This window comes from Gavia stellata, chromosome 12 (assembly GCF_030936135.1).
Source record: "Gavia stellata isolate bGavSte3 chromosome 12, bGavSte3.hap2, whole genome shotgun sequence".
NCBI lineage: Eukaryota > Metazoa > Chordata > Aves > Gaviiformes > Gaviidae > Gavia > Gavia stellata.
Genome location: NC_082605.1, coordinates 25,617,269 through 25,678,216, shown reverse-complemented (window position 1 = coordinate 25,678,216; position 60,948 = coordinate 25,617,269). Strand labels below are relative to the sequence as shown.

At 41.0% G+C, this 60,948-nt stretch overlaps 3 protein-coding genes across 4 annotated transcripts; 1 reads left to right on the top strand and 2 right to left on the bottom strand.

Annotated features, from left to right (window-relative positions):
- The first annotated feature begins 744 nt into the window (after positions 1-744).
- On the top strand, positions 745-2,258 carry MRPS25 (mitochondrial ribosomal protein S25). Its single transcript, XM_059823074.1, has 4 exons — positions 745-921; positions 1,019-1,125; positions 1,561-1,648; positions 1,888-2,258. The coding sequence occupies exons 1-4, from the start codon at positions 788-790 to the stop codon at positions 2,078-2,080; spliced, it is 522 nt and encodes a 173-aa protein (XP_059679057.1). The 5' UTR covers positions 745-787; the 3' UTR covers positions 2,081-2,258.
- Positions 2,259-2,292: 34 nt separating this feature from the next.
- Positions 2,293-18,548, bottom strand: RBSN (rabenosyn, RAB effector). 2 transcript variants are annotated; one of them, XM_059823073.1, is made up of 11 exons: positions 18,386-18,548; positions 15,541-15,684; positions 13,569-13,669; positions 12,877-12,922; positions 12,603-12,764; positions 11,463-11,704; positions 10,559-10,629; positions 8,810-8,896; positions 8,236-8,338; positions 7,723-7,812; positions 2,293-6,812 (listed from the first exon to the last, which is right to left on the bottom strand). In XM_059823073.1, the coding sequence occupies exons 1-11, from the start codon at positions 18,546-18,548 to the stop codon at positions 5,676-5,678; spliced, it is 2,346 nt and encodes a 781-aa protein (XP_059679056.1). In that variant the 3' UTR covers positions 2,293-5,675. The 2 variants fall into 2 exon arrangements, with proteins under 2 accessions (XP_059679056.1, XP_009819710.1); XM_009821408.2 differs by having other exon boundaries at positions 7,738-7,812.
- Positions 18,549-31,963: 13,415 nt separating this feature from the next.
- Positions 31,964-33,951, bottom strand: TRH (thyrotropin releasing hormone). The gene is made up of 2 exons (XM_009818361.2): positions 33,756-33,951; positions 31,964-32,550 (listed from the first exon to the last, which is right to left on the bottom strand). The coding sequence occupies exons 1-2, from the start codon at positions 33,949-33,951 to the stop codon at positions 31,964-31,966; spliced, it is 783 nt and encodes a 260-aa protein (XP_009816663.2).
- Between the last annotated feature and the right edge of the window lie 26,997 nt (positions 33,952-60,948).

The following is a 60,948-nucleotide window of genomic DNA, read 5'->3' as shown; positions in this document are numbered from 1 at the left end:
ACACCAAGCAGCTACTTCTAGAGAAGAAGGACCTTTTCCTAAAGGTTTAATTCATCTTCTTTAGCCTTCTGTTTTTCTCAATTTTTTTGAGGAGATGAGATAGATAGTTAGCTATTAATAGACAATGCTTTCTGTTTACTTTCATCTGGTGGCGCCTTCCTGTTCTCCAGTTTTTAATTTAAGGTGATGCATTGGGTCTTGTTTTAGTTCCCTTCACACACATTTTGTAACAGAGGTAATTAATGAACTTGGGCTCTATTCCGAACGCTAAGTGCATCCTCCGTTTTGTACATAACACGGCTGAGATCACCACGCGTATTTACGTAGAGAAGCCAGATCTGCAAAATGCAGCTCACAATGACGGGTTCTGGGACAAACTGCAAAATACTGGTGAAAAAGTGCAACTTCTTTGACCCTTCCAAAGCTCTTCAAGAGCGCGGCAGACGCAGCTGGGAGACCCGCGGAGACAGCACGGCCTGCGGGTGAAGCGACAGCTTCCTCTCCGCCAGCTGCTGCCCGCGCCGCTAGCCCCGGCAGCGCGGACCGCACCCCCGGGCAGGGGCCGGGGCCGCAGCCGCGGCCGCCGGGCTGCGCTGCGCTGCGCTGCGCTGCGGGAGCCGGGGCGGCGGGCGGAGGGAGGCGCTGCCTCCCCGCGCCCTGAGCCGCCTGAGGCTCCGCCGCGGCGCTGAGGGAACTACGGCGCTGCGCTGCGGGAACTACGGCGCGGGGCGGCGCTTCCCGCCATTTCCGCCCGGCGGCCGAGCCGAGGCGGGCCCAGGCCGCCGCCATGCCGATGAAAGGCAGGTTCCCCATCAGGCGGACGCTGCAGTATCTCAGCCAGGGCGACGTCATCTTCAAGAGCTCGGTGAAGGTGATGACCGTGAACTACAACACGGCGGGAGAGCTGAGCGAGGGGGCGAGGTGAGCGCGGGGGCGCGGCGGGAGCGCGGGGCGGCCTGCGCCTTCCTCAGAGACATCCGGCCTTGCCTTTCTGTGTCTGTCTTCTCCTTCTTTCCAGAAAGTTTGTGTTTTTCAACATCCCCCAGATCCAGTACAAGAACCCCTGGGTGCAGATCATGCTCTTCAGGAACATGACCCCTTCGCCCTTCCTGCGGTTCTACCTGGGTAGGTGCCGCCGGGACCGGGCAGCCGGGCGCGCCCCGGGCCCCCTGTCCCGCCCCGGGCCCCCCTGTCCCGCCCCGGACCCCGCGCGGGGCCTCCCCCGAGCGGGTTCGCCCGCCGCACGCCAGAAGCGCGGCTTGGGCCGCCTGCCTGTCACCCTGCCTTGAGCCCCGCGGCTCGGCCCGCAAGGCGGGCGGAAGGGCGCTTGTTCAGAGAAGGGGCTTTGTACGTTAGCAAAGGCCCCGCACTCACCTCCCCGGCCTCTCGCTTCTGCCGGCTCTCCTAGAAGACGACTTTGCTTTTCCTATTGAAACATTACACTGTACGTGAACTGTAGTACAGAAGCAGACGTCTTAGTTCGTGTGTTTAAAACACTTTTTGCAGCTACTGTGAAACAGGGGTACTGTTTAATGTACTATTACAAATCTTTCTTGACAGACACCGGAGAACAAGTTTTGGTTGACGTAGAAGATAAAACCAACAAAGAAATAAATGAGCACATTAAAAAAATCTTGGGGAAAAGCAAGTAAGTAACACTTAATAAGCTAACGTGCAGTCGAGTATACATCATAATACAATCCCTGCAAATTTTTGTCAGGTATGCAGTACGAAATACCACTTTTCCCAGACAAAATTGACGTGAGCTGGGTAAAGTCCACAAGCTAGGAACTGTAAATCCATCTTTCTGGTAACTTGATTCCAGGGAGGGGAGAAGAAATGTTAGCATTCAGGCTTCCGATAGTAACAAACAGATCTCTTTTCTAGAGAAACACTTGAAAAAGAGGAAGGAGAACGGAAAAAGCTATCACATCCAGCAACTTTTGGGCCCAGGAAGTATCATCTGCGAGAATGCATGTGTGAAATTGAAGGCCAAGTTCCCTGCCCTGCTTTTGTGCCACTGCCCAAAGAGATGAGGGGAAAATACAAAGCTGCTATGAAAAATGAAGCATCAGCCTGACGTCTCGTGACAGAGTTGTTTCTCCTCAGGGCTGGATGATGAAGGTACTTCAGTGGGAGACAAGAGCTAACGGCTCCTGGAAACAGGAAGCAAGTTCCTATAATAGACAAACCTTGTCTCACAAGTCTTACGGTTACAACTAGAATAATTAAAGTGACAAATAAATGTTAAAACCCCAGCTTTTTTGGTGCCAGTTTTACAAAGCATTACAGTCAACACTGCATAAAAGGAAAGCAGAACAAGGAAAACAATGACTAGATCTGTTTCTTACTCATGCCTGCATGTATAAGGTTATGACAAAAAACAAGATCATGTTTCCTTTGTGATAGACTAGGCTAAAAAGTTAAATTAACTTAGAAGCAGCATGGAATTCCACAATTTATAGAAAGTACGGTAGAAGTGTTCCTGCAGATTTCCATCTTGTACTAACTGAAAACAGCCAAATGATAACATAACTCCAGCCTCACACTACATGCTGAATTTTCTTAATTTATTCAGTTACCACTCAAACAGGTAAAAGTCTCATTTACAACAAGATACAACTTCAGCAGTTCATACTGCAGCTCTGAGCAGCACTGATCAAGTCAAGAGCATCAGCAGTAAAGGAGAACATGTTAAGTTGGTATTTGAAAGATACACTTTACAATTATCTTTATTGTCCTGCAAAAAAAAAAAAGCTACTCTTAAGACAATTTCCTAAGCAATCTTCCTTAAAAAAAAAAACCAAACATACAAAAGAGAACAGTGTCTAGATTTATCAACTTCCAGCAAATTCTAGCCAGCAAGTCCATTATGCTTCAAAGTGCAGTGCTGCTATGTAACTCCTCTTACCTCAAACACTCCTGCTCCCTGCACATGGTCAAAAAAACCCTTCTAAACATCATAGCTTATAGTGTAATTGTTTGAGGCAGAATAGTATATAAACACATGATATTGTACTATATTGCTTGGAATTTGGTAATTGCACATACCTTTTAATACAGGCTTATATATGCAAATTACTATAGAACTGTATTTCAGCATTTCTGAGCTAATGGTCAAGTACCAAATTTCACACCTATTCAAGCAACCTGTAAAAACTGTCAAGGACAAACACAGCACAAAATAAACATTGTTTTATTTCATTTCTGTTTACAAAGTTTCCATACAGAGTAGTGCATGCAATTTTAACAAAAGTCAATGCTAGTTATTGAGCTTTACGGTTAAGACATCATTCTGTTGTGCCTTGTGAGCCTCACAGCAGTCCAAATACAAGCATAAAGTCTTCACTTTGGAGATTACTTTAGTATTAGATGTCTAAGTGTATCACATTTAACACTGACAAAGATCATGAGGTATGCTAGTCTGTTAGCTGCTTGTAAAAATACATTATTACATGTACAATGATACTTTAATTATTAGTGTATTAGACTGAAAATACAAACAAGGCAGGACAGTTGCAACAAGGAAAAAACACCCTTTAAATGTGAAAGCTGAAGCCACTGAAACTTTTTTCCTGTTGATACCAAAAAAACTTTGGGTTACAGTGCAGGAAGCAATCCTCTTGACTACCAAACAAGTCTGTCTTAAGTAACTACCTTATACGATTTCTGTTAAACAATTCCAGCCAGGGATTATGTTTAGCTGTCTTTTTTTTTTTTTTGCTGCCTTCATAAATTTGGTGCCACAGTGCACGTGTTTTGGTAGTTTACAACCTTTCAGAATCGTCTGTTCTTCATTTCACTTGGTGCAAATTAACACTCAGGGACTCAAACTCTAACAAAACATCTCATTATAAAAACTTCATGGTTTTAAGACAACCTGTTCTGCACACCTTTCAACTGTAGCCTAAATCTGAAGAACATCAGCTGTCCTTAACTGGCTGCTCTAAGTTACTTTGATCAGTTACTAGTGCTATTAAGTGAGGATATAGGTGGTTAAGTTTTTTAAACAGTTCAAGTCTCTACCTCCACTTATTTACAGCAAAATAAAACTAGAGTTCCTGCTCTGTAGGTAGCATAATTATTTGTGTCTCTAAAATACTATGCAATGCTTGGGTTACAGCTATGCTAATGCATATTATCAGAGACATAGTTAAAATACCTGTCCCATTCCATAAAGGTTTACACTTCTGAGTAAGCCCACTATTATTAGTGCTATACAGTGTGATCTGCCCAATTTCCCCCTATTTCAGCTTTAAATAAATACACCCTTTAGCCTAACTCATCCCCACCACCCTTTCAAACACTGATGCCTGATGATGGACCTCTGCCTTTCAAAGAAAAAAAAACAACCAAAGCAGCTCAGGCTCCGTCTTTCGCAAAAATACAGGCTGACATTAACCCTGACACAATCCTGCATTTCTGATACCAATCTTCAGAAGCCCAGCTCTAAGCCCTCCTGCGTCACAGGTACTGGCTATCACCTAGTCATCCCCTCGACCACAAGATCAGAAGATAACTCTAATTTGGAGCTTCTTATTTAAGACAGACATGCCTGATTCTCCTAACAACTTCTGAGGGGAATCATACGAAAGAGAATTGCTATTTGGCACTATCACAGCCATAGACTTTGTCTCCCAGCTTTCACAGAATTCCAGTTCAGTGGCACTTCAGCTCCCCATTGTAAACAAGATTTTTGTTCCTTGAATGCTACAAAAAGAGGGTTCCAGTCTCAAATATGACAAACATGATCATTCTGTCACCCAGAGAATTTAAAGGAATGTGTAGATCCCGTAATATAATTAGGAACTTGAGAGTCACCCTTTATATTATAGTTTGAAATGGTGCAAGCCTGATGCTTTTTTCCCTGGATATAAGTAGATACTTGTACCCACACAAGCAGGTCTCTGAAGCCAGCATGACACTCTATTACATTGTAGTTTGTGCTCAGAGCAAATGGGAAACTTAAAGTCATGAAAAGACAGCATCCAAATTTTACTTGGGAATTTTTATAAACACATTAAAAAGTCACTCATATTAAGATCAGTTATAAAGTTCTTCTCAATCTTAAAATCCCTTTTATGTATTAGCATTGCAAAAAATTCATCTGCAAGCCTGTGTATTTTGCACCTCAAAATAATCACAGTAGCTTTTTAACGGCACTTTCTCACAACACCATTAGGCAATTTAAGCTAGCCTGTAACGCTACCCTGTGTCATTATCAGAGGATGCAGAAGTCTTAGAATTTGTTTCTCTTTAGTCAAAGCCCCACTTGGAAGGCCAATACTACAATACTAAACAGAAAGGGGGAAAGCTGACAAACCAACATTGCAACCATTTCCAAATCATAGTTCTCTATTACCACTTAACCACTTTGTCCAAAATAAGCACACAGTAAGACCAGTTAGCATTAAAAGGGTGTTGTAACAAGTTACTTAAAAGTTTCTTAGTGTAAGCATTTGAGACCAGCAGCATACCTCAACTATTCTTTCAAGACTGTTTCAAGACAAGTTTCGAGACTGAGTAGTAGCAGAAATGCCTAATTGAAAGTGCGTAAGTCAAGATTCTCCCAATTCCCTCATGATCTGTAGTCCTGTTTGTAAATAAGTATCTGCTCTATCTTCCCATATTGAACAGCAGACTTAAAATAATTATTACACAGCCCTATTGCTGCTTCAGCAGTTGGATTTCTCCTTCTGCTTTGCTAATGTGCGCTTCAGTTCCTTTAAATTCTCTGTCAGTACCTCCACCTCATCCATTCGTCCACTATGTTTGGCATCAAATATATAAGCTTTGATATTATCTATCTGTTGGAGAAGCAGCTCTTCCTCTATAGCCTCCTCTCCAGAGATCTCATTACCATCCTCCACTTCAAAGGGATTGGTAGAGGATCCCTCTTCAAATGGATTCCCAGCATTCCAACTGCCCCCAGGCTTTTGAAATGGATTTTCATCCTCTTCAAAAGGGTTTGAATTGCTGCCAGGTGCTCCATTAGTTTGTTCATCCTCCTCCTCATTTTCAAATGGATTATATTCTTTTTTATCACTTTGCTGAGCTGTGTTAGAGAAAGAAACTATTGGTGAAGTGTCTTTGGCAAATCGGTTAGCAGGATCTTCCTCTAACTGAGGGGTATCTGCTTCATCTTCAAAGGGGTTTCGACAGGCTGTCTGATCTTGGTCTTTGTCACACTGTGGGACATTCTGGGGTTTGAGTGTGAAGATCAAGTGCTCTTTAGCTGGCAGCTGCTCGACAGCAGGAGTTTCAGAACTTGGGTCCCCTTTGATCTGAGTAACATCCAAATCCAATGCCTGTGCTGTTAAGTTCCATTTCTCTTTTGCAACTTCATGCTGATGCTGCTTGACTTCTCTGAAGTCTAAGGAACATGTCCTTGAATGTTGAGACATGAATTTGTGGTGTTCTCTTTCCCACTCTTTTTCACGAAGGACCTGAAGTTCCTCCCTCTGCATCTCTTCCTCTTCTGCCTGTTTTTTAGAAAGCTCAATAGCTTTCAGAGTTTGTTGCTGATCATATTCATCCTGAAGCTGTCTCAGGTTCTCTTGCAACATATGGACTTCATCTATCCTATTAGCTGCCTTTGCTTGCTTAATAAAGGATGTGATATTGTCAATCTGCTGAAGGAGGGGGTCTGCTATCTCCCTCTCTCTCGATATGCTAGATGTAGGTAACCAGCCTTCAGATTTCCTGACTGTTCCTTTCTTCAGGTGAGTTGCATCACCATTAACTGCAGCTGCAGATCGGGAGATAAAGTCTTTCTGTTTTTCCTCTTGTTTTGCATGTGTTTCGAGAGCCACCTAAAACAAAAAACATGCAGTAAGAGAACACCATGAGCTTGAAAAATTCTGTTCTAAATATCCATAGGTACAACAAGTTAGCTGATCTTGGACATTGCTGGTTGTCACTGAAAGGCATCAGCTGCATTTTTGGTTACTTTGCAGAAAATGCTTATTTTCATAATATTACTTAAATGCTTCCCTTCAGTTTGTTTGTGGTAATATTGATCAAAATTGCATGACATCTGCCCTACAGACTTGAGGGCAAGCAGAAGCACTGACAGTGCTTTATATAGAGCAAAAAAAAAGCCTAATGCAACTGTGCAGAGAGTTGTCTAGATTGATTTGGACAGTAACCGCATCACATCTGACTACGGCAGACATCTGTAACAGAACATCAGTGTTACGGGTCATTGATATCATTAGCTTTTGGAGTGCAACGATTCTTATTTCTCAACTTCTACCTCAAGATAAAGCTGGTTTAGTTTACAATTAATGATGTCCTCCCTCCTAACTGAAAAAAACCCCTCTCTCTCTCTCTGAAGAGGCATCCTTATTTTAATATGTCCTTTTTCATCAATGAAAGAAGTCTCCAAATTCTACTTGTGCAAATGAGCTCCAGAACACAATTTGAAAATCCACATAAACTAACATACTTAGTTTAGGGCTTGCTTTGCATGCACTGCAGCAGAAACAGCATGTGCAGCCGAGTCACTGCTGCTTTCTAGAAGTGTTCAGCTGTTCAGTACACACCTACTTACGTTCTGGATAGAATACAATGATGGTGTTACATGAACCCCTGAAAAAGGGTATGGCATAATCTGCATTAAAAAAAAATGAAAAGCTGAAATCCAGTGTTAAAGGCAACTATTCACACACACAGAGCTACTAGGCTTAAGCCCTTGAAAGAGGCCCCGATACAAGATGTAACAGATCTTAATCTTACCATATGCAGTCTTCTCTTCTTCAATTCTTCATACTGATCTTTGGTTGGCAGGGACATTAGGCCAAGCAGTTTTTCCTGGCAAAAATGGAAATATTTACAATGTTGCTTGCAGGCATTCAGCCAATTTTCAAGTACTTGAAGAGAGATACCACCAACAGAACACCCCACAAACAAAAGGTACTTCTACACTGCAGTCACCGCTGCAAGTTTAAGCGCATCTTCGCTGCCGTAACTATACTGCTAGCTAGGTTCGCACCTCAGCAAGAGACAAAGTCAAGATTCACACATTCTCTTAGGTCCCTAAACTCAATGCTGCTCTGACTACACTATCTGTATTCAAGCTAGGTCATTTAAGGCTACTGTAAGTCTTTAGGGGAGCTACAGAAAATGTACAGAACTAAACCTCCTGTCAAAATAGTTTCAACCACGAGGATGCCTGGCAAAGAAGAGAACACTATGTAAAATTAACATTCAGCTCGTAACATATGCTCCATTTACCTGAACAAAAAGTGTAGCTGAGTATCTTATCATTCTCTGAAGTTGTAGTGTTTTAGGATGAGGTTGGGGATCTTCATGCAAACCTAGACTCAAAATCTTCTTACTGAATCAAAGCAAACGTACAGCCTCATCAGTTCAAAAACAAGGGCTAGTGAAAATGCAACAGAAGGGGAGAGACACAATATTGGATGAAAATTTTCTGATGTTCTTTTGGGTAAACCATTTTGGATATTGTAACACTTTCCACTCCCACCCTTTTTTTTTTTTTTAATTTAAAAAAACCCCACACAACTGTGCCGCTACTTGTTTCCTCTCTGCTTATTTATTTCCACTGCAGAGGAATGCATGATTTTTTAAGGCTGGAAAAGGAAGTAGGAACAGCATAGGAACAGCATCTACCTTTTCACATACTCTTTACAACTAAGCGGACAAATTGATTATCCATATGAATAAGCAGGTATATGGTACACAAACATAGACACCAACAGTTGAGAAAAAACTACAGAGAAGTCATAACAGAGGGAGATACACACATGCTGAGAGCAGGGTGGGGAAGAGAGAGGAGATCTTTTACCTTAAGGCATCTATAAATTCATATACTTTTTGGATCTCCACCCTCAAGTCATTAGCATGTTCGAGATTGTAGGTTGTCTCCCCAGCACTAAGAAATAAATACAACTTTATTGTAAGTTATGCATCCAGCTAACAATACATATAACACTAACACTAGAAGTTATCTCAAGATGACCAAGATTCAACAATGGTAAGAATAGCTAACACTAAAGGGGTTGAATGATTTTATTTCAAGCTCACTGTGTTTACAAACCCTTTCTTTGTGACAGAAGTGGAAAATGACAATCATCTGGTGAACATGAACCATTTCACAGAAGATAATTTTATTTGTGATTGTATTATTATTTACTATTATAGGAGAAATTGTATTTTAACACAAGAATGCCACTCTACCAATAATATCTAAAATATACACATACTTAGCAAATGCATCTATGTTGGTTTTTTCTTCCAGGCGATGGGGTGTGGAAAAAACACTGACTGATTGAATACGTAACTATACCATTAAAGTAAAATAGTTCTCTACTAACGTTTGTCAGAAAGCAAAAGCCTACAATCCCACATGGGTATAATATTTAAGATGCTAGTAACCGACTGTCCACATGGGGACACAATCAATTATATGAACTTTACTAGAATCTCACATTTATTGATAAAAGAAATTAGGATTTAACAGGGAAGACTCTTCACCAGTTTTTAGCTTCCCTCTCCTTTTATATCGCAAATACAAAAGATATGGATAGTGAAGCTACTTTTGAGAGAATGATCCTTATGATTCCAGTTTCTGGGACTCGCTACTAGTCAGAAATCTTTAATTTTATCAGTAAGAAGACTGTTGTTTTCTGACATGTGCTTCCATTATCCAAGTCACTCATTTTACTTTTCTCCAGTTGTCAAGCCATGTAACACCAGCTCTCGTGAAGTCATGACAAAAAGCAGTTAACAGCTTAGCATGTTTTTCACATTCTATACTTCCTTCTTCCTTTTGGAGGTGTGTTTTTATAAGAACAGTTTTGTTATGATAAAAGACAGCCTAATTTTTCTACAGCCATCAGATCTAATATTTGTTAACTTTAACTTCCCAAATGTCTTCATAGTCTAAGACCACTGTGTGTATTTCTCTACTCTACAAGCCAGAAGTATAACCTGACAACCTCTTGCAGATATAGCTAGAGCTATTTAAGTCACCTCCGGTGAGAGAATACTACCACAAGAAATGATGCACAAGTGTGATATGTGAATGCTGCTTATCCATTGCACCACAGGGCATGTCAGCTAGATTTAGAACAGCCATCAGGTGAAGGTGGCTTGCTTTACAGAAGAACAGATCAGAAGCATTCAAATGATGCTTTGCTGCTGGTACTACTTGAAAGCCATACCATTCAGTTGAGGGCTGTAATATCCTACTTCAACTGTTTCAAAGACGCTCATTTACACAAAAATAATCGTAGCCTTGTACTTCCTTTTTGCAAAGATGACATGTCAAAGTATGACAGTGGTGCCTCACTGGGAAGTGGCTTTAAAAAAAAAATAAATCAGATTACTTCTCTGTATGCAATGTTACCATTAATAATTAATTCAGTACTACTTTGTTTGAAGAGCATCCAAAAGACAACAGATAATCTAACACTGCTTCTTCTTGTAATTTACACTCTTGCAACCTTACCATGCCACTTCCTTACTCCTTCCCACACTTTTGGGGAGGAAAAATACATACAGTCATAAACAAAAATCCGCAAGTGGGGCTTACTTTAGTGATTCTGCCATCCTTATGTATTCTGGCGCCTTCTGGTCAACCTTCTCCATGCAGAGTCGGAGTTTCTTATTTAAAACAAAATGTATAAAAGAAAACAAGGACTTATATTAAAACACTAATGCAAGAACATGCTGACATAAACCTTGAAACCTTTCATGCTGCCTGTGCACATTTAAAGTTAACAATAATGAAAGCCATTTAACTATTCAGGATAACAAGACCCTCTAGTTATCTTCAGAAAACAGATCACATGGTCAGGAACAGAGCCAGGCTCCCTGTACCCCTGCAAGGTGAATTTTTAATTCAGAAGCTGTTCTAATGGATGACTTGAATAACTTCTAGCCTTAAATCTCTTCACAAAGAGCACCAACAGAAACTCCCATTAATACTAACCTGGGGGGTTACAGACTCTACTGAAAAGATACCTGATGATTCTCAGTACCTGCTTTCAAAGCATATTTGATATAGATGGTTCAAAAAAGCATTTGCCATCAGTGTGAGAACAAACAAGCGCTGACAACATGGAGTCCTATAGTTCCAGTGCAGCCCATCAACAAAATGCACAGCATATCATTGGTTTAAACAAGAACTGTTCTGAGGAATCCCACCTGACGTAGTTCACAATTTAAGAGACAGGCATCTCGACTATTAGTTCCAGATGATGAGAATGAAGATGTATCTTAAAATGATGCTTGAAGTTATCATGGGATATAAATACTATATGACAACTGGCCCCGTCATTTCAGATATACCTTTGTCACGTGGCATAAACGCCCAGTAGTCTATTCTAACACAAGTGAGTAAGAGCTTGGACATGAGATAACAAGCCAAAAGTCAAGTAGTGACAACTGCAAATATATATACATTAAGGATGAAAGCAGCAAAGAGCTTGATTTACCTCATAGAGTTTCACAATCTCCGGAGTGTATTCTCTCTCATCAATCTGTTGTTCCCTTTTCAACAGGGTATCTTTGCAGTGCCGACAACAACGGATTCGGTCATCATCCTTCTCATCCACAACTGAGCTCACACTGCTTATGCTGCTAATGCTGCCACGGCGGGAGCCGTGGACACTATTAGGTGAGGAGTTTGGGCTAGTATGAGAACCCAAGGCCTCTTTGCTGGCACTAGTGAGTTTGCCTAAAAATTATACACAGGTAATTTTACAGTGACTGGAGAAGCCAACAGATTTTACCAACACAAATGAATTGCACTTCAACAGAAACTTTACATTTAGGTAATATTAGAAAACCAAGTTGGAACAGTCTGCTGAAAGACATGCAAGGAACCCATTACAACTAAGACTGCAAGTCAGAATTTGGGTTTTCATTCTAAAAGCAGCTGGAGAGCAGACTGCCGAGAACCACCTACTTGGCTTATGCCTAGAAGCATTCTTACGCTGGAGCTTGCATAGTTATAGAATAGTGTGTGGAAGAACAGGTATGTTAATGCTGTCCATGTTTTGTGCTTGAACACTCCAAAAAGCACAGTTAATGTCATTTATTTCCACAGAAAATGTCATCTCCTCTCCAATGCACTAGATGAGGAAATTAAAGTTCGAAGGGTTTCTTAAAGGCTCATGGATGAATTTCCTTAATGTCAGCATTTGGACAACCATGAGCAAGACTGGAAATACCCACAATAGTTTTAAGTGTCAAGAACCTTGGCAGTTATAATTCCTGAAGTTAATACCTTCATTGTTATGGTACTCAGTAAAGTAAGATACTAAATATCAGTTATATTTACTAGTATATTTACTAGTAGTATATACTACTACTACTTCTACTAACTTCTTCAGTGTTATGTAACACTTTCAAATCTGAAGAAGGAACAGAGACAAAGAATGGAGAAATCATTCTTCTTATTCTGTTTCACAGACAAGTGTCTGCATGAAACCGAATGACACATTAAGGACCACGTTTTCCGCACAGGCAAAGCATTACCAGTAGCTTTTTTCCTAATGGCAAAAAGCCAGGATGCAGTCAGTACCCTGAGTGAGCTAAGGAAAGGAGGAATTAACACCACACACTGTACTTACTTGCCAAAGGAAGACTGACAAGTTCCATGCACTTCTTGCACATAATAGACCCACAGAGGCGGCAGTGGTGACGTCGGTTTCGAATACTGAACTTATTGCCACAGTCTGGGCAGAACGGAACATCCTGATCACTGACCCAAGGCACAACAGACTTCTCTATAGCTGTGATCAGGCAAGAGGGGAGGGAATACACACAATGCAAGATATTCATTCAATTATTTCCTCAGCTGGTTAAACTATAGGAGCAAATAGTCTGAGGTAAGCTCATACCAACCTCTTATTTTAGCTGACTCAGTGTTTGCTCTGTCAAACGATGTAAGCTAGTAGAAGATAAACAATACATTCAAGAAAACTGTATTTTTGCAAGAAAAAAAAACCCAACACAACCCAGCCCAACAAGAAGAAGAAACCTGGCATTTTTAAGAGATAGGAGTCTCAACCTGTTTTACACCAGATTCCTGCAACTTTCCTATTTATTTCTAATGCCATATTCATACAAGTAGTGCTAAACAATGACTACCACACCTGTACAAATCAGAGCATTTTGGACATAATCCTTACAGCATCCAACATTACTGCATCTCAGCCAAAATGTAAGTCTATCACTGGTAGATTTTGAAGAATGAGAAGCTGGAAGAATCATGACAAAAACATTAGGGAGAAATGTAGTAAAGTAAAAGATGGAGAAAATATACAGGAAAACAGATGGTTCTTGAAGCACGTGGAAGTAGCATCTTCAGCTTGAAAATACTGCATAGAAACAGAAATCATATCCACGGTACTGGGTCAGACCAAGCGCAGTACTCAAGGATAGAAAGGAAAACAGTAATGTGTGAAGAGAGTCATAGTTTAGTATCCTTTATAAAGTGCACTGCTAGATAAATGGGCACACTTCATGCAAAAATATTTTTTTTTTAATGTAGGAAACATTCAGAAGGCTGGAATATTAAAAAGCAGCAACTTTACCTTTTCTAACCTGATTATTAACTTATTGACTTCAACTACATAGTGATCAATCCTGGCTGCTCGGTGTTTCTTGAAATCAGAAAGATGGCTTCTCATAGCACCTGGAAAGATAGCAGAAAGTTTTCATAGTCAACCAGGTGTCCTGTATGGATTTAAGTGCATTTAAATGCCTCTTGAAAGACATCTGTCTCTTCTTTTCACCATTTATTTCTCATGTTCAAATCAAATTTTAAAGACACATTAGAATCCTACATTTTCACGGTGCTGCTCTAAACAAAACATGCAGGTTAAAGCCTGATCTCCAGGCTAGCAATAAAGAGTGTTTTATTTCTACTACAGAAAACAACAGGCAGTATGTTAAAGAAAACATCTACAACATTTTTTTTCCCCTCTTCATCCCTCAGTTACATTTGGCAAGCTATTATCAACTAGTAGCATTCTCAAAACCACCTCCCTTTAGTTTCCTGGCTACATGTTGAACAAAGGCAAGAAGCAGGTTCAATGATGATTGGAGGTCTATGCAACAGCAATTTCTCTTTCAGACTTCTGATCATCCTTCCACCTTTAGGGGTCTGAACCAAATCCTTGAAGGCAGTCCAGATTTACAGAAAACTGATCACCAAGTATACAAAAGAACAATATAGCATCTATTTAAGTAACGTCCAATTCAGACTCGACAACGTTTGTTTCAAGTTTAAGTTTTGATCCTTTCCCAAATAAAAGGAACTAGGTATTAAAAAATCGAAGTTACCAACAAAATAAAAAAAAAAGTCTTCCTTCTGACTGTTAGAACACAAAATCAGATGTTGCTTTTTGATACTACCTACGTAAGTGTAAGAATCTCACTTCCTCATACTAATGAAATAACCAGAAAACCCCCAAAGCTGAATTCATAGGAATGAAAGGGCCCCTCTGGGTAACTGAATTCAGCCACTGCTTTGGAGACTTCACACAGTCCCTTTCACAAACCCACCAAATCCCATCCTAAAATCCATAAGGTTCATCTTCTCCACTCTGATCAGAAAACAGTTCTCACTTCTCTAATGTTCAGAAACCTTCTGCTAGTTCACTGCCTAAATTTATTCTTAGCTAATATTTACACTATGATTGCTGCTGAAATAGTTACAAAGTCAAAAGTGTAATAATCTACAGAACTCAGACTCCGCAGACCCAAAGGACTAAGTCCTACTCTGTCAGCAGCACAGGGGAACCCTTCCCAAGATACACCAGAGATAGTGCTGCTTCCTCCCCCTGAAAAAAACATAATATTTCAGTAACAGTAAGAGGCAATTTCCAGTAGCAGTATTTGTAATTACAGCCTCAGTCAACTTATCCTTGAAATTCTACAAATGTAGATTTATACTCAGAGGGGTGGGTTTGGGGTTGTTTTTTTTGTTTTGTTGTTTTTTGCCTTTTTTTTTTTTTAAGTGAACCTCTTTTTAATGAGAGATGATCTACACCTCAAATTGAAGGAAAAAGCTGATAAAGTTTAAATCAATGGACAAGCTTTTTGTCAAACATGTAAACTAACAACTACTTTAAGTGTAGCCCAAAACCTAGAGATTTTATATAGCTATAGCTGAATTATTAATTAGTGGATTATCATTTTTTAAAAAGCCACAAGATGGTTGCAGAACACCTCAACGAAGCTAGACCCACAGATGTAAACACGTATCCAGCGGGCCTCAATAGCTCATGCACAATGACATTACAAACAGCTACCCTGCTCTCAAGGTTAGTCGGGGTACTGATTCTACACAATTTTTTTTTCCATTCTCTGCAGTTTCCCTGTTGCCCCACACAATGTAGGCAGGCTGCACGAAATCAATATGCGAACCATAACCTCATGCTACAGCAAATCAAACTCAATACAGACACAATTTCATACAACTTCAGCAATACTGTAGCACTTTCCCAATTAAGATTAAAAGAAAAGTTACCCCCACTGCGTATCACTTCCTAGCTCTCCTACCTACTTCCTGGGGCTCCCACATGTATGGATCTACTCCACCATAGCTGAATGACTCATATCGTTCCTGAGATCCAGAATCAGTTCTGTCATCTCCTTCCCGTTTCAGCAATTTCTTCTTTGCTCTTTTGGCCTTCTGGACTAGGTCTGAAAAAGATGAACCCAAGTTATCAAACATGGCAGGTAGTCACCGCATATTTGTCACATGAAACCAGTATGGAATATTCCTCATCTTTTAGCACAAGTCTACTTCCTTGATGACAAGTTTATCCTCAAAATGCTCTGTTTAGAACCAGAGTGCAGTTCAGAGAATCACAGACGACATGAAATGCTCCTTGTTGTCTGTCATAAAGTAGCACTAAGGTCCTAATGACAAAACAATAGCTGTAGACACTCCATTCAGGGACTTCACTGTAGAACAGTAAGCTGTCTTAAACTATGGGACCCGTTTCACAGCATTCTGGGACATCATACCGATAATATCTTAATTCCCAATGATTTTCTTAGGATTCAAGGATGTTTGACACTGTCTTGTTGCACAAACTACAAACTAAAAATTTTAGTGTGCTTGTACACCTAAATAATTTCAAAAGTACTGAATCGCCCACTGCATTATCTTATATGAATGCTAGTGAGAGAAGGGCAGTCTCCTGGGCAAAAAAAAAACCAAACCAAAAACCCCCCCCCAGGAATTTGAAACTTCAGAGCTTTTATTGCCCTTGCAGCTATGCTCCTCTCTGGACACTAGCAGGGCTAGCAGTTGAGGGTACTACTTTCCTTGCCGAACACATTCAGTATCTCCTTGAACTAGATCTTCTATACATCAAGCTTTCTAACAAGCTGCTGGGAACCATGAGTTAGCACGTCCTTTTATATTTCTAATTTTCTTATTTAGTGTCCAAAACACTAGAACTTCCACCTTGACCTTGCTGGAGTCTGTCCCCCCGAGCTTCAGCCACTAGGGCTGTGCCCACAGGGCCCTCATACAGACATCATACTTCCTAGCATTTTTTCAGCTGCTGAAGTTATGCTGCCTCCCAAAATGACAGTGATAAAAAACCCGCTTGTCAGCAAAACTGTGTCAGGTCAGCAAGGGCTTTGCTAGCGTTGTAACATCATCTAAGAAACAGGATTTCTCCTCCCCCCACCTACTCTCAAGCCAACATAGCAAATGCCAGCTAGACATTGCAATTTAAGTGACGTTTACGCTAACTAAATAGAAAATACGTTTGCACTTGGGACTTTGAAAGTCTGACATACTCAAAAAGAAGCGGGGATGCCTCATGGCTTTGCCACAGACACAAAAGCTTTTCAAGCAAACTTCATAATCTTGTTTGCCATCAAGTCAAACTTAACCACCTCAGTATGACTCAAGTGAAGTAATAAGGTGATTTGTAAGCATTTCTATAACTCCACAATTAGGATAGTTGGAGTTCAGCATAAAGCTGTGCAACCACTTGTGATGCACAGTTTGAACACTAGTCCCTAAACCAGGTAATTTAAATAGGTGATTCTGCTGGCCTTCCTTCTTCTAGAAGGGACTTCACTGGATAGACCTTGAGATGAATAACTAGGACAGCAAATAAGCAGACAAAACCAACATCCTTTATGCAAGAACACATATGAAAGACAGCCTGAGAAACCACAGTACGCTATTTTAGATTAAAAGGACACTAGAGAGAACAAAATCAAAAAATGCAAGCGTTTTGTATTAAATAAAAGAAGCATTTGGGAAATCTTACCAAGCCTAAGTTGTTGTTTTCTTTCCTCTTATCACAATGAAAACTATATTGTTGTTCTGGTTTAAATGCTCCACAGAAGCATCTGTGATTCGGCTATTACAGCACTGTACCCATGATGAGAACATGACTGCAGTACTGACCAGTCTACCTTCACTGTTCAGGAAAAGCACAGTGCTAAGTGCCAAGAAGTAGCCAGACTGACGGAAAGCAACTTAAAGATTCATTAAATACTCAACTGTGCTACCCTTAAGATACATGTGTTAAAAACACAAACTTTTCACTGAGGAGAGACTTTTGAAGTAATAATCATCAATCTCAGGTAAAAAAAAAAGGGGGGGGGTTTGTAAAAATTCAAGACTGCCGGGCCACTATCTCTAGTATAATAAAACAAAGATTTTTGCAGGGAAGACACAGAATTATCACCAGTTTTTGCACATTTTTCTCCCAATGTAAAATGACACTGTGTACATAAGGGGGGTAAGAAAAGGGAAATATTTTAGTTAAACAGAATTCAAAGGGATTTTTCAAACACCAGTAAAAGCTAGTAATCCATAGCACCACCCTGGGACACTCCCAGCATATACTGCCAGCTCCACCACCCACACCCTTTGCCATCTTTTCCCACCAACAGCCTTCCTCAACTTTAACTGCGACTACAGTTCTATCTACTGTCAAAACAAGGGATTAATGAATTGGTACCTGGCAGGTACCAGAGATTCCCCATATTCTGTAAGGTCTTCATGTAGTGCTTGGGAACTCACCTGGGTTACAGTACAGATCAGAGTTTTCAGATAAAAACAAACAAAAAATCCCAAAAGACCAATAATAAAAATCATGCATAAAATCAGACATTTGAAGAGTGATGTCTTTTAAGTGCCTGCTTTAGAATTTACTTTCTGAAAATATAGGGAATAATGTAAAGATTATGCCCTGGCCTAAGGTAGTTTATAGAAAAATGGAACCCCATACCTCACTCGTAACTCACTTCAATTAATACTTTACTATTCTTAGACATTTTGAGAGAGCTCACAGCACAAGCAGCTTTTGTCTTACGGAATTTTAGGCGGCAAAAACGAACACATCGGAGCAGCTGTCGCGCCTCTTACTTTTGAGCTGTCCTTTGACATCTCTGTCCTCACTTGAGTGCTCTTCTTCGTAGTGCGACTGCAGCTGATAGAAAGACTGGAGGTCCTTCAGGCAAAGGGGGCACAGAAAGCCCTCCCTCATTTCCCCCGGGTCGCCGAAGGGCGGCGGGCAGCCGGATGCCATGGCGGCCCGGCCGCTGGCGGACGGCGCTCGCTCCGCGATCTCAGCAGCAGCGGCGCAGCAGCGCGGGGCACGGCCGCCTCGCAGGGACGACGCGCGGGAGCGAACGGCGCGGCAGCGGCATCGCCCTTGGCGGCTTTCTGAAAGAAACGCGGGCAGCGGCGTCGGGCTGGCGGCACGGCCTCACCCCACGCCCTCCCTGGCCCCTCCGCGGCCCAGCGGGCGCCCACGCCGCGGCCCCAGGCCCCAGGCGGGGCGGGGGCGGGGGCGGGGGCCGCGTCCCGCCGCTCCGCATGCGGCACCCGCGCGGCCGGCAGCGCCCGTGCGCGCGGTGCCCGAAGGCCCCGCGCGGTGGGAGGAGAGAGGCCTATTGGCGCCTCTGCTTTGGAAGGGTAAGTCGGGGGGCGAACCAGGAACAGCGGACCGCGGGCAGGGGCAGCGCCGAGGCCCGGGCCCAGCGCTCCTGCTGCGGCCCCGCTCGCCGCGGCCCGGCCCGGCCCAGCCCGGCCCTGGCTGCCGGGGCGGAAGGGGGGGGGGGGGCTGCCTGCACAGGCGCAGGGAGGCAGCACGCGCCGGGCCCGTGTCCCCCGCGCGGCCGGGGCGGGGGGCATGCAGGGAAAGGGGTGGGGCTTAGCGCTCGCGCCGACCGCCGAAGGAGCGGCCGGTGGGGGCCCCCGCCCCGCCCGAGGCGGGAGCGCCAGCCCTGAGGCAGGCGGCCGGGCCTCACCTCAGCGCCCAGGCAGGAGGTGCGTGTCTCCTACACCAGGGAAGCAGCGGCCCGCCGCGCTCCGCACCCGCTCGGTGTCCCGGCTGCCCGGGAACGATAGAGCCCAGCGGAGGGCGGGGCGAGCGCCGAGATATCGATGGGCGGGAAGGGTGGGGACAAGGAGGGCTCATCCGGGACGCGAGGCCCAGCTAAGGCGTGCGCTGCCGAGCGCAGAGCTGTCGATGGAGGACGAGGCCGGCGGGGTGAGGCGGTGGCTGCGGGGTGAGGCGGGGAGAAAGAGGCCTGGGCCTGGGTCTGGGCCTGGGCCCGGGCCTGGGTCTCCCCTAAGGGAGGTGCGGTGGCCGCTCCGCTGTTTTCAGCCACCCTGGAATAGGCCCTAATTACAGGGCCTGCTGGAGCATCCCGAGGCTCGCAGGTGTGTATGAGAGAGGTAGCATGAGGTCCCGGTAACAGAATCCTCTCAGGAGAGGGGCGGCGTTGCCGCGCTTGGGGCGGGGGAGGCTGGCCCCCTTCCTGGCCTCCCGCTGCTTCGGGACGTCTCGCATAACACTTGCCTCTTCTGCTAGCTGCTGGTGGTTTTGTGCTTTGTATCCTTGTTACTGAGCATGCTGGGAAGAGGACCAGCGTTGCTAACAACGACAAGCCTGGTGTTCCCTTTCGTAGCCCGCCAGGTCATTAAAAAGGAAGTGTTCCAAAACTGTAAACCATAGCACTAGATGTCATGCTACTCGCAAAGCCACAAATAGAATCCAGGAATCTCACTACTGCTTGCCCTTGCCACCTGACAAATAGTTGTGTGAATCAATGACAGAAGCTTTTCAATATCCCCTTTCTGATGCTATTTCTGTTTAGTCTCAACTGGCAGAAATCTGTGCTGTCCCATGTTCCCGAGTGTACAGAGGAAACAACAGGAGTGTGTAACCATACTTCGCTTCATCTGTTAGAATTACAGGCTTTGGAGGCAGAGATTTTCTTACATGACAATGCTATTTACACTTGAGTCCTATCCATTAAAGGTAGCTTTTCACTGTTAATGTCCACTTTTATCCTTGAAGTTAAGTTTATTAGAACATTTTCAACAGGGATTGGGGGGAGGGGGGCGCGGAGTGTTTTCCAAGGCATGAATTATAACTAGATGCCCAACTCCTAGGAACTTCAAATCCCAGCTAAAGGATATCAGATGGTCCCAGATGGGATAAGGGATTCATCCACAAGCTGGTTTTAGTAGCCATTCTAAATGTTGGTCTCATTCCTGCAATCAGGTCTTTGTGGGCCGACTATTACATGACCACTCTCAGCACTTCGTCACATCACCATTGAGTTTCACCTGGTTTGTATTTATAGTTCCATCATCCAGCAAAAGTATAATGGGAAATCAAAGTCCAAACTGATTTAACCGTAGGAGTAAATGAATATTATAAACAGTCTAACCCTCTGATTTCTTGCATGTACAGTTTCCTGTTAAGAACCATTACGCTCTGGTTTTCAAAACCATGCAGTCTTGATTCAGTTATGAATAGAGAAACAGGCAGCTGTGGAAATAATGTAGAACCGCAGTTACAGTCACCTTCCTATTCCACATGCAAAACACAGACTCAATTTCTCTTTGATATTAAAAACTGATAAGATATCTTACCATGCTGTAAAAGCTGCCCTGGTCAGGTACTCTCCCTGCAGTGCACTCAGGTAAATTACAAGCTGTTAAGCTTTTTTTAGAAGGTATGATTGCTTGTTACATTTTTTAATTTATTTGCTAAGTTAAGGGGCTATATTAACCTCAAGGACTTAAGAACCTGAAAATATTTTTAAGTGTTACCAGTTTAATTTTAAAACTTGAAAAGTCCTCAGCCTATAGGGACTAGAAATGAAACTAGCAGTGTATGTAAAGAAGGACGGTACTTAAAGGATGAAAAAGAAAAAATAGAAGTAGCCGTCTGACTATTCTTACTGGTTTTGTTATATAAAAACTGTATTTCTGGCGTCTTCCAGACTTAGCTGGAAGAATTTAACAACACATGGAACAGGCCTGCCAAGATGTGCTCGATATACTCAGTCCTGAGCTGGCAAAGCCTTCTAGTGTGCGTATCTCATCAAAGCTCCTGGGTTTTCTCATTGCATAGGTCTATATTTGGAATCGGGGCTTCAATTAATAAACATCTTCTCTCATTACTGTCATCCTTTACTCTCCTCTTTTTTTCCCTGATGCCTATTGTCTGATCTCTCTTACTGTGTTCACACCCTAAGAAGGCAGCTTTTTGTACAGAAGTACATGAGTCTTGAATCCAAGCAGGGTTAGTCTCCTGTGATCTTTCTCAATAGGGAATGGTTATCTGCATCAGTTTCAGGTCCAAGACTTTAAGCCTTGTCTGAACAGGGAAGGCCCTGGAACAGTCATTGTGGAATAGAAGTTACTCTACATTAGCTCCTGTATAGACTCTTACTCTTCCTGTCAGCATCACATTCAAGCACCCATGTTACAGAAAGAACCACAGGGGGAACAAATTTGGGATAGCTACGGCACTTTGAATTCCTGCTTTCCCAGATTCATATTAATTCTGAGAGTGTTCCTTGGCAAATCCTGAGGTTAAAAACTGTTGAATGCAGGAATTACAATATTTGCTTGTTTCTCTAATACAGCTAGCAGATTTTTGGGCATTCAAGTATGCTTCTAATAGTAAGTGCATCTGCTTAGTGCTGGAAAATTCAAATTATTACCTCTGTGATAATGCCAGCAGAGTCATTTCATGCCATTCTTTGGGGCAGGCAGACACTTCCTTCAAGGAAAGCATTAAGGATCTGGATTATGCTCACAGTTTTGAAGTTGTCTTTAATTCTGGACTATGTAATTTGCCTTTTACAGTTCTGAAAGAAGTCAAATGAAGGCACTGCAGGCAAGCTTTAAGGGAACAGTTTGTAAATCATATTGTATTTCCCTTTGATTCACCAAATGTGAGTTTGACCCTCAGCCTCCATTTGTTCCACTAGGTTATGTCTTACGATGTTCACTTATGCAGAAGTATCCCTGTATTACCCCGTGTATCTGCTGCATCTGTCAGACTGGAAGTTAAGAATTGCATTAGCTTGTCCATAAGGCAGCATTTCTTTGCAAAACAGATTGGAAAATCCAGGGTTTAACTGATCCCCATCCCTGATGAGGCACCTGTGTACTAATCTGAGGGCTTTGTATTGGGTAGGAGGAAGTGGGCAGTTGGGTGTGTGGAGGAGGGGTTTGCAGTGTAATGCTTGAGGGGGGCTAAACCTGGAACAATACAGGTACTGTTTTTCCCAGTTGTGTTCTTGTCTTTGGAGGAAGAGAACAGGAACCAGCTTGAGGCTCAGTGCCTTTGAGGGTTCACCTGCTGTGGTGTCATTCTCCTTCACCTGGATTTGCTGGACCTGGGCTGTTTCCTAGCACTGAGCCATGCTTGTGCCTTGGGAAAGCTCAGATGGAACAAACTACCTCTTCCTTTGTTGTTACCTTGCTCCTTTTGTCCAGAGCTCTGTTGAGGCCAGTGATTTATAACTCACTGACCCAGTGAAAGGATGCTCTGGCAATACAAGTGTCTCTAGAAAAGCTGCAAGGTCTGTGCTTGAATGGGAGAGTAGTGAGTAGGAGAAGGGTGACAGTGGGAATAAATGAAAAAGAAAAGACAAGAGTAGATGCAGGGCTTGTAGAGGGGTTTCTGGAGGCATTTCAGTTTTCTTGTTCCTGTCTCGTGGGTGTTTTGTTCGTTTGTTCGTTTACTGGGTGTAGGGAAGGGACAAGAATAGGGGTGGGTGGGGAATGGAAGATGTACCTGTCACTAGATGGCACACCAAGCACATCTGAGAGCAACCGAAGACTTGCTGGGGGCCTTCGCAGGGGATTTCACAGCAAATGGGGCTGCTTAGTCATTTGTTTTAAAGATTTTTCTCCTGCAGCAGGCAGGATAGTCCTGCCTGTTGAGCTGTGAGGCCCTGATGCCCCAGACAGCTCGGTCCTCTCCTGTTACTCAGAAGTAGTAAGGACTGTGCCATGGCTACAAGGCTGACTGCATACCTCTTCTCACTTGTATTCCCACTGAAGTCTCTCCTCTTGGACATTAGTAGCAATGACCTACTTAGCAACAGACCAGGTCCTGAAATTCACTGTTAGAGTTATTACAAAAGCTCACAGACATATTTTACAGCTTATTTACTCTCTGTTTGCAAAGGACTTTGTGTGCAGCAGAGTAGGAGTTACATGATGGATGTGGGGTTTTGCAGGCTGAGTCCAGTAGCAGAACAGGGCAGTACATGCCTGACTTTGCTTCTTGAGCAAGTGTTGGAACATACTCCTTCCCTGTGCTGTTGCTCTTTTACATTGGTTTACAATGCTAAGCCATTACTGATTCAAATTCAGTTCCCAACAGCATCTGTATCATTTCAGTAAGGTTTAACTTGTCCCCAAATACCTCTCTTCCTATTGCAATTAGCTGGATAAAGAGAAATTAATTTTTGAAGAAGCATAAACTGGATTGCTTTAGAGTGACCTGGGTTTTTTCATTTTGTGAACGCTCTCTGTGTGGGAAAGTGTGATGAGCCTGACTAAGTGACAATCAGCCAAAGTCTGTTCTCATTTACACCAGCACAGACGTAGATTATGCTCCACCTTCGTAAAAGGACATGGGGCCCTCAGGGACACAGGAGCCCAAATTTCCCTTTGGGAGCAAATGGACACCATTCAACACATCACTACATCTGGCATGCTAACTTTGTATTATCACTTCTATAATTGTCTCTGAGACACTCCCAGTAAGAGTCTAATACTCTCATAAAGATCCACATTGTATTAAACAGGTGCAATCACTTAATGGGGAAAGAGCTTGCTGTTCAGTACAGCCTGGCTTTTCCTTATACCTGGTTCTTACTACATTTTTGCACAAATATGGCTTACTTACTGAAAAAAAAGTTTAAAATATCTGAAAATTAACAGTGTTGAGTTCAATGTAGGCTTTGGGGTGGAAACAGAGTGGAAAATCAGAATGTTCTTTGGAAGATCAGAGTATTCTTCCTAAGTATTCCCTAAACTAAACAGCTAGTTAATTTAAATTGATGTTGTGTTTAAAATTGGCCTAAATTCAATTTTATAATTTAATGATAAATTTTAAAAAAATAATTTTAAATCTCCTAACATTGAAATGGGTAGCACAAAATTCTTCCTACAACATAAAATGATCTTTTGATTTGAATTTATCTGAGAAAACTTTTTTTGTTTGTTTGTTTAGGTGGATCTAAACATTTTCCGTATTTTTCATTTTGTTCAGAGAACTAAAAAATTTGCATATCGCTGTTCCTTTTAACGAAACTCATATATTCAATATACTCAAGTAATTGAGTTAGAGTAAACATTTTGATACAAACCAAATTTTCTTAATTAGTCTGTGTAGAGAGAATAGAAACTACAGTTCCATGCCAAACCTATGATTTTTCCTGTGTTTGCAGACTCATCAATCAAAACTGACAGCATGATGATTTGTAAGAGCTGCAGCTGACAACTTGTTGAGCCCCATTTATCTGATTTGCCTATTAACTGCTTCAATACTGGCAGGCCAGTCATCTACACAAGTTTGGTCCCTTAACACTGCTGAAGAATCTGGTGTATTGGTCCTGAGTGCCATGGAATGGCACCACTTTTGCATAAAGTAGATGAATTATGAAGAGGAGAGACAGGAAGATTCAGAATTCCTTTGTGTTTACATTTTATGTAATGTTTTAACTGTCGGATCTGTACGCCACAAGGTCTAGATTACGTTCAGGACTCATTTCAGATTTCAAGCACACCCATATTTGGGTGCTGTCTCCTATAGCCTCTCTTGTCTTCTATTTCCTCTACAAATTTGTACAGCAACCAATTCCCATCTTGAAAGCAGCATGTCTTAAATCAGTAAGCAGAATACTCTCAGCAGAGGGTACTCGACAGTGTCATGTTTTAACCCCAGCCAGCATTTAAGCACCACACAGCCAGGTGCTCGCTCCCCCCCAGTGGGATGGGGGGAGAAGCAGAGAAAAAGTAAAACTTGTGGGTTGAGATAAAACCAGTTTAATAGGACAGAAAAATAAGAAAATAATAATGATAAAGGAATGTACAGAACAAGTGATGCACAATGCAATTGCTCACCACCCGCTGACAGATGGCCAGCCAGTTCCAGAGAGCGGCCCCGCCTCCCTGGTTTTGTTCAGCGTGATGTCATATGGTCTGGAATATCCCTTTGGCCAGGTTGGGTCAGCTGTCCTGGCTGTGTCCCCTCCCAGCTTCTTGTGCACTTGGCAGGGCAGTGTGAGTAGCTGAGAAGTCCTTGACTTAGTGTAAGCACTGCACAGCAACAACTAAAACATCACCGTGTTATCAACATTATTCTCATCCTACAAACACAGTACTATACCAACTACTAGGAAGAAAATTAACTCCATCTCAGCCGAAACCAGGACAGACAGTGAATGATCTGTGATTTTTTGCAGGGCTGTTGTTGCTGTCTTCTTCAATAACACCTGCTTGTTCAAAGAGCTTGCTTTTTTCTTGACTCCTTTGGCTATGAGAACCTTTCATAAAGGCTTACTACATTTTTCATTTGTCTTTGCTTTTCTCTCTCCTCCTCCTCTTTTTTTACAATAGCTTCTTCAAGCACCCCACACATCAGTACCAGCTTCAGAATCAAGAGGAAACTTATTCTGGAAACATATGCTTCTCTGTGAAAATTAGTCTGAAACAGCAATTGTATTTCAGGCAACCTCTTCAAAGCAGGTCACTTTCCCTAGTATTCCCTGTCATAATCTCACCAGCAATTAAAGTGTCTCTGCTGCATCATACTCAACTGCATTCAGTTAGGATACCCATTATAGAGAGAAGATGGCAATGAACTAAATTCCTTTCAAATGGCAAGTTGGATCCTGGTTTACCTCCATCCTGTTTTGCAGGAGTATTTGTGTGATTTATTAAGTCCAGAGTTTCCCTCTTTCCAATCCATGTGAACATGAGAAAGGTGCAGTGTATGTTAGCTGTGAGTAAATGAGGAAGGTGTTCCTTCGGTCACTCAACACTTCCTGTGCCAGTGCGTCTGTGAGGTACTGCTTTCTTGTCTGTATCACTGGCTGTCAGTTCAAAACAGAGTGGCTGGAATAAACTCAAGAGCTGTCCTTGCCTTTTGGCTAGGATCATTCCATTATATTAGTATCTGACATGCCCTATCTCTGTCAGGAACCAGTATCACGCTCCAGCATACCAATGCAATTTGTGATCTAGTAAGATTTTGGTTCTGCTTTACCCTCCTTCAGCCTGTGCTCCTTCATCTCATGTAAGCAGACAAGGTGAACTGGCAGATAACTGATAAATGTCCTTTTCTTGGTTTCCTTCTTAGGAGTTTTGAGATGCAGTGGTTTCATCGAGGAAAGCAAACCACAAGTGTCTTCACACAGGTCTAAAAGTAATCTCAAGGCAGGTAGATAACTCAGTTTTCTCAAGGAACCTCCCTATCTGTTTTTATCAGAGGTCTCTGTGTTCAACCTGAATCCTTCCTCATTACCCTGTAGGAGTGGGGAGTTCAAGCTGTCCTTGTTGGGAGGGAAACGGTAATTCTGCACTGCAGTGCAGATAGTCCACATATCCATTTCCTAAAAACAGAAGGATTTCCCTGTCTGCATCTTTCGTGCCCTGTCTCTGTACAGCCTAGACCTCACCGAGGCTCCTTCTTTCTGCAGTGCTTCTCCACTTCACTGCTTTTGATCATCATTTTTACTCGTAGCGATGTCCTGACTGATGCTTTAAAATTGCAGCTGGCTGTTTAGTGTTAACTGAGTGAGTTACCAGGCAAGCAGTGACTCTACTTCAGCTATAGTGATGATGATGTTTTCAAACTTTCTCCAACTAGTGAGTCATTAAAAGTAGTAATAAAGGGGTTTGTTGGGGCCACATGTCCCTTGGAAACACTCAGACCATGCTAATTACAGTGGGTTAGCAAAGAGGTCAAGGCTGATAAGTGTGTGGGAGGGGGCACAGAATAGTAATGGTGAGAGGAATTGAAAACAGTTGCAGGAAATGGTAATTATACAGCTTGTTCACATCAACTTTCCCCTCCCATTAAAAACAAAGCTCATTTTGAAGACACTTGTAAAAGTTGCTCTTTAGGAATCAAACTCCCTTATGTCTCAGTAACTGGTAACATGCCAGAAATGTAAAACTCCAGTAGAGTAAACAAAGAACTCATCTGTGCATGGTTGGTTTAGTCTCAATTAAAGCTGGAAATAAGATTTTGCATGACTGTGGTGCCACAATAGGCCCAGTGCACAGCTTTGCTTTGTGGACCTAATCCAGATTCTGCAGAGGACAAGGGAGATTTTTCCAGTGACTTCCATGACCTTTGGACCAAGTCTGCTATTGATTTGTTATCATTCCTGAAGAGCCACACACTGTCTTACAGACAGATAGTGCACTTCATCAAGGAACTTTGCAACTTAAAGGCCCTATTCTGCAATTATCAAAACGTGCAAGTACATGTATGTGTGTGGCTGAGCAAAGCTAGTAACATGTAGATGTTTGCATGCATGTTAAATTCTAATAAAAGATGAGAGTGAGGGGAAGGTATACAATAAAAATAAGATTATGAGAGACGTGCAATTAACAAATTCTTACCTTATAACTAAGTAGTGTATATCTGTGTAGATCATGTTGCTAAGAGATTGCACTATATTTTCTGTTCAAAGAAGCAGAGCATTATAGTATAAAATCTGGTTCTTTTCTGATTAATCCTTTAGCCAAATTCCAGAGCCAAAAAGTTTTTAGGGTGTAGGTAAATCTGACAGATACTTAACTTCTGAACTTTTGCTTATGTGTGTTTCATAGTCACAAAACCATCAAATCACAAATGGCTGGTGGTCCTCTGAGAATGATGTCTGTAGGAGAAAGAATGTTGTAGTTGAATGGTGGTATGTCTGCAACACTGCAGAAGACAGGAAGAAATTAAGTGAGAGGTGAAATTTTCATGCAGGTGCTGAGAGAAAATGTGCTTTCAATCAAAACAAAAATCTAGACAAATTTTGTTGTCAAGATTGAAATACTGTTTTGAGTTACTTAAAAAAAGTAGGAGAACTCTTGAAACAGGTAATCTTTTTCCCCAGTGAAAACCCTCTCTTTCCTTTTTTTATGTGACCATCTTTTATGCAAGTAATAGAATGACTGAGTAGTTTTCTCCATTCAAAGTAAATGCTAGCTTTTGAAAGTTTTAAAGGGAAAATTTAATCTAAAATGGAGAAAATCAGTATTTTTGTTCCCTTTTTGTAAATGGTCTTATGTTTCAAAAAAATGCATGGGATTAATTAAGGTTATCAGATCCCCACCAGGTGCAAGTTCTAACCTACCTGCAAAATTTTAATTCGGTGATTAATTTTATTCTTTCCTAGGTTGCAGTTGTAGCTCTGTTTCCAAGTCTTTTCACAGATAATGTAGCTCCATGAGCCATGTTTAGCATAATCCAAATAATCATGTAGGGGTAGGAACTCCAGGATTAAAGAGAACTACAACTAGCTATAATTAGACAAGTATCTGTGGAAGGCTAAGAGCATCCTACTTCATCCTCTTGGGATTTCTGTCAGGGCTGTTGCTTTTCTGCCTACTTGGCAATGATGGTTGCATTTTTATGGTGCCTCAGTAGCAGATTTGCTGGCTCTTTTGACTGTTATATACTGAGAAATACGATGCAGAAAGTTGTCCTATATTCGGTTTTGTTTCCACGGTCATCCTCTTTAAGTTTCTAGTATTTTCAAACCCAGGTCATTGACAGAAGCTCAGGACTTTTGGCTCATGTTTCAGGCTCCAAATTATTCTGTTTTCTGTTCATGGACATGTCAGGCCAGCATCAGGGCCCATACATGTGCTTCTCTGAATGGAAATCTGTGTATTGTCCTTTAAGTTGGCTACTGGCCTACACGACTTGGAAGGGGATCTTTCACATGTGGTCCCATCCATGTCCAGGAATCCCTTAGAGCGTTTCTGTCATTTTCCGGAGACCTTTTCCTGGACTAAGGAAGTTTTTTTTTTAAAGTAACTGAAATGGGTCAGAGCTCTCCCAGTATTTGCTTACACTGTGCCTCTCCCAGCCAGGCAAGTGCATTTTCAGCAGCTCCAAACTGAGACAAATTTTAAAAACTGCAGGCATGATAATAATGACGTGATAAATTTGATATACTATTAAGTGCTGTCAGCTCAGGCTTGGCTTTTTAGGAAAAAAACAAAACACAAAGAAGCCCAACCAAACAAAACAACTCAAAACCAATAGAAATAATTCCTTAAAAATGATGGTAGTGATAGCCTTGTTTTTAAACAGATGACTAGCCCCTGGCAGAACTTGGCATCTGTGAAAATAGTGGAGCACTCAGAACCTAAAATATAGAAGGTGGAAAAATGAGACTTACATAAAATCAGTTTTGCTAGCTTTTTACTGGCCACACTGAGAGGAGAGCACACTCTTTCCTTTTTAATATGTGACTGATTTATTGATAATAAAGTGCATCTGAGATTTACTTAGAATGGTAGATTTTATAGGCAGTAACCTAATAGCTTGAACCAGCTGTTTGTAGCTGCACATTAAAATCTGACCTTGGGGTTTCATGCTTCTCTCTCTTCCTCACCTTGGCTTTCTTGTAGCAGCCACAGCAGCACCCTTGTCTTGGAGGAACTGTGATGTATTTTTGCTGTTGCCCATGTTTACCCACTTGGTAATTTTTCCTTTCCTGTTTTTCACTTATTTTGGACATTTTATAACAAGTGGTGGTGGTCTTGTGTAGTAGTGTTCCCTGAGGTTTAAGAAGCATTCATTCATTGTCAGAAATGGTATATGAAATAGTATTCTTTAGAGAAATCTTTTTTCCCCTTATAAAATGAAAACTCAACATTTTAAAAGGCATCATATACAGAAAGTGTGCTGAAGGAATTTGAAGTGTATGGAATGTTTCCAGCTACTTCCTCTGAGGATTTCTTCAGCACTTGTTAATTAGAAAACCCCTGTCAATAGAAGAGGTCTGCCAGTTGTCACATATATTAAACTGCATATTATCTCCAAAGTTAGAAATTATTTGATAGACCATGTTAAGTGTTGATCAGCCTGGGAGTATCTAACTTCAGTGAAACTCGCTGAGATGATTAATTATTCCTCTTCAGGGTAACTAAACCATATAGCAAAACTAACTTCTGTAACTGAGCAAGTGCTCTGAGGCACTGAGTGGGGAAACAATCAGATTTAAAAGGACCACTCAAAGCACTTAATGTGTCTTGATGGTATTGAGAAGGATCAATGTCAGTGGAAAACATATTGTTTATAAAAAAATAACATTCTAGGGAAATATTGACATGCTCTAACCTCTTTGAATGCACAAAAAGTGATATGAATAACTCAATGCACTCAATAACTGTGCATTAATTGCAAAAATCAGTAAAGCTATTGTTTAGACCTGTGAACAGGAAATCAGACTTCTAATAAAGTTCCCTGTGAACTAGGTGAAAAGGTTGCTGTGGGTTTAGCCCAGATGCATAATTTCGTGTGTCATACAGGTAGAAGATTTAAAAAGGGAATCTATCTATATGCAAATCAACCTTCCACTTCAGTAGCAAAACAGTTTTATGTATAAACATGTGCTGACCACCAGCATGCAAGAAGATTGTGCCTGGAAAAATACCCTTTGATGTTAATTTATTTTTATTTAGCTTGGGTTGGTTTTATGTTTTTCACTCTATTACAGTATGTATGCACAACCAATAAGGACACCCAGAGTTGACTGTTGATGTTTATTGAATCATTCATATCAAATAAACACTTTTGGGAGTCTGACCGCGGAAAGTAAAAGCATTCTTTTGAAAGGAGAGAAATCAGAAATCCTTATTGGAAGAAAAGGATGTCTGCTTGTTTCGTTTTTAAATGTCTGAGAAGGCATGATTTAAGTGGCATGACTGAAATGTGGGCACACTAGGGTGGGAGTTCTATTGTGCAGTGTATGAAGTCAGGTTCACAACTTGTGGTTGAGATGCTCTGGGATGCATTAACCCTTTCCACTGTGCAGCCTCTTAGATGAAAAGGGGTTTTATGTGCCAGTTTCAAGCCAAACTATGAAGTCAGTCATCTAATCTTTTCCAGATGGAACAGTTCCTATCTCTGTTTAGTGCTTACTATCTGGACAGATTGTAGTGTGCAAGGGTTCAGGTCTCATTAATGTATCATTTAGAATTGAAAACCTGATCAATTTCTTTTCGAAATAATTGGCATATGTTATTCTTTTTTCTCCCTCTCTATTAATTTACTGATTTCACTGACGTGAGAGGACACCATATAATTATTCCACTTTAGTAGCATCAGATACTTAAGAGCCTGTTTTAGTCATTTTGGAACAGAAAATTGGACACACATAGTGGGATTATTCTGGAGTCTGGGCCCATAAGGAAATGAGTGCTCTTAACTTCCTAAAGTGGGGGAGTTGAAGACTCTCAGTACTTGCATGTCCCATTCAACTGGGTCCTTTAGTTCCTTTACTTTAAATGTGTGACAAAGCTATTAACTTAAATGGGAACATTAGCACACTGAAAGATAGGTGCAGAGGTCAGCAGCAGGAAGCCAAAAGGGAGTGAAGAGAATTTTTTAGTCATCTGGCAGTTTACTTCACTAAATGCAAATGATACACAATTATTTTCTCATTTGTCTGTTTCATTCTCCCATGCTGATCTCTTTCCTGGGTGCTGACGTTTTTCTTCTACCCTGTCTTTGCTAACATTTTCTACTAAATCAAGCAACAAGCTGCCTTTGTTACAGGTGAAGGACTCCTGAAAGTTGCAGGGGCCTGCATCATCTGGGCTGTGAGAATTCCAGTGCCTTTTTCCAGGGTGCTGGCGTTTCTCACCATATTGATCATTTAGGTCTACCTCATCATTCCAGCCTCTTTTGCTAGGATACTGGCGCGTGTACATCAGATACCTTCTGCCTGGATGCTGTCTTTTGGATAACTCATTCAAGTAGGTTAGCTGTGCACTAGGGATGTCGACATACTGATCAGACAATGATCTTCTGCCAGGATGCTGTCGCTTTTTCAGCTCCAGATAGCCGTCAAGGTCATCTTCTATCTCTCTTTTCCCTGGATGCTGCCTCTTCTGAATGTCTCCATAAGATGTGTCTTCCTCAACATCTCTTTTTCCAGGATGCTGTCTCTTCTTAAGGTCACTTAGGTACCTTTTCCCAGGGTGTCGTCTTTTGGAAAGCCATTCTGGCAGAGGGGCATTTGATTCTGTCCAAGGAAAAGAATAATGTTAACGAGCCCCCATAATACTCACTAAGGAAGTTGAAATGGGAATTTGTGGCGTTCTATGGTGCAGGATCATAATCTGTTGCTCATTATGCCCATTTAATTGCACAGTTAACTGTATGGTCTTGAATTTGATCACTCTGGATGGTGTCTGTCAGAACAGTTCTGGCACATTTTTAGCAAGTACGGATTGATACATTAGGGACTAGCTGCAGCCAAATGGGAAGACATGCAATGACAAAGCCTAATGTGTTGATTCAGGTAAATGTGTCAGATTCAGGTAAAGGGAGGTGAGTAAAAGATGCTGAGCAGCTGGAAGAAATCAGCTGCAGAAGCTGGGTATGGGGAAAAGCTGAAAATCAGCATGAAACAGGGAAAGGATAGGCCTGAGACATAAGTAGAAGCAGGGATGTGGACATCTGAAAGCCAGCTCAGTATTTCCAGCTACCAGTCATAATATTATTAGTATCTCTTACTCATTCTTAAGCTCTTTTCAATATATTTCTTGGATTGACATAACCAGCTCTCAGCATTCACGTGAAGAGGGAGGAAGGCTTTTTCCATGGGCGCTTGGGGCCAGTTCCTCTTTTCACTCTGAAAGGGCTCTGTGCTCCTTGTTGGTGGCAGGCACCTATGTGCTGCTTCTTGCAATCTCCGAGTCTGATTTGCTTCCACTGCTATGACTAGTGAGAGCAGAGCATCTGCAAGCTAGGAGGTGGTGAACACTAGAGCAGCCTCTGCATTCCCAGCCATGGAAAAGCCCACCTCTGTTGGGGTGTAGAAACCAGCGGGTGGAGGTAGTAGGTGAATGGCAGCACTCCCACCTCCAATTAACATTAGGTACAGGGTCCACAACTGGGGAATGTCCTCCACGTGTCGTCTTAGAACTTCCCTAGGGAAGTACTTGCCAGACAGGCAAGTTTTCTTTGACAGGCTTCCACCCTCTTACTATGCAACAGCTGCTCAGTGATGTTACAGCATTGCCTAAGCGGGGAGATCTTAGAGAAGAAGGCGCCTTTTGAGAACTCTGTGTCAGTGTATTGCAGCAGACCTCCTATCCTTTCCCTCCCCTTAGTTAGAGTAATAAATATATACATTAGAACCTGGGAACTATACATTGGATCTAATGATCTCAGCCAAGAACTATGCCAACATCACCAGATGGATGTCCCCAGTGTTACATATACCTTTATTCATGTCTTCTTCCTTTTCAGCTTTCTTGAGGACAGACTGAAGAATGCGGCTTTCAGATCTCTGCAGGATGTCATCCAGGGGACTTCTTCCCATGTTCTCACTTCCCTCTGGAAGGGGCTGCCGCCCATTGAGGCAAACACCACACAAGGTCAGGCAGAGGAGTAGTAGTGGCAGATGCATAGATGGCATTGTGAGACGGGGGTTCCTGCAGCTTCCACGGGAGAGAGAACAGGGGAGGAGGATGGAGCAAACAAACCTATCAATAATAGCAATATTTCCAGACACTGAAAAAGAAATATAGCACTGCTGTAGGGATTGAAGTATCTTATGAGATTCCTTCTTCATTTCTGTTACTAACCTCTCAGTTTATTTTATATTCTTCAAAGAATCTGTAAATTCTTCATAATTAAAACCAGGCACTTGTTCATTTTTCTGGCAGAATAAGTATGAAAATTTTAAACACCTAACTTCCTGATGCACACATAGTTCTGAAAGCCAGTGATTTTGCTTTGCCTTCTGCCGAGAGGCAAAAATAATTTCCTTCTTGAATTTTGTGTTGCCCCGCATGAGGTACACACACATATACCTGCACTTACAATCTCCACCAGGCAATTCCCTTTGCTAAGGGTTCATTTTAAAACAATACTGGAATTTGCAGCACTTTCATTCCACCTTTAGTTAAAGCCCAACTTTAATAGTCCATTAGTTTTTTAATATCTATTTCTACACTTTTAAAGTAGCCGTGTGTCTGTGTTTTTGTCAATATAATAAGATAGCTATGATCTGTTGGTCAGGGAGATTTCTTGCATTGGGGAAGCGCCTCATATTTTTTTCAGAGACATAATAATAATCATATCCTCTATTACCTCTTGCTCAGATAACAAGTTTTTTTCTGTTTCTTCTAGCTAGCACTGGAATTCCTAATGTACTTATCATGGATTTATTTTCCAGTAAACAGAGTTCCCTCAGTAGAATGGAATACATCTTTAATAGTAGTATAGCAGTCATTTATCTTAATTATAACTTCAGAACATAAAAGAAATACACAATTTTACGAAGTTCTACAAATTTTTAAAATAGAGAATGAGTTTATTAGCTCTCTTATTGGCAGGTTTCTATCACTTCTGATGAAGTCCTTGGATAACAGCCCTAAGAATATCACATAGGCTATTTGGCTCAGAGCAATCTTTAGAAGGAAAGTTAGAATCAGCTAAAAAGGAAATTATTTGGTAAATTACCTGGTTTGTAGCTTCAGATTTTTGCTTGATGCATCTGCCAAGAGATTGTTTAGTCCTTTAAAGCTGTTTGCACATCTGAGCTTCAAAGTTGCCCTTTTTCTGCTGCAGACACACAGTATCCAATAGAACTGTTGCTAAGTTATCTTTGGATGGCTTGTGTCTCCGTACTTATACTGTACTGCCTCTGAACCCTTTATGCAAATAGCTGTGAGGTAATTTAGGTGATGTGTTGTTTTCTTTTTTTTTACTGATGTCAGAGATCTGCATTTTGAATGCACTTTAAATGCATTTTAAAATTTGATAGCTATTTGCTGACCTCCATATATCCATGCTCAACTCCCAGAAATTGCTATTTTTCCATTCTCTAAAGAGATTATGTTGAATTTTATGTAGCACAGCATAGAGAAAAGGAGGTTTTTCTCTGCTTAGCAAAAAGAAGCTTGTGTATCCTCTATTAAGCAAGCACTGTGGAGTAAATACAGAGAGGTAGGTAATTTATTAAACTAAAGAAGAAAAGCAATGAAAAAAATGTAATGGATTATATTTAAATAAGTTTATACCATGGATTCTTATTCTGAATGACACTATACAATTTTTGGCACACAATTCCATATTTTCTTGGCATAGGTTTCCATAAACAGTACATTAGAATACAGGGTGCATAGCATTAGATATTAAAACATAGTTATGTTGCAGTTATGTGCTTCAAAAAGCATTATACTATTGTAACTAGAAATAAGACTCCCTCTCTTTAACCCATCTGTCTCTTTAAGATATTCTTCCACACAGTGCTACTAAAAACAGATCGTGCAGGGGGCACAGATAAAGAGCTGATGATTCTTTGATAATCTTAGTGATCCTGATGGCAATATGTAGGACTAAAACTGGAGTAGGAATTGCTCACAGTACTGAAGCAATTCAGGATTATTTTATTATTACTACATGGAAGGTTTCAACCAAGTGAAGTCAATGTTTTTCTGCTTTCCCATTTACTACCATTGTCGTGAACACAAAATCACTTTTGTATGTCCTTCTCATCACTGCCATCAAAGTGTTTAAGTTAAAATTTGTCTTCAGCAGTAAGTAGCGACAAAACCCATCAACCTCTCACAGTGGCTTGAGAATACCTTTCTCGGTAGGACAGTGGCATTTTAGCAGCTCTCTAGCGTGCTGTGCCACAGTGTGAGACAGAAGGCATTTTGGGGATACTCTTAAAAGCACTGCACTTAAAAGTGGATCAGTTATGCTTATAGGTAATGTGGATCCTCGTGTGGCCTGTAAAATTTCCTTAAGGCAAAAGGCATTTTGTGTCTGAACAGATGATGGAAATACCATATAAAACTAAAAAGTAGTGAAGTCAGTTGTTCTCTATCAATGTGACTTACTATCAGAATTTAACAAAAAATGGTCATCTTACAGAGCTTTTTTTTCCCACTCCATTCAACTTTATATGATGGATCAGAAAACACACAAGAATAATCTTGTTTTCAGTTCTTTAGGAAATGAAAGCTGACTTCTTTAGAGTGACTTCAGTGGAATGACACCATTACCTCAGTCTTATTGCATGAGAGTGTGACTATCTCCTGAATTTTGTCTTAATATCTCAGAAAAAATGTATCAGTAATTGTATGTAGGTGTGCTTTTTGAATTAATTACCTTGATGTAATTTGAGAAGAATCTTGGATGTCAGTGCACTTGTTCCAGATTTGCAGTGGGGACAGAGATTGGGGCTTACAGCAGTATAACTGCATTTGTAACAATTATATTTAAAATGGAATATGTTTTCCTTCTTGTTTGGATTTCTAAGGGAGTTTGAGACATCATGCACCTTACATGCAGAAGACATCTATGGCTTTATGGAGATGTTGTCTTTGCTGGTCAAAGACCACATCAATATTGTTTTCCAGAGCAGGCATTAGAACCAAAGATCTTCAAGGCAATTGAATTCAAAGATCAACAAGCAATTTACTATAGCAGGCCAGTAAACAATGACTGGGCAACTAACAGTTCCTCATCCAAAGCAAACATCCCTGTAAAGACAGTTGCTATGTGTTTTTAGTTTTAAGCAATGCACTAGGACTTTCCAGGAATCTCAGGAATGCTGGAAAGTGTTTTAAATGCTTTAATTAATACCAGAGTTGCTTGTTTAACAAAGCAAGAGCTGTCTGTAGCTTAGCCCCAGATTTGCCCTAACAAAATGCCTAATCCAGAGTCCACTGAAATCAGCCAGATTTCTCCTTTAATTTAAATGGGGTTAGCCTTAGAACTTGTCTGTCTCTGACTTGAAATGATCCATGTATTGAATTGAATTTAAAAAAAATCCTCTCACACTTTGAAACATGGGAGAAGAGAAGGTTAAACAGCTGAAACACTTTCACATGTACAAAACCATATAAGCAAATTAACTCAAGGAGCAGCTAAGAATTTGATATTAAAAATAGCCTCCCATATGAATGTATTTCATCTCAGCACTGAGTGAATGAGTCAGATTTCACTTGTGATACAGCAGTTAACATACTGAATTTCCCAGATACCTAGAAATGATAGCATAGCTTTTGGACTTATGCTTTGGAACTTTGTATGACTGCAATTTAATAAATCTGCATTTGCCACATATCTCCAGTGTGAAAATCCTCATAATACGTAATTATGAGCTGGAAATAATTCTTAGCATGCAGTTCTCCCTCCACTCTGAAATTAAGCCTGACAGCATAGAAGGCTTGCATGTGTAGCTCCAGCTTAAATACAGCAGGAGCTGCTCCGTGCAGAAGGCTCTTACTGAGTCTTGTAGTGCATGTGCAGTAATGGCCAAATGCATGAGACTGTGCAGTCAATGCCCAGTCTGTCACCTAACCCTTGGTTACTTTCTTTTTAAGACTCTCCAACCATCACAAACCGAACTGTGCCCCCTGATTTCTCTGGACAAGCTAACGGGTCTTCTTCTCCATTACGCTATTTCTACCATAGTCAAATACTAGTGCCATATATTTGCTATTGCATCAGTCACAGTGAACCTCATGAGGAATTACATTTACTTCACACTAGCTGCCTGGCATTTCCTGGGTGTAATAACTCCTTAGGATCTCTTATGGTACGATACCTGAGTTTAAAAAATTAATATATTGACTATAAATTAAAGTGGGCATTGTTGGAATGGGAACTGCATTTTTAAACATGTCTTTAGAAAAGTGAAACAGAACAGTGAAGTTGTTAAGAATTCTGTTGCTGGCTCCCTACAATGCTTTCTTGATAAGCTGCTGAAGCCAAGCATGCCTTCTAAATAAAAATTAAAAAAAGGATGTTTTCATTATGTGGTTGAAGGCTTCAGTAATTGTGAAAGCTTCTTAATCTTACTTCGTTACCTTTTTTTCTTCAGTTAATCACATTTTCTCTATTCTTTTTAACATAAAATATTTGGAGCACGTTAAGCATTGTGACTACTGTCTGTCACATAGAGTTTATCTCTTCCACAAGGCAAGAAGTGTGAGAAGTGAATTGGCTTGTTTTGGCAGGATTTTTTAAAAATTACATTGCATGGATAGCTAGATTGCTATCTATGTATTGTGAAGAAGCAAGGTTAAAAATTTGTCTTGCCCTTGGAGCACAAGGTGGGGTTTGTACTGATGTTATTTTCCAGTGGAGTTTATCCACAAATCTTGAGCCAATTCCTTAATCCCAATGGGAACTTCTCTTACCAGCACAGACCATCAGGCAGCCGGCAGCAGTCAGGAATTTCTAGAGTCAATAGATCTGAGCAGTCTTTTTAATGCATATGTTTGGGGCATTGGTTCCTCAACAGCCCTGCTAGGAAGCTGGTCTCAAAACTCAGTGGATTTTTTTTTCAGCTAAAATGTATTTACAAAGAATTTCTGTTTTGAAAAAGCATTTTCTGACAGAAATTTGTTTCTTTGGTACATCCCCAGTCAGCTCTTGCGGATGGGATGTTCTTACTAAACCGTCAGTTCCAGCCCTCTAAATAACAAATAGAGGAATAAATTTGCAAGACAGGCAATACCTTCAGTCCCATCATCTCTGTACTTGCAGTTACTAATACCCCCATCCCAGACACAGCTAGCATCAGTCTCTGGTCAAAACGCTGTCCAGCTATTATCCTGTTCAATTTAGCATTCACATTTCATCAGAGAGGCATGAGGTGACTTGATTACTATGTTTATGTCCTTACACATGGAGAAGATAACAACAGGGTGTTTTCTGTGTTTATGCTGGTAAAAGCGTAAGAAGGACTAGTACCTGGAAGCTGAGGTTTAACAAATTTAATTGAATTCAGATTCCTAGCTATGATGATAATTAAACATTGACACAATTTTCCATATGTAGCCTTGGTCTTGCTTGGAGATTTAGAAATGAAATTCATTTTCTTTTGGCAGGACAAATGTTTTACTAAGACATTTGAGGAAAAACGTTTAGGGTGAGGGAAGTGTTTTCCTCTGAGAATGCAAGAATCTTGGTGGCAGTGGACAGAGATTGTGCTCTGTGAGTCAGGATCATCAGGGCATCTCAGCAACAAATTCTTTGTGTTCATAGGAGTACTGAGATCAGTGTTTCCCCAGCATGTAGCAGTCTGAGCTCTGAGAACAGAAATACTTTAGTATAACAATTTTTTTAAAAATCTGATTTAAAGTACCTGGGTGAAACTTGATTAGATTAGATTTAGCTAATCATCCTTTCTGTTCCTCTGAAAGTAGGAACCTCCCAGCAATGAACACCTATGTTCTAAGACTGCAATGCAATTTTCATAATAAGTGTGCTTAGAAACAGAAATACTACAAAGGGAGTACTGAAATGAGTACAAAGAGTGACTTATGCCTGCATGCCTGGCAACATGATTTTGGATTCACAAATGAGGAATGGGGCATCTCCAAAGAAGTTGTGGGGTTTGGTTTTTTTGTCTGGGCGGACTTCTGGATCTCTGGCACCTGGTCAGAACAGGAAGAGTAGCTTCAAATTGGCTTCTAGACATTGTAGATGAGTTCCTAGTTACTGGTACAGGTGTTCTACATGGCATAAAAATGTATGCAAATCCCTCATTCCAGCAGGTGGGGGCTAGGAATTCCCTTTCTCTTATGAATACCTTCTGTGCCAGAATGATTAGGAGTACAATCCAATGCTAGGTCAGAAATCCTACACTGTTTCCTACACTGTTCAGGGATTCCTTTCCCCTAGGAGACGACTTTAAGGGAAGGCTTTCTGAGTGTTTTGGATCCAAAAGTCAGGCTCAGTAGAATTCTATAGGGTGATATTTGGCTTGTATTCTTATTATAATCATAATTTCACAAAAGACATTCCCTTATCTCTTGACAGAAATTTAATGTCAAAAATTATTCACGGAAGCGCATGAAGAGAGGTCAGCCTGTTTTCATTCTCATTAAAATCTGTTTCTTGACACCTTTGAGCTGAGGACTCCCTTTAGAGAACAGGGATGAAATCCTGTGTTACAACTAGATCCCCATGCAAAGCTTCTCAGTAGGTGTAAAATTGTATCTACAGTGCAATGGCCAGGACTTCCAGCCAAGCATCTGGCCGTTTGCTCAGACTTATTTTTGTCTTATTTTGGACTGATTTAGTAGAGCTTTAATGCTTTATTTAAAGAAAGAAAGTGAAATTTAAGGACCTCAAAGGGTCTTTTGTTTCATCAACAATGTCCTTTTCCTATTTCACAGCTGGAAAACTATGTCTTTTTAATATTCTATCTTTCTTTTTAGAATTATCTTTTGCTTTTTTGGCCACATTTTTCTGTTTCATTTTCCCCACAGGTGATTTTTCTATTTAAAAGATTTCAGGAGGTTTACTTTTTAAGTGTTAATGTCCTTTCTTCCCACTCACTGCACAATTACTCATGACACTGTGAGTTGAATTCATAGGTAGGAGGGAGAGTTTCTTTTCTCAAACTCCAGAGCCATCTTCCAAGCTGTACTTTTCTGTCTGTCACAAACCCACTGACACCCCAGACTTGCCCAGAGCTTGTGTCAGCACAGGATTTGGCTCCCAGTACACATGTATGTCTGTGGTTGGTTCTAGAATTGCACAGAGATGTCCAACTGTCACATTTCACACCTAAATACAGCATTTCAGCATGACTGTGATCCTCCACTCCTTTGTCCAATCACTGTCTTTCATCACAGGTGCTTCAAGTTCCTTGAGCTTCTGTATCAACTCTGTTGATGACGTTCCTTATTTTTCTTTTGAACATTCTTAAGGGCACACCAGCTTCTGAAAGGGCTTCTAAATGGAGAAACGAGAGACAGACAACTCCTTCAAACCCAGAGTCAGACCCTTAAGTGCGAACTGTGAGGATTGAAGTTTGTGTTCGTCCTCTCTCCAACGTGCTTGTTGCTTGGATTGCTGGCTTAGCTTACTGCCCACGTGTGTGCAGGAGGCTGCGTCCTCTACTTGTGCTGAGTACTTGCCCAGCTCAATGTCAGTAACAATTGGGCCTTAGCATTAGGTCTGTCACTGGGCACACAATTGTTGGTCCCTAAAAAGATCTTGAAGGTGAATACTGAGAAAATCTGCTACTAACCCAAGTCTGATCTCTGTTTTAAAGAATATAGACACTCACGTTTTGTGTAATCAGTCAACTATGACAGTGTGGAGTTAGGCAGAAAGTTCTCCTTGGCATATTTTTGCATTTTTACACCTTCCTTGGGACACCTTGCTCTGGTCACTGTCAGAGATGAGTAACTGAAGTACAATGGTCTGCTTTAGTATAGTCATCCCTCTGGGAATCCTGAAATGTAGAAGTTGTTACAGAAACTGTTCTTCCTTTCTTGAACTATAGGATAAAAAAATATTGTTGCGTGAAATTGATGTGCTGCCTGCCATCGCATTTGTTACCAGTTTCACTGAGATGTACTGAATGTTTAAGTGGTTTGCCCTAGGTCACAGAGCTGTAGTGGCAGAGCCAGGAAGTGAGACCAGAATCCATTCACTTCTTCCATTCACTTAGCATTTGCTTATTAAAATAGCTTGGTTTTTTGGTAGTACATCACACGACACATATCTTTCTCATTTAAAAGGTCGCCTACATGACATTACTTCTGTGTGCAAGGCTCAGAGAAATATCTCCACTGGCTACTTAAAGCATCCCTATTAATTTTTATTAAGTGTACACTGTCACTGGGACTGTAGTTTCTAGCTTCTCATCTCTTTAAACAATTTTATCCTCTTGGTTATTTACTGAATTGTGTTTCTTGCAATGACTGCAAATCTAAGCTGTTCTGTCTGAACCTCCTCTTGTTAACAGCATTGTAAATTAGGAATTACTTGTTTGCTAACAGAAATGAGAGGCCAATCAACTTTTTTGTTTTCTCTGGAAAATCTAAAAGCACAGCATATTTACATCACTTCTCCCAGTTTGTTCCTTGAATTGAACTAATCAGGGTGAAAATTATGGAGATGGGTATCAGTAATGGGTGGACAACTCTCTTCCTGTGTGATCCTTTCTAAAATGCCGCTTCTCCTGCATCAGAATATGTAAATAGTTTGCCCTGCAGGAGGCCTTACTGTATTTTTGTGAAGGCTACAATTCCTGCTTCTCTTCATCTTGATTTTTATAACATCAGAATGCCAGAGTGGGTATAGCCACAATGATCTTTACATGGTCCCTATTATTAGACCAATAGTATAGTTTTACAAGGCAGGCAAGCCTTCAGGAATACAGACCTTTCTTAGAGTTGAGGAAAGGCATTTGTGTCTGAAAGTTTGTCTCTCTTCCTAGGACTAAAAAAAGGACTTATGATCCCGCCAAATGGTCAGCTTTTCCCAGCAATAGAAGTCACTATAATAAAAGGTATTATACCTAACCTACAAATCTTGTATTAAATATGAGTCATTGCTGGAGGCAGGGTTTCAAACAAGCTGTATCCGCCTAGTCCTCAAAATTCCTTTGCTGAGTAAATGGGCTTAGATAGTAGTCAATGGATTTAATGACATGTGAACTAAGGTTTAGAAATGCAGCCCACTGTAGTCACAGCCATCATTAGCATAAGTGAGCCCCTTTGTGGCAGACATACCCAACTAGAGGAGCTTCTCCATAGTCAGCAGCACAGCATGTCACAGCCCAGTTGGCTTTGTTGCAATTCATCAAAACCCCAAAAACATTGAGGAATAATAACAGGTTTTCCATTTATTTTCAGTAGTTGGGAATATAAAATCTAGAAAGGGAAATGAAGGTAACTCCTCTACCATGTTCTCTGTTTGTTCCACCACTGAGCCCCAGCCGTGGTGCTTCTGCTGATGCTTAGTGCAAGCACCTGTGGTGCGAAATACTTGTTTCTGATATGAGCTCTGAGTCCTTTTAGGGGTAGCTGCTAGTTAAAGCCAGGTGAATGAATTGGCCTAGAGAATCTGGTGAAATCGTTAGAAGCTCTGCTGGCTAATGCTGAATGTCACTTGAAGTGTGACCTGAAAATGATGAGGAACAAAAGTAAAGGGCCTCTTCTGAAGGCTCTGTAACTTTCAGTTGACACCCTTCTTCTCAATAATTCCAGAAATGGCAAAACCTTCTGCTCTAACTGTAAGCCCCAGGGTTTTATAGTTTTGCAAACACAGAAGTGTTGAAGCTTAATCTTTTGAATTCCTTGAAACTAATAGAAAATCCTTTGAGGAAACTTAGTATAGGGAGAGATTGGGTCTTCTGTTTTAAATAATGAATAGGACAAGTATTGAATGAGATGAGAACATTAATTTCTGCGCAGGGAAGCTCTTAATAGAATTACTGAGTAAATTCCACATGGAATGCACACAGCTCCCCTCACCAGTTTAAATCCATAAAGGCCAGGGAAGGCTATTATATTAGGGGGAAGGGGGAGTATCCCACATAGCATTAGAACTGGTGCCAAAAGGAGTATAAATAACATGTTGCTTATATCGCTAAATTGTTTTATAGTTTCATGAGGAAGCAAAACCAAAGCATTATGACATTAATCCCGCATACTGGTTTACTGACAGACTTTTCAATATTAAACAGCATATTATGGAGTCAGAACTTGACAGGCTTAATTGTATACTTAAGAGTCAGTCTAACTCACAGTTTGTTCCTTCTGGGATGGTGGAAGTTTGGAATTAAAGATCTAAATGGATTCACTGTAATGTTTCTTTATTTTGTAATTATCTCCGCAATGTTTATGCAGGGTCATTTCTATAGTTTTCTAGTCAAGAGAACCCTGTGATTTGGGAAGAGAGTGGCCACCTTCAGAGTATCGTTGTGTCCTGTCTCTTGTTTCAGGCACAGTCCAGGATCTTTCAAACCAAATAATGTCACTTAATGAAGCATGCAAGGCCCTATGCCTCCAGGCACCAAAAAACCCCAGCTGCCCAGCCTGTTGTTTTTTCACAGCTGCTAATGACAGCACTCAAGAGATTCTTGTTCACTTCCACCACGGCATTAGTCATTGGACAAAGCAAATTTACAGCTCAGTATACCTTGCCAAAATACTGGTTTTAAGCTCGGGTGAGTTTCATGATGTAGCAAGAAAAGATTCAGGGAAGTTTGATTTGGTATGATAGAAATGGTGGACATCCAGCTTCCTTTTAAGAAGTAAGTCTGATTCACACTGTCAAGTAACTTGCTTAGTCAGTTGGAGGTTTGTAAATAGGAGGTCACTACTTCCCATAGCAATTAAAGGAGTAATATGCTAATTTGTTTCCTCTATGCTGTTCCTTTACACTTGCTGCTAACACATCCTAATTATGATAGAGAAGCCATAATTGGGTGTGAAAGGGAGCAAATTTGTGAGTGAGAGAAGAGTTGATAAAAGATTTAGTGTTTGGCCCAAAGTGTTTGAAAATGCTGGTTTGGGTTTTAAAGTCACCAGTCCTCAGCTTACAGCTAGTTCTCCTGTCAGCAATCACTGGGAGAAGTCAGCACAGAGCATGTTTGAAAATGCCACCTGCCAGTCCCTGCTTGTTCAGATGTCAAAGATGCAAGGCTCAGAAGCTCCCAAAGGCTTGCCATACATAATGTATGCCTAATGGTTAGAGAACAGAGACCACGGTGGGAGCACAAGTAAGAAGACAAAGTCAAAGAGAATGAAAAGTTACAGAACTGGCCCTTGCGACTGACTGTAGAACATCTTCCTCTTGAAATTCAGACATTGCTGTAGCAGGTTTTAAAAGGAAATAATTTTATTTCTTATTGTTGCTTTCAATTGCTGTAAAACATAGCTGTTCATTTGTATAAATTATTCAGTAAAGTGACTTCAAGCCTTGCTTTAAGGATGCAGTGCAAATGTGATTTGCCTTCAAGTTGTCTATGTTGGTCTGATAAGAAAGGGAAACAGGGCCAGTAGCAGGACTGCATCAGCAAGGCAGCTGCATTTGTGCCTACTTTTACACAACACCCAGGAGCACCTATTCTTAATGGAGGTGCAACCTGGAATCAGATGTAGAGAGGAATTTTGAACAGGGATCTGGTGTTACTAACAAATTTAATTTCAGGTACCAGTCATATCAGCTGATCTCGTTGAAATAGGTAACAGTAAGTCCAAGTATTCCTCCCTTCCCCTCTATTGTTTCTGTGTGCCTGTGAGTATGCATATGCATTATGTGCGTGGTTTTTACTAATGGACTGTTCCTGCCTTTTTTCTAGTGGCTTTATTGTTCTTAGTAGTTACTAAGTTATTTGGTCTGCTCATTTTGTGAGGGCTCAAATTTGCTCACCATGTGTTATTCTTCCTGCAGTAAGATTAGTCATTTTATCTTTTAGGCTTCTGGTTTTTAAGAGTCCTGTAGCACAGCAACAGTGAAGATCAGAATCTGTTATGGTAAGTACTATACAGAAGTAGAACTGCAACTGTCCATCCCAAGAGAGTTAGAATGAAGTGTAGGTGTATACACATGCACCTACATATGCACCTACATATGTGTGTATACATACACCTACCATACATACGTACATACACCTGTAGGTGTATGAAATGATTGAGCAAGTGAGAGGTTGGAGTAATCATGTCAGTTGTGCTGGTATTTCAAGAGTTTTGGTAGCCATAGATCATCATCAAGCTAATCAGGGCTAGGTTACAGTTGATTTGTAACCTTTGCTGCAGTGTTTCAAAAGGACTTGGAAGAAAGAACACAGTCGTTTTATCCTGCCAAGGATTTCTTCCCCCTTGTAAGGACAGGCTTATAAGAAAGCTGGTCACTTGATGTTACCAGCAGGATGGACACAACTGGAGTTTTTGCTCTCCAATTCCAGCATGGACCATTTATGGGAAGGTCTTAACAAATAGTAGTGATACAGTTTACAGTTTCTGGCACTGTCCATTAGTCCCACTGTGTCTGCAAAGCATGCAGCAAAGAGAATAGTTAGGGGCTTTTTATTTCTATCACTTGCAGCCATAGCTAATGGCACCAGTGAAACTGGAAGCTGTTACTTAAAATACAATCCTTCACTGTATCAAAGGTATGGATTAGTGGCTAGAAATCAACTGTGAAACGCTACAGCTTGTACTTGGCTAACCATAGAAGCCACCAGAGATCTAATACAGTGCTGAGACCTGCACTTGCATAGAGCACAATAGGTCAGCAAGTCCCTTCTTTGGAGGGTTGAGTGAATTACCTGGTTAATGAGGGAAGTTCATAGAGTACTCAGTTTAGAAATGTTCCCCTGCCCATCATTCATAGTCATTTAGATGAAGCTTGAAGCACCACAAAGACGCTTGGGGGGGGGAGGAAGAAGATCCCCACAACCAGTTGTTCAAGTAAGATGATTTTCATATTGTACTACTAGCTACATAATGACAAAGACCTTTATGTCATTTGCATCTTTATAACTTTCATAGTCATTGTAATAACAATACACTTCTCCACTGGTGCTTAATGGGTTTGTTTACAGGCCAACAGCACAAATTGAGAATCAGTGGGTATTCAGCTGCCATTTGGGGACAGAGATTGTAATTAAAGCTGTTCTGTAAGCCAAGTATTGGACATCATGCTCTATGGGACAATAAAGGCATGTACGTGACTGGTGAGGTATATGCTGAGACCAGAAGTAGTATTGGCTTTTAGAAATGGCTTCTGTGATCTTCTCATGGCTTCCTCTTCACATCTGCACAGCTGGCACACTCTGCATCCCAAGGGAAGCTGAGTGAATGTAGCACTGGAGTAAAAGTTCCTTGAGTCATTTGATACCTGCTTTTGCTGAGAAGACTGTGAGGCACAAAGTCTACATGCTTCTAAACTCTTATGTCACTCCCTCCCCCCCCCCCCCCCCCCCCCCCCCCCCCCGGGCCTTTTCGGCTGAGCCTGAATATGAACAAAGATACATTTAAAAGCAGTTAGAGAATGGTTTGCAGATGCAAACTACAGCAGCTGGTGTATTTTTGTAAGAACCAAGCTGGGAGGCCACATAGTCATTTGGTTAGAATGGAGTCTGGGAATTGAGACAGCTGTATTCTATTTCTGTCTCTCCCATTGAATTGCTCTGTGACTCTTAGTGGTGCATTAAGGCAGAAATCCAACTGTAGTTGAAATCAGAGTCAGACTTTTCATAGGTGGTAACTGAAATTAGGTAGACCCTTAAATACCTGAGTTTTGTGTTCCCTGTCCACAAATAAGTGATAGTGATACAATACAGTGACTTTTGATGCTTGTGACGTGCTTTGAAAGTCTCATGTGATGACAAGAGAAGTCAAAAGCATTGTTAATAGTTGGGGATTTTTTTTTAGGAAGCAAGTAGAATTCACCAAGCCTAGTGGGCCTGGCATGCAAATTTAAGTCAAGAAAATGGTAAATGGAAAAATTTTGTTTGATTGGACTCCAGTGAAGCTTTGGTGTGACTGCTTGTGATATGAACGCTTTTCTTGGTGATAAACAATGATGTAACATCCTGTTAAATGAGCAATTTCACAGGATTCTTTCTACAAACCACTGATGACTTTAATAGACAGTTTTCTCCTCCAGATTTCTTTCTTTCCTTGTCTATAGCTGCTATCAGATTTGAAATGTTCTACATCAGCACCTAAATGCTATGATGGAATTCTAGAATGCACTTCTGGAATGGCTGGTGATGGTCTTCATATCCTTGAATGCAGAGATAGCTGTAATGCATTGGTGATTTTCAACTTGTGGTATGAGACAATGCAGGGTTTGGAATGACTTCAAGGGGATGAGTAAAAGGTCATTAATAAAAGCAATCCTTTTTTTAAATTTGCCCTATGTGATGATCTGTAGATCACCTAGAAAATGCTTATAGATCTAGAAACTATAAAAAAAATTAAAGCAACTAGAAAAAGTAAAAAAAATATTCTTAGAAGTCCTTTTTGGACCTGCATTTCCATGACTGTGATTCAGAGGCCATCATGGAAGATGCGGAGTTAAAACTTTCATAACATTACATTTTTGTGGCTATTATTGAAAAATGTGACCCAACATTTTGACATTTGAAATGGCTCATCAAGAACAAGAAGCAGCTGATAGACTGTTTTTAAAATACTTTCTGGAAGATCTCAGCAATAATCTGTGATTATTTCTGAGCCTCCGCTGCTCATGTTGAGTAAGCGAAGCTCAAGTCTTATTGCATGGAGAAATTATGGAAATGCCAAGGATTGCCTTATAAACAGGTAGTGCCATTGATCACTAACTGTACTTTATAAACATAGTACCTTTGTCATTTGAGTAACAAATGATCTGTAAGCCAACACCAGAGTAAATAAATCTTACTGACCTTTTAAAACTACTTGTGTTTTTATTGAAAAACCGTAACTCCATCTTCATTAGAATCACTTTCAGTTCTGTATGGAGCCAGGTACTGAGCAAAGTAGTTGTATAAACACATACTTGCGTAGGAAGAAAGAAGGCATGTAGCAGTTTTGTTTACTTGAAGGTACATAGCATTGGTCAATACAGCCTGTAATGGGGAACTGAAAAACGCTGCTAAATTGATACCAAGTTAATGATACCCACATCTGTGAGTGTGTTACATAGTTCAGCTGGAACTGGGTTATATTAAGTATTTCACATCTCCAGCTGAAGTTTGCTTCTATGAGTGATGGCTGAGCTGCTCTTTAACATGGTGCTGTGAAAAGAACCTGGAGACTTCAACCCAGTACGCTGCCCTGGCCTTAGTTAGGTAAGTCTTTGTCACCTCTCTGACAGACAGGAGTAACTCTGATCTAGCTAAGCGTGAGTTGTTTAGAAAATTCTGCAGAGTGAAGAGTTCTGTACATCCCTTATCATTTCTGCCTGTGAGCACACCAACCCAGGTTCAGGGTCTGCCAGGTTTTACAATAGTAAAAAGGTTGTCTAAGGCTCCTGGGTAAAGACTGGTATAAGACCTTGTGTAGATTTAAGAACAGAGATGATCTTGCAGAGAGCTGCTTAAAGGCATTTACATTTTGCATTTCTGTCTCCTGTCTGAGTGTAAGATGGGTGCCTAACTTGGAAAAAAATTGTGTGCAGGAGTCCCAACAAAAAGTTAAATTCTCCACTTAAACTGCTAGACCCCCAGTGTTGATGACAGACAATGTAGATTTTACCTTCCAGAAGCAAAACGTAACATCCATCATATTGGGGGCTAGAACTTGTCAACTGCTATTACCCCAGAGAGTAGACTTTAACTTGGTCTTACATAGGGAGTTTCATACAGTATATATGTAAAATGACATAAACTCAAGAGAGGAGAGTCTTGCAGTTGGCATTTTCTGAGCACTTGGACATGGCTTATTTGGACTTCTGCTTCAGAATCCCAATTACATGGTGTTATTGTTTGGACCTTCCTAGTATAATAATTTAGCAGTCTGCAGGTCTAAAGTAGTTTTGTTACCACTAAATTCTGGTATTCAGAGTTCTCAACTGCCTGGCAAATTGAGAACATAAAAAATTAAAAACAAATGAATGACCATGAATTGACAGTTATGTGACGAAATTTTCAAAGATTTATCTTTCCTATTCAGACACAAATGAAGTAGCCAGGTTTGCTGAAATAGTCATTGTCTTGGGCATTTTGTCTTTTGAAGATCTGACAATATATGTAAGTGGCAGCCTCTAGATGCCAGGTATGTCTGACAACTGTCCTCTCTTTCTGGGTGTGAGAGTAGAAGCAGAGCTCTACTATAGCATGTGAATCAGCTTCAGCCCTTGAAGTAGTACAGATTTAGAGTAAGTCTGTGATTTTAGCAGAATTTAGGTGCTATCTCCTGGAAACCCAAGTAAAAAGATCAAGTTAAATGAGCGATATTGTATCATCTTATTTGATATCGCTAGAGGTTGCTAAAGGTCTTTGGTTATTTAATGTTTTTCTGCTTCAGAAAACATGTTGATGTCCTTGATCACATCCATGCCTCAAAGGCACTGAGATAAGCAAATGACTCATGAAGTGACTGCCTATTATTTTTGCTGTGATATGGGGGGGGAGGATCAAATTAAGTTGGTCTAGTCTCAAAAGAAAGTTTCTTTATAGTGATGTTAAAAAAGTAACAGTTTTGTGAAGCTTAGAATACTCTGGAATAAGTTTCCTCACAAAGAAATCTCATTTAAGCATGTTCAGTGGATGCTACAGCAGTTGGTAGATCCTCTCTTTTAAATTGACACCAGCAACGTTTGATAGCCCAGCAGAACCAAATTTCTTCCTGTCAAAACTCCTTTGATTTCAGGTTCAAGACTGAATCAGGGTTGGGGTTGAGGCAATAATGTCAATGGAGTTATATCGTGGATGAATTTACTTAATTTTTTAAAAAAATTAAGATAAAAATTAATTTAGCATGAGGCTAGTAGTCGAGGGTTTTGGGGGTTTTTTTTGCTTATGAATAGGAAATAGTCTATTAATTGTTTCTGGTCCAGTCTGAAATAACTTTCCTATTTGGTAGACAACAGCAACGCCTCTGTTCAGTGGCATTTCTTTCCAGGATTTGGTCTGTAGTGGCTGTGGCAGGCTGACAGAGCTAACGAGGTACTTTTCAGAGGGTTGTACTTGCCAGTGCTGCTATGCTGTTCACAGCCCAGTGAAGCAAATGGGAGCTATATCCATTATATCATCTTTAGCTGGTACAAATTAATATTGTTCTTGTATTATTAAATTTTCAACATCCAGATGATGCTGAAAATTTTCCATCCAGATGTGCTTTTCATTCTTGGGGAGCTGTTCTGTTTTATTTTTTTTTTAAATCTCCTCTAAGCAAGACAAGCCACAGGTTGTAACAGGGCTGAGTTGGCACTGACAGAAAGAGCAGTAAAATAATGTGAGATTGTGAGAACTGCAATAAAAGAGAAGTTGAGTAATTACCTTTGGGGCTCTATTAGAAATTAAATGAACGATCCCAAATTGAACATCACAAGATACAGCTGTGGTCTTTTGAGTGTCATCAAAGCTCCTCCCAACCGTGACTCCCCCCTTTCTCTGCATACCTCCTCCTGCTTCCCTTTTGCCTCCTCTCTCCTTGCATTCCAGCTCTGAAGTCAAACTCTGACTGCAAAAGACAACACTAGTCAGCCATGTGGCAATAAGCTACCTAAATGATCGCAGTACTCAGATTCCAATTTCAATTTTCTGTTAGAGCTTTAGAAGCACTTCTTTGTTCAGGGAAAGATGAACGTAGTAAGAAATGTTTTGCTTTGAGGAATCAGATTAAATAAAACTAAACTTTTGATTGAAGTTTCAGGAAAACTGAAATCTAGAGTGAAAAAAATTTAGCAGTGATGAAAGAACAGCTCAGAAAACCCCACGGAATCCCTCAGTGTCAGCTGTAAGATCTGACTGTACTGACTTCGCAGGGAAGTTATCAGCTTCTGTTTCCTATCTGCGCTTCTCAGACTTCAGTCACTCAAGACGCTCCTTTGGCTGTCTCAGTAGTGTTCAAATGGAGACAAAAAGTGCAAGAAAAGCTTGAAAACGCAGAAACGTGAAGGCTCTTTCCTTGATAGAGTTGCTGGCAGAGGCTGCGTAGCATGTATACTAAGTTAGCTGCATTTTTCTCCTTAGAAGTAAATACTGAGAATAACCAGTAGAAGTTAGGTTGAATATGTTTTAGCAGTGTTTCCTGAGCTGATTCCTCTCCTTGTCACATTCACTTTAGAGCATCAGGACAGACACTGATGCCACACTGATGTAAAATAGTTCAGTAGACAAATCGGACCCTCTCTGGAGGCACACAGAGCTTCATTTAGCAGTCCTTCATCAGGACTTATGCAGAAAGCGCTGGTTCTGCTCAGTCTAAGGTCAGGATCAGACCCATAAGTTAGTTGAAACAAAATTATACCTGTTAATGATGCTGCTATTTGTCCAGCATCATCCAGCAAAGTCCCTTTGCCTGTACTACTCTATTGCAGCAAAACAGAAGTAACATCTTTTATTCAAATATATAGCTTACTTTCAACTCAAGCTTGAGGGTGTATTTCCTGCCTGTAGAATACAGCGGTTGCTTATCTGAAATCTGACAGAACTAGAAAATACTCACTTCTAATATCCTGTGAGCATTTGTATGAAGTGAGTATTTGCTACAAGTCATCAATCAGCCTGGAAAGGATCCTTGTGCTAGTTGTTTTTGCTTTCCCCATTGCCATAATCAGTTTCCTCCTGATTGCCTGATAATTTGGGTTCTCTGAAGTTTCAGCAGCAACGATCTCAGACAGACTTACATAGAAAACTTAACTGTTACAAAGCAAAACAGTACCTGGCAGGATTTACTGCTTTTACAAATAATTACTCAACAGCCTAGCTTCCAGTCTGTCATCTGAGTGCTTTAGGAGGAACATGTAAACAGATACCTGACATTTCCCTGTTTGCTGCTTCCACCAGATGAGAGTAGTAATTCTCTACCTTTTCAGCAGCTCTAATCATTGCAGGCCTAGTAACTGGCCTGCCTGTACTCCAACAAGCTGAAAAGGACCATATGGAGTCTGGTTTTACTCCTTGAGAACTTGCTTTTATCAACCTCCTCTTGAACTGTGAAGGAGAGAGACTCACCAGACAGGTCAACCTTGATCTTGGTTTCAGTGGGCATCACAGTAATTCTTCAGTGAACAAGAATACTAAGGCAAACAGGCAGTACAAGCATCAAAGGATGACCATACTTTTAGCTTGAATAGCTTCCTGTCTATAAAAACATAATAACTGAGCAGGCTCATGAGGCAGCACACAGATCTACAATGTGAAAACAAAACCATGCAAAGGTTATTCTCACAAATTATTCACCTTATAAGAAAGGCCTGGTTCTAATTAACTCAAAACAGGAGTGTGCAGAATGGCCAGCAGGTCACAGTCATCAGGCAAGACCATTAAGCAGGCATTAAAAACTAATTATTAGGTTCATCCAAATAGTAATAAATAAATTTGAATCAATCTGTGAGCCATTAATAAAATGCAAAATAATGAAAATGGTAGTTAAATGTGAATTTAACCACACCTTACCATTTAAAACATGTTTCTCAGATTACTGTTAAAAGGACATCATTGAACCATGCTATATTCTTAATGAGTTCTTGTTACCAAGCAGAGGAATTTAACAATCCTGGGTGTTAAGCCTCAATGTAACTCCTATCTGGTAGAACAGAGTTGAATTGCACCTCCATTCACATGGGCTCAACCTGAGACTTCTGAATGTGTATTTAATATTTAATCATTAGCACAACATACCACTTTAAAAGTACTACCAAAATAAATATATTTAGCACAGTTTTGGGAATACTAAGACACTTTGCAATAATTTACAGTTTATAATTTCAAAATCTCAAAATCCTTCCCGAACATGTAACCATACATGGAAGCTAAGGATTAATACTTGGTTCACAAGAATTTGAATTAGAATTTCACAGGGATGTGATTGTAGAGTACGGGTTAGACTCTCAATGCCAATGAAAACAGCTGAATTACTCGTTGGCTTTGTGCTGATGTGGGAGAAGGGCACACAGATGACTACAAAGCAGCTCTACTGGAGAGGCAGTAACTTCTAGGGAAAGGTAGGAAACAGGTGGGCAACAGTAACTTCCAAATGTCTCTAAGCATCACATCCACTCAAGCTGAAAGGATATTTTTCCATTACCTAAATATAAATAAATAAATCTGTTTCTGATATATGGCTACCTATGATAGCTCCACCCTTCCCCTCCTATTTTATTTTTTATTGTGCTTTCAGCTATCAACAGATGTAATTTTCAGTGCTGAGCTTCCAAACAGGTTTGAGCCAATATTTCTCTGAATTATTTACAGGCATGGAATAAGAGGTATCTATATAACTTGAAACTGCAATGAGCTTTTCTAGAAAAGCACCTCATGCCAAGAATGATATAATCATAGACTCTGTTTTGTTCTTTGCAGCAAATTATTGCTTTTTCCTGTTTTCAGTGCCCTTCTGTATTTCTTGAATCTCAGCGGACTTCGCAAGGATGACTGAATTGGTTCTTTCAGACCAGTATCTGTAAAAAGGTTCTTTACCTATTTAGAGATTAAGCCAGCAAATCAGTGATTTTCTCATCACAGAATCACAGAATCATTAAGGTTGGAAAAGACCTGTAAGATCATCAAGTCCAACTATCAATCCAACACCACCGCTAAACCATGTCCTCAAGTGCCATGTTTACATGTTTTTTGAACACCTCCAGTGCTGGTGACTCCACCACCTCCCTGGGCAGCCTGTTCCAATGTTTGACCACTCTCTCAGTAAATAATTTTTTCCTAATACCCAGTCTAAACCTCCCCTGGCACAACTTGAGGCCATTTCCTCTTGTCCTGTCGCTAGTCACTTGGGAGAAGAGACCAACACCCACCTCACCACAACCCCCTTTCAGGTAATTGTAGAGAGCGATAAGGTCTCCCCTCAGCCTCCTCTTCTCCAGACTGAACAACCCCAGCTCCCTCAGCCGCTCCTCATCAGACTTGTGTTCCAGATCCCTCACCAGCTCCGTCGCCCTTCTCTGGACACACTCCAGCACCTCAGTGTCCTTCTTGTAGTGAGGGGCCCAAAACTGAACACAGCATTCGAGGGGCAGCCTCACCAGAGCCGAGTACAGGGGCATGATCACCTCCCTACTCCTGCTGGCCACACTATTTCTGATACAGGCCAGGATGCCGTTGGCCTTCTTGGCCACCTGGGCACACTGCTGGCTCATATTCAGCCGACTGTTGACCAACACCCCCAGGTTCTTTTCTGCAGGGCAGCTTTCCAGCCACTCGTCCCCAAGCCTGTAGCGCTGCCTGGGGTTGTTGTGACGACCCGGCACTTGGCCTTAATGAACTTCATCCAATTGCCCTCGGCCCATCCATCCAGCCTGTCCAGATCCCTCTGCAGAGCCTTCCTACCCTCAAGCAGATCAACATTCCCACCCAACTTGGTGTCATCTGCAAACTTGCTGAGGGTGCACTCTATCCCCTCATCCAGATCATCAATGAAGACATTAAACAAGACCGGTCCCAAAACTGAGCCCTGGGGGACTCCGTTTGTGACCGGCCGCCAGCTGGATTTCACCCCATTCACCACAATTCTCTGGGCTCGGCCATCCAGCCAGTTTTTAACCCAGCGAAGAGTGTACCTGTCTAAACCACGAGTCGCCATCTTCTCCAGGAGAATACTGTGGGGAACAGTGTCAAAGGCTTTGCTGAAGTCCAGGTAGACAACATCAACAGCCTTCCCCTCATCCACTGGGTGGGTCACCTGGTCATAGAAAGAGATCGGGTACATGCTGGTGTGTTTAAAGCTAAAGTGTTTTATCTTACAACTGGAAAGATCTACAAGAAAGCATAACCACTCTTCAACCATAGTAATTCAATAGCAGTCAATCACATTTCTGTGTCATACTAACAGCCCAATGGTCTATACTGCCTCATTCTATCCTTTTAAAGAAACGTTCTTCTGATTTAGAAGTGACCGTGGAAGCAAGAGACATATTTACCTGCAAAAAAGACATTTCTACTTGTATATTTTTAGTCATTAGCTAGCATTTCTCACAGTGAGTTCACAAGTCAGTGGAAGAGACCTCTTTCAGGTTTGCCGTCATGAACCATCACTGTTGGATGGAAGAGCTAGTGCAGGACTTGTCTGACAGCATTACTGTGTTAAAGAAGGCAAAAGAGAAGCTTGACCACTTGATTTTCTTAGTGAGAATGGCATGATCCAAATTATGTACCTGTGCTTCAGAGGTTTTATGAAGCACAGTTCATTTCTGTTGTCTCTGTAGCAGGCGGGTGCAAGAGCTTTCAGCTACATGTGTGGTGTTTTGACCCTTTCTCTCACATGAAATTCTTGATAATTCAGTTGCCTTGGTTTGATTTACTCTCTTGACTCAGGAAAAGAGTTTTGTGGTTTGTTGTGAAATTGTCTGAGCCAATAGTGACAATGTGCAGATGCTCACTGTAATTCTTCCTGCTGGCAGCTTCCCCCAACACGCCCTCTGCCCCCACAGCCAGCTGACTATGCCTTCGAGGCTACACACTATCTGGAGGAGGCATTCAGATATTACGGCAATGAGATCCATGCCCCAGCCACCTGTAGTTGCTTAAGTTACCCCAGAGGCTGTGCACATGCAAACATCATTCATCACGGCATGAATCAGGTTGAAGTCATAGGTGCCCATGTAGTAAGCTGTCACGACAGGAGCTCTGGCATGTCCCAAATGTAACTTCGTTTGCTTGCTTTGCTTGCAAATTTTCATTGCATGCCAATGAGAATTTAAATCTTCAAATTTATCATGCACTTAATCTTTCCTTAGAATTAGCAGAAGTGCAAGATGCAGAATGAGAATTCCAGGAATAAAACACTTTTGTTTTCTCACGACTTTTAATGTTTAATTGTTCCTGGCTCCAGGAAGACATATTTACGGATATGGCCTGCAGGTAGTAGAAACATGAGCTGTGAATTGCTTTCTGCAGCTGAGAGAGAAGTTAGCTGTACATTCTCCAACTTTGATTACCCTATCTTCCTGCCTCCAACCTGCCCTATCTGCCTCCAGCATCTGGTGCACTTTGTCATTAACTAGGCCCAAGGAGACCTTGATTTCAATATGTGTCTGAACAGTGACTAACACAACTGAACCTGGTTATGGCCTTTAGGCTCTGCTGCAGTTATAATTAATGTGATGAAATAGTTTAACTGACGTTAGTGGTGAAAAGAATCCCAAAATACAGAACTATTAGCCAAGAGTTGATGGACAATTCATTTGTAAGAATGACCACAAAGCCTCTGGTGCTGCAACATCAAGGCAACTTGACAAGCCTGTTTACTGAGTTTTCCTTGTTGTGTTCTGATCCCTTTGCTCTAATCAGGTGGGCTATTCCCAAAGTAACGTACTCCTCAATACGAAAAAAAATGGCATAATTTCCCATAGGTGCTTGGTGCTAAAATCCCAGGACTGGGACTACGAGCTATATTTAGACCACACACTTTGTTGTCTGAATTCAGGAAAGTAGTAAGTAATTCAGACCATCATACATTTATTGCTGCTAGGACACTGAACCCTTTAAAGTCAATGGAAAAAAGTAAGTAGGAACTCAGAGTCATATTTTGGATTCTTAGCTAAGATTTCATAGTCCTTCCCTCTTCACTGGAGGTACAGGACCTCAGGTTCTGACAGGCTAAGGGTGGTCTGAATGACTTAAACACTGTCTCCTGAAATTAGGCATATTTTTTCCTTAACAGCTCGAACTGATAATATATGGGAAGGAAAAGGCTTTTACAGTGTCACTCACTGCTGAATGAGTGAGTGACATTTTACCCACTACAAAGATACAGCCTCTGGGAAAGTAAAAGCTGTACTTTATGGTACTTTTAAATCTCTGTTTTTCCTCTAAGACAGATACTTTGACAGTAGCTCACAGCAACAAATTCAGCTGGAGTGCAGTGAACAGGTTACCTACCCATCCTAATTCTCACAGGCAAGCAACTTCTTTAGAAGCACAGATGGGAACTGAAAAACATGTACTCTGTTTGGCTTGTAAAACAGACGAGGAAAGATAATTAGTCTTTTGACTTGGGATTCAGGGTGTCTTTTGTGGAACCAGAAAACTGACAAGAAGACATGGCACGCGGATGATCAACATAAATCAGAAAAACACGCTCATTGCTAGCTTAAGAACGCAGAGGAATGACAACAGTTCAAAACACATGAGCCAGGGTCTTTGGCATGACTTACAGGCACAATCTGAGCACATAGGTCATACTCCTTACAGGGCATTTAATCTGATAGCAGCTTTGGTTCTAATGGCAGACTGTTCATAGAATTACAGTTACTGTGATTTGTCCTGGCTCACCAATATGCCATGAAAGCAAAGCTCTTGAAACGCATGAGGTTTAATTAAGAATGAAAACATGCACTAGGAGAAATATTTATTACCATCACTCTCTTTTTCTGTACTTATTCTCACCAAATTTTCTCTGTGTTGAATATTATTCCTGCTGTAACCCCAGCTGCCCAGTGTCCTTCTGTACTGCACAAGATAGTTGGTAGACGTGGAAGGAGCTATACAAATGATGTAGGCACAGTCCTCTCCTAGCTCTGAAAAGGGAATACATTTCAGTGTTGGTTAGACTCAAAGGGGACATGACGGAGAGCAAAGGAATATGTCCAGAGAGACAATCAGCTATTGCTCGGGGGTGCATCTGTCAGGAAGTGCTGAGCAAAGCTATGAGAATGAAATACAGGAGCCCTAGGGTTATAAGCACTGTAGGTCAGCTTTTGTGAATGGGGCATCAGTACTGTTATTATTTGTCTGAGTCCAAATCTGACTTGGACTTTACCCAGAAAGGACTTACATTCCTCTGTTCTAATGCCAGGTTTTATAAGGCAGCTGCTTAAGTGTACAAGTGCAAATCTGCATGTTTAGCTTTGCCCTGCTATAAATCTCAGATTTCCCCAGGAAACCAATTTCAATGCGCTTCTATTTAACGTGTAAATTGGTTAATTGTGTGTAAATGAGATTATGTGCAAATATTACCTGTGCAAGCAATAGAGACAATCATAAAAGTTGTTTCTTACTGTAACCCTAGGCTAGCACCTCATTTTAGTATAATTAGAATATATTTCCAATAGCATGTATGATTGGCTGAGGATCTGGCTACTTGAAGTTTCCCATATTTATGGCAGAAGTGGGTTTCTTTTCACTTTTACCATTTTAAACTACACTGTTATAAGCTTTATTCATAATTTCATTCAGAACTACCTCTTTCATTTAATTTAATTTAAATAAAGCACAAACTTTTAAGAAAAAACCACATTTTTTCTTTGTAACACAGAGCATCTTCACTTGCATCCTGACCTTTTCTGCCTGTTCGTCTTTGAGGAATCTTAATTCATTTAAAAAATGAAAGCAAAAGCCAAAAGAAAGCTGCTTTCACATTATTTCACACATAGGCTGATTTCCGGGCAGTTGTTCCCAGATGCATAATGACTGTTCCATCAGCACACTGTGAGAATCAGAATCATTTATTTGGAGAAGGAGAGCATGTAGCCCAAGTACAAGAAGTGCTATATAAAACCAAATTTTATTCTGTTTTATAAACACTCCTAAATATTAATGACTTTTTTAAAATGGAAAAATAAAACCTGAGGGCATAAAATTTGAGCTGAAGGCTGGTGAAGAAACCAAGTAGTAGAAGTCCCCTACTGCAGTGGACTAAACTGGACTGAAATTGATTTGATTACTCTGAGAACAGCAAATCACCAAAATGTAGTGATGCTGTTGCTTTTGTAATACTACAGATGAACCCAACACATGGTCTTCAGCATATACTTGAGATTTGAAGGTATTAAAACCCAGTATCTGATATGTCCGTAAAAATGTGTAGAGGATATAATTTGTTTCCTCAAGATTGGTCATTATGACCAGAAGCTGCAGAACAACTTTTTGTTTTGAAAAAACCAAAAGAATTTCAAGGTACATCAGCCACTCCTGGCAACAGCTGTGACCTGTTGATGGGGACGCAGTTTGGCTGTCAAAAGATCTTGCGCTGTAATTCTGGCTTTGCCTTTTTTCCTTGTGAATAATAATAATAATAGCGGTTGTTTCAGAGATGTTCTGGAAGGTTTAGGGTAAGTGGCCACTACAAACTATTTTTGTTCTTTATAGTGAAGACAGAATAAATGGGATTTTGACTTAGATGAGCAGCTCAAGTTCATGTTCACAGATAAGACTGAAGTTCTATGACCTTCTCAAAATACCTGTACACTAGTTAGCATGGTGAAACCCACTGAAGAGAACAGCTGATTTTCAAGTATAAGCATGCATCCCCTAATGTTTAACATAGGTGAAATGGTATGCCCTGGAGCACTGGACAAAATGGCATAGTTAAGCTTCACTGAGTGGAGCTAAGCTAAGGGGGCAGACAGGTGACATAGGGTGTCTCTACTCTAGCGTTTTAGTTCAGGTTAGGAGTGCACTTTTGAAGCAAAATACCCAATCATCTCCACTTACAGTACTTGGATCACATTGCAAAGCACCAGACTCAAAAGAAAAGCTTTCGTTTCCTGCCTCCTCATAGCTTTGGATTCTAAAAACTGAATTACCCACAAACTGAATGCTCTTAAAGGAGTCTTGCTTTCCTCTAGATCTGCCTTGGCATTTGCAGCAAAGAGTACTGTTTTGCATTTCAAGAACTTGAGAACATTTGGTAAGAAAGTTAAACACACCTCAGCATCTCTGCCAGCACTGTTCAGTATCATGTGCTGTGTTACTGCTGAAACCGGAGGTGCTCAGAGAATGGATTAGAAAGTGGCAATCAGTAACTTAGAGCAGACACTGATTTCTGAGTTATGAAATGTGTAAATATTAATAGAATTAATATTTGCTCATAACCCAGCAAACAGCAAAGATTGCACAAGGTAGTACTTGAAGTGAAAGGAAGAATTGTCTCCCAGCTCAGCAGGAGCTAGATTGCTGCCAGGCTTAGGAGATGGGACCAAAGCAGGGGTTGCTGGATCAGTGGGATATGGGAGCTGGGACCAGCTGCCTCTCACAGAAGTAAAATCTTGCTTCTGGCTTCTTCTGAGTTCTTGCTTCGGGACTTGG

Excerpts from the sequence above, each read along its gene's own strand:
- MRPS25 (XM_059823074.1), top strand. The coding sequence starts at position 788 with ATGCCGATGAAAGGCAGGTTCCCCATCAGGCGGACGCTGCAGTATCTC. Across the intron at positions 922-1,018 it reads GAGCTGAGCGAGGGGGCGAG|AAAGTTTGTGTTTTTCAACA; the intron begins GTGAGCGCGGGG and ends CCTTCTTTCCAG. Across the intron at positions 1,649-1,887 it reads AAAATCTTGGGGAAAAGCAA|AGAAACACTTGAAAAAGAGG; the intron begins GTAAGTAACACT and ends TCTCTTTTCTAG.
- RBSN (XM_059823073.1), bottom strand. The coding sequence starts at position 18,548 with ATGGCATCCGGCTGCCCGCCGCCCTTCGGCGACCCGGGGGAAATGAGG. Across the intron at positions 10,630-11,462 it reads AGATTGTGAAACTCTATGAG|AAACTCCGACTCTGCATGGA; the intron begins GTAAATCAAGCT and ends GTTTTAAATAAG. Across the intron at positions 6,813-7,722 it reads ATATGGTAAGATTAAGATCT|GTGGCTCTCGAAACACATGC; the intron begins GTTACATCTTGT and ends TTTTTGTTTTAG.
- TRH (XM_009818361.2), bottom strand. The coding sequence starts at position 33,951 with ATGCCATCTATGCATCTGCCACTACTACTCCTCTGCCTGACCTTGTGT. Across the intron at positions 32,551-33,755 it reads GGAAGAAGACATGAATAAAG|AATCAAATGCCCCTCTGCCA; the intron begins GTATATGTAACA and ends TTCCTTGGACAG.